The sequence below is a fragment of the Ranitomeya variabilis genome, chromosome 4, assembly GCF_051348905.1.
Source record: "Ranitomeya variabilis isolate aRanVar5 chromosome 4, aRanVar5.hap1, whole genome shotgun sequence".
Taxonomy (NCBI): Eukaryota; Metazoa; Chordata; class Amphibia; order Anura; family Dendrobatidae; genus Ranitomeya; species Ranitomeya variabilis.
In genome coordinates, this window is record NC_135235.1 from 229,055,447 (window position 1) to 229,109,857 (window position 54,411).

At 45.1% G+C, this 54,411-nt stretch overlaps 2 protein-coding genes across 12 annotated transcripts; one reads left to right on the forward strand and one right to left on the reverse strand.

Annotated features, from left to right (window-relative positions):
- The first annotated feature begins 4,620 nt into the window (after positions 1-4,620).
- On the forward strand, positions 4,621-34,158 carry CTU1 (cytosolic thiouridylase subunit 1). 10 transcript variants are annotated; one of them, XM_077260160.1, is made up of 8 exons: positions 4,621-5,018; positions 25,120-25,175; positions 25,349-25,387; positions 25,506-25,636; positions 30,363-30,638; positions 30,771-30,908; positions 31,242-31,395; positions 33,628-34,158. In XM_077260160.1, the coding sequence occupies exons 2-8, from the start codon at positions 25,133-25,135 to the stop codon at positions 33,798-33,800; spliced, it is 954 nt and encodes a 317-aa protein (XP_077116275.1). In that variant the 5' UTR covers positions 4,621-5,018; positions 25,120-25,132; the 3' UTR covers positions 33,801-34,158. The 10 variants fall into 10 exon arrangements, with proteins under 10 accessions (XP_077116275.1, XP_077116274.1, XP_077116273.1 ...); XM_077260159.1 differs by having other exon boundaries at positions 4,621-4,997; XM_077260151.1 differs by lacking the exon at positions 4,621-5,018 and adding an exon at positions 20,007-20,136.
- Positions 34,159-35,002: 844 nt separating this feature from the next.
- Positions 35,003-49,686, reverse strand: LOC143768723 (alpha-tectorin-like). 2 transcript variants are annotated; one of them, XM_077257377.1, is made up of 8 exons: positions 49,607-49,686; positions 41,107-41,168; positions 40,980-41,018; positions 39,476-39,606; positions 36,442-36,723; positions 36,167-36,304; positions 35,824-35,983; positions 35,003-35,458 (listed from the first exon to the last, which is right to left on the reverse strand). In XM_077257377.1, exons 2-8 carry the CDS (start codon positions 41,144-41,146, stop codon positions 35,286-35,288), a joined length of 963 nt encoding a protein of 320 aa, XP_077113492.1. In that variant the 5' UTR covers positions 41,147-41,168; positions 49,607-49,686; the 3' UTR covers positions 35,003-35,285. The 2 variants fall into 2 exon arrangements, with proteins under 2 accessions (XP_077113492.1, XP_077113490.1); XM_077257375.1 differs by lacking the exon at positions 49,607-49,686 and having other exon boundaries at positions 35,160-35,458; positions 41,107-41,303.
- Between the last annotated feature and the right edge of the window lie 4,725 nt (positions 49,687-54,411).

Here is a 54,411-nt window from a genome sequence, read left to right on the forward strand (position 1 = left end):
GTCACGCTACCTCCCCAGGATTCCTGCACTGGATCAATACTCATATTCGAGTCTATATTTGGAAAGTTTTAGACGGGAGATCAGAGAACAAAAAGATGTGAAAATTCTTCCATATGTGCCACCCATTCATATATAGTGGTTTGTGAAAGTATTTAACCCTTCGGCCTTTTACCTATTTTGTTACATTATACCCCGTGTGTAAATATTTTTGTGTGTGAATCATCAGCACTAAATATTCTAATTTGGCGAAGTGAGAAAAATGTAGGCATCAATTAAATTTATGGGATCAAATAACTAAAAATTGTCATGTGCATATGTATTCACCCCTTTTGCTATGAAGCCCCTAAACATTTCTGGTGAAAACAATTCCCTTCATAAGTCCCAGGCTTAGTGACATGATGTCCCCCTGTGTGCAATCTAAGTGTCACATGTCGGTCAGTATATATGCTTTACCTTTTCTGAAAGGCCACAAAGGCTGCAACACCATTAACCAAAGATCAGCATGAAGACCAAAGAGGTCTCCAAACAACGCCATGAAGACCAAGGAGATCTCCAAACAACACTACGAAGATCAAGGAGATCTCCAAACAACACCACGAAGACCAAAGAGGTCTCCAAACAACACCACGAAGACCAAGGAGATCTCCAAACAACACCAGGAAGACTAAGGTGATCTCCAAACACCACAACAAAGACCAAGGAGATCTCCAAACAACACCGTGAAGATCAAGGAGATCTCCAAACAACACCACGAAGACCAAAGAGGTCTCCAAACAGCACCATGAAGACCAAAGAGGTCTCCAAACAGCACCATGAAGACCAAGGAGATCTCCAAACAACACCACGAAGACCAAGGAGATCTCCAAACAACACCACGAAGACCAAAGAGATCTCCAAACAACACCAAGAAGACTAAGGAGATCTCCAAACAACACAACAAAGACCAAGGAGATCTCCAAACAACACCATGAAGATCCAGGAGATCTCCAAACATGTCAGGGACAAAGTTGTTGAGAAGTACAACTCAGTGTTGGGTTATAAAGAAATATTCCAATCTCTGATGATCCCCTGAGCACCATCAAATCCATCATCATCACATGGAAAGAACATGGTACCACAACAAACCTGCCAAGAAAGGGTCACTAACCAAAACTCTAAGCCTGGCCAAGGAGAGTGTTAACCAGAGAGGCTGCACAGAGACCAAAGGTAACCCTGAAGGAGCTGCAGAGTTCCCAACAGAGACAGGAGTATCTGTCCATACGACCACAATAAGCCGTACACTCCAAAGAAGTGGCCTTTATGGGACAGTGGGCAGAAATAAGACATTATTTACAATTTGCGTGTGTAATTCTTGTTTTGAGTTTGCCAAAAGACATGTGGGAGACTCCCCCATGTCACGCTCGGCCCCACTGTGCCACAAACCAGACTACCCTGGAAGGGATGTGACTAAGCAGCTACCTTGGTGTTCACTGGAGCCTCTGATGGTGAGGTCAGGCTTGTGCAGCAGGCAGCTACCAGGTACCACTCCATGGCGGTGTCTGGCTGTAGCTGCTGATCCCACTGAGGGACGAAACACTAGTGACAGGTGCGAGCAAGTATGGACGAGCATGACTGGTACTCTGGAGGGATAGGGATGGTAACGGGTAGGGCAGGTAAGAGTAGGGAACAGATAGGAACCAGTTCAGACTGGAGGGACAGGAACTGCTTCAGGAGACACGGGAACACAGGCAGGTATGAGTGGGATAAGGGAGCGAGTAGTAACCAGTACAGACTGGAGGGACAAAGAGCCACGGGGTGCGGGGCGAGAGCAGAGCCGCAGTATGTGTAGAGCAGAGGAAAACCGCAGGACGTGAAGAGCAGAGCAGAACCACTAGATGCGGAGGGCAGAGCAGAGCTGCTGGATGCGGTGAGCAGAGCGGAGCAAAGCAACAGTTTGCGGCGAGCAGAGCAGAGTGGAGCTGCAGGTTGCGGCAAGCAGAGCAGAGCCACAGGTTGCGGCGAGCAGAGCGGAGCCCTAAGCATACAGCAAGTAAGGACATGAGGCCCAGACCAAGGAGGCGACAGAAGACAGAACTCACAGCATGGCCTGGAGTGGTGTGTAAGATGGGAGATGGGAAGCCATGCAGTGATGCCGGCAGGGATGTTATACCCCAAATGTATGGAGGAAGGTACTGTGGTCAGATGAGACCAAAAATGAACTTTTTGGCCATCAAGGTAAACGCTATGTTTGGCGATAAACCAACACAGCTCATTACCCCAAGAACACCATCCCCTCAGTGAAACATGGTGGTGGCAGGATCATGCTGTAAGGATGTTTTTTGTCAGCACGGACAGGGAAAATGGTCCATGCCAAGGGGTACATGGATTGTGCAAAATACAGGGATATTCTTGAGCAAAACCTGTTTCAGCCTGTCAGCGATTTGAGACCGGGACAGAGGTTCACCTTCCAACAACACAGTGACCCAAAGCATACTGCTAAAGCCACACTCGAGTGGTTTAGGGGATATGTGTAAATGTTTTTGAGCAGCCGAGTAAAAGCGGAGACCTTAATCCAATGGAGAATCTATGGTTAGATGAGATGATCGCTGTTCTCCAGAGGAAACCATCTATTTTGAAGGAGCTGGAGCAGTTTTGCCTTGAGGAATGGGCAAAAATCACAGTTGCAAGATGTGGAAAGCCCATAGAGACTTATCCAAAGCGACCTGCAGCTGTGATTGCCACAAAAGGAGGTGCTACAAAGTACTGACTTTAGGGCGGCGAAGAGTTATACACACTGAAGTTTTTGGCTATTTTGCTCCATTTGTTGCTTGCTTCACAATAAAAAAAAAAATGTTCACAGTTGTCAGCATGTTCTCTACATGAACTGGTTGTGAAGTGACAAAACACAGAAAATGTCAAGGGGGCTGAATACTTCGCAATTCACTGTGGGACACCCTCCATACTGGAGCCCCCATGTACATACTCCACCCCAGACCAAACCCCCTGTAAACAAACCCCAGACCAGACCCTCTTATATACTGTATATAGACCCCAGCCCAGACCCCATTCTCCCCTCATACAGACCCTAACCCAGCCCCTATGTATAGACCTACACTTCCTTGTATACAGACCCCACTATATATAGACCCGACCTTCATGTTTACAGACCCCAGACCACAGCCCCTATATAAAACCCCGAGGCCTCCCGTTTTACAGAAACCAGACCCCCTATATATAGATCTATACTTCCCTGTATACTGACCTCAGACCCCCTATATATAGACCCTAAACCTGCCTGTATGCAGACACCAGATACCCTCTATGTAAACCCCAGACCTCCCTGTATACAGACCCCTATATATAGACCCTAGACCCCTTATATTTTGACCCCAGACCCCCCGTAAACAGACTCCCTATATACAGACAACAGACCCCGAATATATATGGACCCCAGACCCCCTGTATACAGACCCTCTATATAGAGACCCAGATATATAGGCACCCTGTATACAGACTATATATATATATATATATATATATATATATACACACATATATATATATATATATATATATATATACATATATATATATATATATATATATATATATATATATATATATATATATATATATATATATATATATAATTTTTTTTTTTTTTTTTTCTCCTTCTTCCAAGACCCAGAACTTTTTTTGTATTTCTCCCCAGCATCCACAGTTCTTGACTTTTACAGGATGAGATGTCATTTTGAATGACCAGAAAAATGGGAAAAAAATAAATAAAATCCAAATGTTGTAAAACTGCCCCCCCCCCCAAAAAAAAAAGAAAGCAAAAAAACAAACACTTTTTTTTTCTATGGAGTTTATGATGTGGTAAACATTATCAGGTTGGTACAATCACAGCAATATCAGTATTATTATTATTATTATGTATTATTATTTGCGTGAATGAAAAAAAAAAATCTAAAACTAAAATAAAAAAGGGGGTCCATCAGAGGTTCTTCTCTTTGAAAGTCACTGGTATGGGGGGGCGTAACAATCCCCTAGTAGTGGATTTAATGACAAATTGAGAAAAGTCAAATAAATATGGGAAAAATACAATTTTTGTTTTTCTAGAAATCAAAATCAAAAATAATTTAATATATTAATAAGAAAATAATATATTAATAGTATAATAATACTATATTAATAATATAATAAAAATAATATTGAATAATAATAATGATTGTATTATTGAATAATAATAATCTAATAGTATAATAATGATATAATACAAATGCAGTAATAGTAAAATAATAACATAGAATAATAATAATAATAATATAATAAACATAGTAGTATAAGTAATATAATAAAAATAATAACATTGAATAATAAAATAATAACTAAATTGAACAATAGTACTATCAATATAATAATAAATATAAATATAATAATAACAAACGTAAAAGAATACAATAAAATAATGATTAAAAAGTAATAATAATCATGATAATAGTAGTAATATCTTATGCTCTGTCCTATACTCCCCTCTATTGTCCAAATATGGAACTACACCCACGAATTAAACATTACTTACTGCACGCAGGCAAAAATAAGGAATCATTTATATAAAATAGAATAATTCTTTCACCCCAATATACTCACAAATTACCGCTTTTCCCACCATTTATCTCCTCCCTAGGAGCCATTTTGTTGGCGACAGCCCTTTCTCTCTTAGACCGCTTATAGTTGGTCTCCGAGAAAATGGCCACCTTCTGCTCATGTGTTTATCGCCGTCTTCATGGAGTTCATGACGTCATCAACTGTAATGTCCGGGATGTACTGCGCATTTAGAAAAAACTACATTTCCCGGCATGCCATACTTATGCTATTGAATGCTGATAGCTGCGCGGAGCCTGCTGGGAGTTGTAGTTTTAAGTTGTTTTTTTTTTTCTTAGGGCTGAACCGGAGGAGAAAAACGTGTTTGTGGGTGAAGTGCTGGGACAGGAGCGGCTGGAGAGAAGAGCAGGAAGGTGAGAGGGGGAAGGTGTGAGGTGAGCGGAGCGGAGCGGCGAAGGTGTAAGGTTGCGGGGAAGGTGTGTGAGGTGAGGTGAGAGGAGTGGGGAAGGTGTAAGGTGAGGGGAGCGGGGAAGGTGTGTGAGGTGAGGTGAGGGGAGCGGGGAAGGTGTGTGAGGGGAGCGGGGAAGGTGTAAGGGGAGTGGGGAAGGTGTGTGAGGGGAGGGGATCGGGGAAGGTGTGAGGGGAGGGGATCGGGGAAGGTGTGAGGGGAGGGGAAGGTGTGAGGTGAGGGGAAGGTGTGAGGTGAGGGGATCGGGGAAGGTGTGGTGTGAGGTGAGAGGAGCGGGGAAGGTGTGAGGTGAGGGGAGCGGGGAAGGTGAGGGGAAGGTGTGTGAGGGGATCGGGGAAGGTGTGAGGTGAGAGGAGCGGGGAAGGTGTGAGGTGAGGGGAGCGGGGAAGGTGTGAGGTGAGGGGAGCGGGGAAGGTGAGGGGAAGGTGTGTGAGGGGATCGGGGAAGGTGTGTGAGGGGATCTGGGAAGGTGTGAGGGGATCGGGGAAGGTGTGAGGGGAGGGGAGCGGGGAAGGTGTGAGGTGAGGGGAGCGGGGAAGGTGTGAGGTGAGGGGAGCGGGGAAGGTGTGAGGGGAGCGGGGAAGGTGTGAGGTGAGGGGAGCGGGGAAGGTGTGAGGTGAGGGGAGCGGGGAAGGTGTGAGGTGAGGGGAGCGGGGAAGGTGTGAGGGGAGCGGAGCGGGGAAGGTGTGAGGTGAGGGGAGCGGGGAAGGTGTGAGGGGAGCGGGGAAGGTGTGAGGGGAGCGGGGAAGGTGTGAGGGGAGCGGGGAAGGTGAGGGGAGCGGGGAAGGTGAGGGGAGCGGGGAAGGTGTGAGGGGAGGGGAGCGGGGAAGGTGTGAGGGGAGGGGAGCGGGGAAGGTGTGAGGGGAGGGGAGCGGGGAAGGTGTGAGGGGAGGGGAGCGGGGAAGGTGTGAGGGGAGGGGAGCGGGGAAGGTGTGAGGGGAGGGGAGCGGGGAAGGTGGGAGGGGATCGGGGAAGGTGTGAGGGGAGGGGATCGGTGAGGGGAGCGGGGAAGGTGAGGGGAAGGTGTGAGGTGAGGGGAGCGGGGAAGGTGTGAGGGGAGTGGGGAAGGTGTGAGGTGAGGGGAGCGGGGAAGGTGCGAGGGAAAGGTGTGAGGGGAGCGGGAAAGGTGCGAGGGAAAGGGGTGAGGGGAGCGGGGAAGGTGTGAGGTGAGAAGGTGTAAGGCTACGTTCACATTTGCGGTGTGCGCCGCAGCGTTGGGCGCCGCAGCGTCGCCGCATGCGTCATGCGCCCCTATATTTAACATGGGGGCGCATGGACATGCGTCGCACTTGCGTTTTGCGCCGCATGCGTCCCTGCGGCGCCCGCGTCTGGGCGCAGAGGACGCAGCAAGTTGCATTTTTGCTGCGTCAAAAATCAATGAAAAAAAGGACGCATGCGGCGCAAAACGCAGTGTTGTGCATGCGTTTTGCTGCGTTTTTGTTTGTGTTGTGCGTTGCGGCGCCGACGCTGCGGCGCACAACGCAAATGTGAACGTAGCCTAAGGTATGAGGGGAGCGGGGAAGGTGTGAGGTGAGGAGAGTCTGGAAGGTGTGAGGGGAATTGGAGAAGGTGCAGGGTCATCACTCACCAATATGAGGGTGGAGCTGTCAGGCATTTAAAGGGCCGCTCCATCATACATTTCCCTCATGTGACTGCTAATCCCTCCTTTTCTGTTGCGCTTCTGTTTTTCCTCCCTATTTATCCTGGATCCATACTTGTTTTTCCTTCCCCTTCGCCATACAAGGTCTTTTTTTTCTTGTAGTTCTGATTGCCGCCTGTCACATTACCATAAAATAAATAAACCGAAAAACAAACGGAAGGGAGAAAAAATTCAAATTACTTGAAATGGTTAAAAAAACCTCAATTCCGCCAGTGTTTTTACGTTTCCATTTTTACTGCACTTACAATATGGAAATATCACCCGGGAATAAGATTCTCCTGGTCGGCACGATGGCGGGAACCACAGACTTATATAGCGGGGTGTTGTTTTTTTTGTTTTTATTTTTTTTTCTTTGTCGCCATTTTTCCGTTCTTGTAACTTCCTTATTTCCCATTGAGGGGCCGTGCATGTCGTGTTTTTTTTTTTTTTTTTTCCGGGAACATTGCGGCTACCAAGAAAACCCCAAAACTTGGGCGTTTGACCTGCCTCTAGCAGCATCGACTGGAACTGGCTCCGATCGCTGCTGGTTAACCGTTTCACTGTCAATCTGAGAGCAGCATGTCTAGGGAGCGATTGCAGAGGTGTGATAGTCCTGGCGCCTTTGCTGTGATTGCTGCTCTCCGTGGCAGATGCCGGCTGTGTAATGCAGCTCACGTCTTATGTCGGGAAATGCAGATGCACTGGAGCAATTTAAAAAAATAAAATATATACTTTTAAAAAGTTGGCCTTGACCCTTAAGATATTTGCCGGAGAGGAGGTCCCAGGGAGGCACTGAAGGTCTTGTTGCTTCTGTTTCAGGGTGGATCCATCTCCGTCGGAGGGCAGAGGCTCAGTGCTGTCAGGAGATCCATCGCGTTGACTTCTTTGCAGCCATCGGATCAGTTTGGTCAGATACTCTGGAGATCTGAGAGTCGCGGACGGCGTTGGAGGACTCCCCGCTATCAGTCGTGCCCCCCTCTTTGCCCCCCGCTATGTCACTGCTTCCGATGGCGGATGGATATGCTGACACCACTGCCTGCCCTCCTCAGATTGGCGGCAGCTCCAGTACAGAGACAGCAATACAAATACAAATCGAGGTCCACAGCCCTCCGTACGACGTCGACCCGGAGGAGGGTCAGTCGCGCTCGGTTACACCCACCGTGGACCACGAGCGAGTGACCACTGCTCACTGCGCCTTCGGGTCACCTGCCTGGTGTTTTTTTGGTGTCCCGGGAGGATCCCCCAATATACAGCGTGAGCTCGTTGTTACCTGTAAGCTGTGCCGTGCCCAGGTACGAAGGGGCATTAATCCGGGCAAGGTCGGCACCACCTGTCTCCTCACTCACCTGGAGAGGCGGCATGGCATGACCAGACAGGAGGTCTACGAGAAAGCCGTGACATTGGGGTACTGTGGCCCCAAGCCGATGTTTGCTGCCCTGTCCTCGGAGTGTGTTGGTGGAAGACGAGCCGCTTCTAAGAGATCCGGGGCGTTCATCTCTTCTTCAGATGATGACGACGAGGATGTGTCCATACGTCAAACCACGACCGCCCCCGCTACTTCATCCGGATTCCCCGCTGCCACCTCCAGCTCCCCGTCAGATAGGCAGAACCAAGGAGGCCGTACCAGGTCCTCCGCGTACCGGCAGGCTTTACGGGACCGTCTTCTCGGCAGCATGCACTTGTTCTGCGAGGTCTGCCACGCCTTAGTGCTGTCCGGAGAACGCAGCCAGAGCGGGCGGGACCTGGCACTAGAAACACATTTCTCCACCAATCACCCGCAGATGTTCAAGCTCTTAAAGAGCGGAGCCGCCAGAGATGTGCGCCTCGGGGGTCTGTGTCCTTCCAGTTCTTTACCGTCTTCTGTCCAGCGTTGATCCTCAACTCTTGCAGAACTTACTTTATTCCTGCCCTACCTCTGACCTGTCACCTCGGGCACTTTCACCGCTCATCGACTACCCTCGCCCTCCATATGCCGCCCGGAGGATCCTCCTCACCTGCTTCTACAGAGACATTGAACTAATCTCTGGATGACTTTCCGTTACTTTTTCCCTTGGATACTTTCCGAGAGCTGACGTCGGGGTGTGACACCAGGTTACGATCCTGTCGTAGACAGCTACCATTGTACAGAACGTGTATTGCCCACTTAATGAGGCCAATGAACCGGGCACATCCCGTAAATGCTCCAATATGATCGGTGGAGGGTAGAGATACCAAAAAGAGACCTCGGTCTAGCCGCCATGTCTGTGGTCCATGACTGTCGGAGTGTAGTTCTCCGATCCTTCTACCTACCGGCGCCACCTCTGATTAGTACCGTGTGCGTCAAGGTGGACCTACTAATCAGAAGAGGCTCTGGGGATGTCTTCAAGTAGGAGGTCGTTCGCAGGGCTCCAGTCCCATGGCCATGGACTTCCTTTGAATGGGTGGTAACCAGAGGAGCGATTTGCAGGACATGATCTAGCGGCCACGTCAGTATGCCGTAGGCATGTGGACGTGCTGGCAACCATAGCCCTAATGATTAGTAGTCCTTGTTATGGCATGGCACACACATGGCGTTATGTCAAGGCGGTTAATCAAGAGGTGCCAGATGTACCGGCAGGTAGGAGACATTTTGAAGGACTTCTATCCAACACCCATCGGTATGGTTTGATCATGTCTAGCAGTAACTCGTATGCTCCTAGCAGTGCCGAAGGTTTAGCTACCATTGTACAGAACGTGTATTGCCCACTTAATGAGGCCAATGAACCGGGCACATCCCGTAAATGCTCCAATATGATCGGTGGAGGGTAGAGATACCAAAAAGAGACCTCGGTCTAGCCGCCATGTCTGTGGTCCATGACTGTCGGAGTGTAGTTCTCCGATCCTTCTACCTACCGGCGCCACCTCTGATTAGTACCGTGTGCATCAAGGTGGACCTACTAATCAGAAGAGGCTCTGGGGATGTCTTCAAGTAGGAGGTCGTTCGCAGGGCTCCAGTCCCATGGCCATGGACTTCCTTTGAATGGGTGGTAACCAGAGGAGCGATTTGCAGGACATGATCTAGCGGCCACGTCAGTATGCCGTAGGCATGTGGACGTGCTGGCAACCATAGCCCTAATGATTAGTAGTCCTTGTTATGGCATGGCACACACATGGCGTTATGTCAAGGCGGTTAATCAAGAGGTGCCAGATGTACCGGCAGGTAGGAGACATTTTGAAGGACTTCTATCCAACACCCATCGGTATGGTTTGATCATGTCTAGCGGTAACTCGTATGCTCCTAGCAGTGCCGAAGGTTTCCGATTTCCATTTTGGACCCCGTGTAAGGTGTCCCACGCCTCACTCTTTTCTATTCTCTATGGCTCGGTCGGTTTGGAGCCTCCAGACACATGACTCATTTTGGGGGCACAACGTATTGGGTAGAGTCTGTTAAGTCCCCAGAGGATGTTCCAGATGACTATTTGTTGACCCACTTTCCTTTCCGCCAGGATGCCCGTGAATTGCAGTAGTTGTGAGACCCGACGCGCCGCTTTACGGAGACCCAAGACTGGCCATTCAGTGTGTAAGGAGTGCTTCTTCCATGCTTTCGAGGAGGAGGTCCACCATACTATCGTATCCGCCAAGCTCTTTCAGCCGGGGGAGAAGGTTGGCATTGGAGCTTCTGGTGGGAAAGACTCCACTGTCCTTGCCCACGTGTTAAAGGTTCTGAACGGACGCTACAATTACGGCTTAGAGCTCATTCTCATCTCCGTGGACGAAGGCATCTCCGGATACAGAGACGACTCCTTAGAGACGGTGAAAAGGAACCAACTTCAGTACGAGCTGCCATTGAAGATCGTGTCCTACCAGGAGCTGTACGGATGGAGCATGGACCAGATCGTCCAGCAAGTGGGGCTGAAGAACAACTGCACGTTTTGTGGGGTATTCAGAAGACAAGCTCTGGACCGGGGCGCCATCATGCTGGGGGTCAACAAGATCTGCACAGGTTAGTAGTCTTTGGGGGGCCACCTTACAAGCTGCCGTGCACAACGTCAAGCTTCATTCTTGGATCCAGGGCTGCTTTCTAATGGCGAAACCGTTGATTAAAGGGACAGTGGAGGCACGTCTCCTAGGTACTGCGACTTAGTCTTACACAAGTGAATGAGTCTGAGCCGCAGTACCAAGGACGGCCACGACAGTGTGTGGAGTGGCGCCCTGTTAGCAATGGGGACGAGATGGAACGCCACTGCCCCTTCAATCAACTAATCAGGAGAGGAGTCGGGAGCCCTATCCGGAGGAGAGGACTTCTGTATCGTAATCCTGGTAAAACCAGCCAAAGAGAGCGTGTCACCAGAAAAGTTTCTGCAGTGTTTTTATTTCCCTGTATAACCGTTTTTATTAAAAGTTAAAAATTTTGCAATTCTCACACCGGCCATTAGGGTTTTTTATTATTATTTTTTTTTTTTTTTAAGACCCCTGTTTCAGGAAATGCACTTGTACATTAGCAGCAATGGACCAACACAGACCTCAACTCTTGCACATGCTCGTTAGATGCTTTGGTGTAAAGGTCATTGTGAAAGGAGGAGGTGAGCGGTAACATCACCTATTGTGAATGGAGGATCCTGTGTTATCTACTGTATATGGAGGTGTTGTCAGTCACTGTACAGGAGGAGGAGGTGAGCTGTGACATCACCTATTGTGTGAGTAGAAGTGTTATCAGTCATTGCAATCCTGACTCTGCTGATAGAGACTGACGAAAACTCTTCCAGGAATTATGAGTCTAAAATAGTCCCAGTGGTTGGTGCGAAAACTGCAGATTTTTTAAAATTTACATGTAACACAATAATCTGATTTATCCAATACGCCCTAGTCTGATGACACGTTCCCTTTAATGCCCTTTCAGGGTGACTATTATTTGAGTATATCTGCCTGGTTACAGAAATCTCTTATCTGCTGCTGCACAGTATGCTGCCTCCACATGCTACACAGACTTGATTTATATTCCTTACCATGCTTTTTGGGTTTTTACAAATTTAATATACGGTATGTATCTAGTTTGGCGAGGCTTTTTCTGCTGTACAGTGGACTGCCTCTACATGTAAGACAGACTACTTTTATCTTGCTAGTGTGACTCAATATTGTTTATGGATGACTACTATTTGCGTATATGTATCTGGTAACAGAAAGCTGTACAGTAGACTGCCTCTATATGTTACACAGACATTTTTTTTTTTTTTTTTTTTTTTTTAAGTTTCAGCATCCTACTTCCAAGCACACATACTCAAGCAGTAGTCACCCTGAAAGGTTATTAACATATATAAAGGGACAGTCTACTATACAGCAAATAGATGACTGTAACCAGATATTTATAATGAAACGTTAGTTTAAAAAAAAAAAATATATATATATTAAGGGGCAAAACCCCCCCCCCTGTAACATAGAGGCAGTCTACTGTGCAGCAGATGGAAGCTGCTTGTAACTAGATACATAAACTTAACGTAAATGGTAGTAATCCAGAAAGGATATTGAGATGTAAAACAAGTCTGTGCAGCATGGAGAGGCAGTATACTGTACAGCTGTTTGTGTGCTTGGTAGTAGTAAGCTATCAGCTATACAGCACACTGCCTCTACATGCTGCACAGACTTGTTTTTATGTCCCTTAACATCCTTTGTGGATAACTTCCATTTAAGTATATGTATCAAGGTACAAGAAGCTACTCTATGCTGTGCACTAGACTGGCTCTGTTTACCGCACAGACTTGTTTTATGTCTTTAATATCCTTTAAGGATGACTTGGATGTAGGAAGCTCTGTCTGCTGCACAATAACGTGATACAGACTTGTTTTATTGCCCTTAAATATCTTTGGAGTAAATATTTTAGAGCAAGCTTCCTGTAATCAGATATATATAAACTATGTACTGTACGGTAGACTGCCTCTACACGCTACACATAGATGTTATATGACCCTTCTCTCCACTCAGGGTGACATCTGCTGTACAGTAGACTGCCTCTACATACTACACAGACTTGTTTAAGGTGTTACTTGCACAAATAACATAAAAATTAGATTGCAAGTGATAGAGTGAGAGGGGGAGCTGTAGGGCAGACAGGGCTTCTTGCGACCATGAAGTACAATAGACTGCCTCTCCACACTTCACAGACTTACTACTACTGCCATTTTTACTCCCAGGTCATAATGCAGACGACATAGCGGAAACCGTCCTGATGAATTTTCTTCGAGGGGACATTGCTCGCTTACGGCGCTGCACAGCCATCACCACGGGCAGCGAAGGCGCCATCCCGCGCTGCAAGCCCCTGAAGTACGCCTACGAGAAGGAGATCGTGCTGTACGCCTACTTCAAAAAGCTGGACTACTTTTCCACCGAATGCATCTACTCCCCGAACGCCTACCGGGGCCACGCCCGCGCCTTCCTGAAGGAGCTGGAGGCTTTACGGCCCAGCGCCATCATGGACATCATCCACTCCGGGGAAAACCTGTCGGTGAGGGAAGACGTGCGGATGCCGGTCCAGGGAACCTGCACGCGCTGCGGCTACATCTCCAGCCAGGGACTCTGCAAGGCGTGTGTCCTCCTTGAGGGTCTCAACCGGGGTCTTCCCAAACTGGGGATCGGGAAACACCACAAACTGCACCACAAACTCCTGGCTCAGGAACCACTGAGCGAAGCGGAAACCCGAAAGCTGAAAGTCGTGGACTTTTGAGCACTAGAGACCCCCCCCCCCCCAACCCCATATTATATTACGGGACTGTGCTGCAATACCCAGACTGACCTGCGGACAGGTGTGGCGCTGTTTTTTGTTTGTTTTTGCAAAGGAAGAGGTACAGTCATGTTTCTTGTCTTCGACCGTCCCTTTAAGAAGTCACAAGAACATTAAAAAAAAAATACTTATAGGCTATCACCAAAGAACTGAATGCAACTTATGGTCGAAAATCTTTGTGGGGCAGATCGCAGATTGATCCCCCGTCAAGAGTTGCGTGTAGAAGTTTTAAGATTTTTTTTTTTTTTTTTTAAATATATATTTTTTCGTTTCATTTCTGTGCGGAAAGTTGTGTGACTAAAAGGAAACCATCAACGAGCAGGTCGGCTGCTGATCTTAGTTATATGTGTCCTTTAATTTTAGCCGTGACTGCCTAGTGCAAAGCTGAATTTGTCTCTGAACGACCGTAAAATCTGAAATTGCACCCATGGGCCCTCAGAGTACTAAGTTGAGACTCGTAAAACTATCAGATCCATCACCTGCAACTTGTTGATGGTTTCCATCGTGAATGCATTTTTTTTTTCCAGCAATGTACATAGTAAAACATTATTCTAGTGAGTTAGTGACAATAGCACTTGCATCAGAAGGATTGTACGGTCCGTATTAAAGGGGATCTGACCGCTAAATAAGGTGGAGGGAAGCGCTCCCATTGTAAACGCAACTTTTTCATGTTTTGTTTTGTTTGACTACTAAGAGAAGGAACCCGTCCCCTATAAAAAGCGGTCCCTGCCTAGGAAGCGGATTTACATGAGAGAATAGTGTTAATGCTGTACGGTCATTTTAAGGGAACGTTTAATTTTTGTAAAAAAGTTTCGTTCTATACTTAAAGTCATATGCTGTATATATGTAAACAGACGTGTGATACATCATTTATGTCATGTTGGAGGAGCCGACCTGCTCTGTTCACTTGTTTTATGTTTTGTGAAATTCTTAACATATTTTTTATTTTTTTTTGCTGCAATAAAAAATAAAATGCTGCAATACTGTACACACCCTGCGATGTCATGGAAGAACGCCGTCAGGTCTTATTACAGATGACTAGTCTGCAATGTGCATGAACGTAACCCCGACATGGAGAATGGGAACACAGACGTACAGTATATTCATTCACTGGGAGAAACAATCACTCATGTACATAAGGGGCAGTATTATAGTAGTTATATTCTTGTACATAGGGGCAGTATTATAGTAGTTATATTCTTATACATAAGAGCAGTATTATAGTAGTTATATTCTTATACATAGGAGCAGTATTATAGTAGTTATATTCTTGTACATAAGGGCAGTATTATAGTAGTTATATTCTTGTACATAGGAGCAGTATTATAGTAGTTATATTCTTGTACATAGGAGCAGTATTATAGTAGTTATATTCTTGTACATAGGAGCAGTATTATAGTAGCCATATTGTACATAGGGGCAGTATTATAGTAGTTATATTCTTGTACATAGGAGCAGTATTATAGTAGCTATATTGTACATAGGGGCAGTATTATAGTAGTTATATTCTTGTACATAGGAGCAGTATTATAGTAGTTATATTGTTGTACATATGTATGTGTATATATATATATATGTATATATACAGTATATATTAGTTGTCTAAGGGGTACTTCCGTCTTTCTGTCGGCAACTTCCGTCACGGAAATCCTGCGTCGCTGATTGGTCTCGCCAGCTGCCTGTCATGGCTGCCACGACCAATCAGCGACGGGCACAGTCCGATTAGTCCCTCCCTACTCCCCAGTCAGTACCTGGCGCCCGCATACTCCCCTCCAGTCAGTTAGTCACCGCTTACACAGGTTTAATGCCAGCGGTAACTGACCGCGTTATGCCGTGGGTTACGCACTCTGTTACCGCCGCTATTAACCCTTTGTGACCAAGTTTTTACTATTGATGCTGCCTATGCAGCATCAATAGTAAAAAGATCTAATGATAAAAATAATAAAAAATCATTATATACTCACCTTCCGCCGCCTTTCCCGCTCCTCGCAACGCTTCGGTGACCGCTCCATGCAAGCGGCAGGTTCCGGTGGCAAGGATGGTTTGCGAGAAGGACCTGCCATGACATCACGGTCATGTGACCGCGACGTCATCACAGGTCCTGCGCTCATACCAACCCTGGGACCAGAAGCTGCCGCCTGCACCGCACACACACAGGCGACAGGACTACAAGGTGCCCTCGGAAGGTGAGTATATGTTTATTTTTTATTTTTTAACATGTGACATGCGTGGCTCTGTGCTGCATACTACGTCACTGGGCAATATACTACGTGGCTGGGCAATATACTACGTGGACATGCATATTCTAGAATACCCGATACGTTAGAATCGGGCCACCATCTAGTAGTAGTTATATTCTTGTACATAGAGGCTGTATTATAGTAGTTATATTCTTGTACATAGGGGCAGTATTATAGTAGTTATATTCTTGTACATAGGGGGCAGTATTATAGTAGTTATATTCTTGTACATAGGGGCAGTATTATAGTAGTTATATTCTTGTACATATGGGGCAGTATTATAGTAGTTATATTCTTCTACATGGGGCAGTATTATAGTATTTACTGTATATTCTTGTGCATATGGGCACTATTATAATATATTTTGGTATAGAAGGGCAGTGTTAGTTTTAGTGTTCCCTTAGTGGATTAAATAAGTCATGGGGTTGGGGTATGGTTTGTTTTTTCCGCTCTGGAGATTCACCTCTGGCACCCGGACAGCTTTCTCCGTGCTCCATAAAGCATATGACAGGATCCGCTATGCTCCGTGGATTTTGGATACAGTCGGTTAGGGCAGCCAGAGGACTCGGATGCTTCTGATTTCTCCCAGGATCTTCCTCCATGAAATTTACCCGTCATTTATATCTCGTTATTCTCCACATTGTAAACCTCCTATTAAACCCCGTATAGGAACACAAGTAGAAGCGGAGGAGATATTCTTCCATTCACAAGGTGATAACGCAGCCGTGTTTTAGCATTTGGTCGACATGCAGAATTAATAAGTGTCACTAGCTATAAACATGTAATATTTCCTCCTTTATAAGCCGCTGCTCTCCTGCATCCGGCGATGGTTTTTCTCTTGTTCCATTCTGTCCCCAATCAATCACAAAGCGGAATGCTCAATCACTGCAGATCATGCTTTCTCAGTGATTGGCTGCAGCGGTGATGTTCACTTTTGTCATGATGTCACTGGTGCAGTGAAAACGCATGGAACGGGGAAGCATGGGTACTATCTTAGTTTATGTTTGCAAATGTGCAGTAGTTTGGGGGCCCAATATTTTTTGAAACTTGAAAACCTTTTTTCATGCAAGAAATGTAGGATCTAGAGGTCATGTGAAGAGTTCATGTGGAAGAGGATAGGACCTACAGCACCAAAGATCTTGGCTTCCTGGTTGGGTCGAGTGGCCAGTAGAGAAAAACAAATAGTTCAACTGGCAACGCAGTAGTCCACGGCCACCATACTGGAGCCCTGTGAACCGGCCGATATGTGCCGAAGTCCCTGGTGCTTTACACTTGGTGAAAGGTCATTGTTGCGACATGGTGCACACAACATCGGGTCAAGATTCTGAAAGGAAGAGCCGCTGGGTGGTAAGAAGGTGGTTATAAAATAGTTACAAACCCAGGAGCTCCACTGGATTTTGTACAACTTGTCAGGTCCAAAAGTTGCCCTAGCACTCCACTGTGTCTCACGTGCAACATCAGGTCTAAAACTTGCCCTAGCGCTCCACCGTGGCTCACGCGCCACATGTCGGGTCCAAAAGTTGCCCTAGCGCTCCACTGTGTGGCTCACATGCAACAGGTCAGGTCCAAATGTTTCCCTAGCGCTCCACTGTGGCTCACATGTAGCGTTGGGTCCAAAATTTGCCTTAGCTCTCCACCATGGCTCACGTGAAACATGTCAGGTCCAAAAGTTGCCCTGGCGCTCCACCGTGGCTCACGTACAACATGTCGGGTGCAAAAATTGCCTTGCGTTCCACTCTGGCTCACGTGCAACATGTTGGGTCCAAAAGTTTCCGTAGCGCTCCACCATGGCTTACGTGGAACAGGCCAGGTCCAAAAGGTGCCCTAGTGCTCTATCGTGGCTCACGTGCAACATGTCGGGTCTAAAAGTTGCCCTAGCACTCCACTGTGTCTCACGCACAACATGTCGGGTCCAAAGTTGGTTTAGCCCTCCACTGTGGCTCACGTGCAACATGTCGGGTCCAAAAGTTGCCCTAGCGCTCCAGTGTGGCTCACGTGCAACATGTCAGGTCTAAAAGTTGCCTAGCGCTCCATCGTGGCTCACATGCAACTTGTCGGGTCCAAAAGTTGCTCTAGCGCTCCATCGTGGCTCACGTGCAACATGTTGGGTCCACAAGTTGCCCTAGCACACCACTGAGGCTCACATGCAACATGTCAGGTCCAAAAGTTGCCCTAGCGCTCCAGTGTGGCTCACGTGCAACATATTGGGTCCAAAATTTTCCCTAGCGCTCCACCGTGGCTCACGTGCAGCATATCAGGTCCAAAAGATGCCCTGGGGCCCAGTGCTTGAATCCATCTACATTTCCATATGTTTTTTTTCCTTTGCCCATCCTCTCAATCCTCCAAAAAATTTGCAGTGTTCCATTGTCCAAGTGACCCAGATTGGATGTATTCTGCTATGTGCACACGTTGCTGATTAGGCTTAGGAATCTCTGGTGCGGATTCTCCATGTCTTGGCAGAAAACGCAGCTGCGGATTTGTCACGTTTTTTTGTGCGGATCTGCAGCGTTTTTGGTGCGGATTTGCTGCGGATTTTTTGTGGATTTTCAGAGTTTTTTACCTCTGCGGATTTCTATAATGAAATGGGTACAAAAATGCTGCAGATCCACAAAAAAAGTGACATGCTACTTCTTTTAATCCGCAGCGTTTCCGCATGGAATTTTCCACAACATCTGCACAACGGTTTTTTTTTTTCTCATTGATTTACATTGTACTGTAAATCAATTGCGGATCTGCTGCGTTTCTGCACCGCAAAAGACGCTGCGGATCCGCAGGAAATCTGCAACGTGTGCACATACCCTAAGTTACTTGCAAAGTTTCTCAACTTTTACCCTAAGTCACTCCATGAAGGGGTCATCTCAAAAAGCTGACGTCTACTTCCGTATGAAGAAGTAAGTAATGAAGAGTCATCACATGGAGATCAGTGGTGTCATTCAATTTAAGCCCCAATTTTTGGAAGGTACGCATGAGGGACGACCGGTCAAACACATCCGCGACCTGCCGTTGGCCGTAAGCAAAAGCGTGAAGCCGGGTAAGATGGAATTGGCCAATGAGGCGGCTCTAGAAGTCACGCGGGAATGATGATAATGGCTCTAACCTTTGTAAATCCCCTGTGCACACACTTCAGGGATTAGAAGCCACCAATGAACCGAGGATCGGATGAGTGATCGCTGGTTACATTTGTGGTTTTTCTCGTTCTTCCCGTGTGTCGCTCAGGATCAGCGGACATAGGACTCCACATCAGCAATTACCGATAGTTACTATTTCGGGAAAGTTTCCACAACTCCTCTTATTTATTTTTTTAAGTTCTTTTGATAATTTTTGGTTTATTCCAAGTTAAGATTTCAGCACATTCTGGAACTTTAAAGAATATAGACACATTTTTTTTTCTTTAATACATGCATTATGGAAAACAACAACATTTTTTCAATTGGGAGTTCATTAAAATTCTTACACTTTTTAGCTTTTACTGGTTCTTAGTTTTCCTGCACATTGAAAGCAGCAGAATGAGTTAACTGAGAATCAGTCAGTGAGCTCATGCTGCATGGGAGTTTGCTAATTTTTCATGACCACATCGAGTTTTATGTGGTCTGTGGCCATAAATCAGCACAGATGAGAACGGATAAGAGTTACAGAAAATATAATGGAACCAGATCACCTTTACCAAGACCACTGTAACCTTCAGCACTACGTAGATCCCAAAGAGAAACTCCTCCAGTCGTGATTCCAGATTAAAAAATGAATTTATTCCAAAAGATTAAAAAAGCGACATCCTCAAGGTCACCAAAGTGTAGTATATGGTTCCTACGCATTTCAGACTTCTCAGTTCTCAGGGGTCTGAAACGCGTAGGAAAATCACATACTTTACTATGTGATCCTATTTTATGGGCACCTCATGGCGGTATTATTTATTCACTGAGCCTTTTTGTGCCTCTTCTTCCCCCCCCCCCCCCCACACAAACCTCAGCCCCCTGCAAGTCTTATATGAGATGTATATAAATGAGGAGACCCATCCTGGTAATTAGAACATGCGCCCCAAAATCTAATTACTTTTTTTTTTTAAATAACTTTATTTTGAAACTCCCCCATTTGGTTTCAAAGTCAGGCCATGTGCACACTAAACCTTTTTTTTTAATTCTGAGTTTTTGGAGCTGAAACTGAGCAGAAAATTAAAGTTTTTGAAGAGTTTTAACATTTCCCCCCCAAAAAAAATCCTCAAAAAATTCTGAACTAAAGAATAAAGTAATCCTATATCCAGGTGTTTTTACCATAGTCAGGAATTGCTTAAAAGGCGATTCCTGGATGGATAAAATGGCTGCAAAATGTCCTGTGGCTGCATTGTCGAGCGGATGCCATCAGCATCATTAATATGTAAAACGATGATATGTTACTCCCCCAAATCTGCAGTTATAAGATGTGTGAGATCTGCAGGTGCTGCCCTTCACTGTACAGCCGAGAAGCACAGGAGGAGGTAGGAGCAGCTGCAGGCAGTGGGCAGTGGGCTGCGGGCAGTGGGCAGTGGGCAGCTCTATGGATACATGTAATATACATTGTATCTAATAATTATATGCTGCTCATTGCAATGATGCCAATGACAATTTTAAGTCGAATACCAATTCCCTTTGTACACAGATGAGTTTATTTTATTTTTTTTGCACTCACGTATTTTCACCCCTTCCCCACCTTGCCATTTTCCATTTTTGCGCTTTTGTTTTTTTCCCTCCCCTTCTTCCAAGAGCCGTAACTTTTTTTTTTCTTTTTCTGCCAATATGGCCACATGAGGGCTTGTTTTTTTGCAGGACGAGTTGTACTTTTGCACGACGCCATCATTTTTTTTTTTTTTACCATTTAATGTACTGCAAAACGGGAAGAAAAATCCAAGTGCGGTGAAATTGCAAAAAAAAAAAAAATGCAATTCCACAATTGTTTCTTGAGTTTTTTATTTACCATGTTCAGTATATGGTAAAATTGACCTGCCATTATGATTCTCCAGGTCAGGACAAGTTGGCAGATACCAAACATGTACAGTTTATTTTACTTAAGTGATGAAAAAAAAATCCTAAATTTGTAAGAACATTTTTTTGTGTTTGTCTCCATGTTTCCAGACCCGTAGCATCTCCATTCTTCTGGATCTGGGGTCGGGTGAGGGCTTATTTTTTGTGTCCCGAGCTGACGTTTTTGTTGATACTATTTTGGTGTAGAAGATACAATGTTTTTATCGCCTGTTATTGCATTTTATTGCAATATCGGGGCTGCCAAAAAAGCCTAATTCTTTCGTTTTTATTTCTTTCTCGTTACACCGTTTACCGATCAGATTAATTTTTTTTTCTGATAGTCTGATAGTTCGAAAATTTCTGAATGCAGCAATGCCAAACGTGTATTTTATTATTATTATTATTATTATTATTTATTCTAATAGTACTCGTGGTGGATAAGCAAAGCAGCCGTACACAGTAACTTTATGCTTTCAGCTCTGCTACATCTCTAAATTAACCAAAGTCAGTAATGCTGAATGTTTGTAAAGTTATTTCATGGTTTTTCATCTCCATTCGCATCCAGAGCTGCTTCCAAATTTCAGAACTAGGAAAGCAGCAAATTCTTATTGCAGCTTTGGATGTGAATGGAGAAGCAAACCTCACACAAGTCAGTTTCAGCAAAAGCTGGATTTCTGATAATGTTATTCTGTATCAGTCACATTGTTATTTACAAATAGAACACGAGCAGTGACAATGTTACAATGTATCAGTTCCGCTTGTTACTCGCACATTCCGGCCTCATTCACTTGTTATTCTATTGATCTCATCAGACGATTTCTGATTGATGCAGAATTATTGATTTATGGAAAAATTATTAACATCACACGATGGGGTCGTTCTGTGGGGTTCATCAAGACTGCATCACACATGAAGGGATTAGATGCACGGCTCAGCAGACAGTATCACACAGGAGAGGATTAGCTACACAGCTCAGCAGTATCACAAAGGATAGGATTGGATATGCAACTCTGCAGACAGTATTACACAGGAGAGGATTAGATACAGCTCAGCAGACATCACACAGGATAGGATTAGATAGATACACAGCTCAGCAGACAGTAACACAGGAGAGGATTAGATACATGGCTCAGCAGACAGTATCACACAGGATAGGATTAGATGCACAGCTCAGCAGACAGTATCACACAGGAGAGGATTAGGTACATGGCTCAGCAGTCAGTATCACACAGGATAGGATTAGATACACGGCTCAGCAGTCAGTATCACACAGGATAGGATTAGATACACAGCTCAGCAGACAGTATCACACAGGATAGGATTAGATACACGGCTCAGCAGTCAGTATCACACAGGATAGGATTAGATACACAGCTCAGCAGACAGTATCATACAGGATAGGATTAGATACACAGCTCAGCAGACAGTATCACACAGGAGAGGATTAGATACACAGCTCAGCAGACAGTATCACACAGGAGAGGATTAGATACACGGATCAGCAGTCAGTAACACAGGATAGGATTAGATACAGAGCTCAGCAGATGGTATCACACAGGAAAGGATTAGATACACACCTCAGCAGATGGTATCACACAGGATAGGATTAGATACACGACTCAGCAGACAGTATCACACAGGATAGGATTAGATACACGGCTCTGCAGACAGTATCACACAATAGGATTAGATATACAGCTCAGCAGAGGATTAGATATACAGCTCAACAGCACAGTATCACACAGGATAGGATTAGATACACGGCTCAGCAGACATTATCACACAGGATAGGATTAGATACACAACTCAGCAGACAGTATCACACAGGAGAGGATTAGATACACAGCTCAACAAACGGTATCATACAGGAGAGGATTAGATACACGGCTCAGCAGACAGTATCATACAGGAGAGGATTAGGCTATGTTCACACGATGCGGTTTTTGCTGCGGATCTGCATCCTTTTTCCATGCAGGGTACAGTACAATGTTACCCTATGGAAAAAGAAAAACACTGTTCCGACGTTCCTTTTTTCCGCTGGAAAATCCGCGCTGATTTTCTGCGGAAAAAAAGAAGTACCATGTCAATTCTTTCTGCGGATTCCGCAGCGGTTTCCACCTGCACCAATAGGAAAAAGCAGCTGGAAACCCGCAGTGGAATCCGCAGTAGAAAAAGGACTGAAAACCGCAGTGAAAACCACCGCAGGTTTTGCACTGCGGGTTTCACAAATCAGGACCTGAAAAATCTGCAGCGAAAAAAGGATCGTGTGAACAAGGCCTTAGATACACAGCTCAGCAGACAGTATCACACAGGATAGGATTAGATACACAGCTCAGCACACAGTATCACATATGATAGGATTAGGTACACAGCTCAACAGTCAGTATCACAGGATTAGATACACGGCTCAGCAGACAGTATCACACAGGAGAGGATTAGATACACAGCTCAGAACACAGTATCACACAGGAGAGGATTAGATACACGGCTCAGCAGACAGTATCACATAGGATAGGATTAGATACACGGCTCAGCAGTCAGTATCACACTGGATATGATTAGATGCACAGCTCAGCAGACAGTATCACACAGGATAGGATTAGGTACACAGCTCAACAGTCAGTATCACAGGATTAGATACACGGCTCAGCAGACAGTATCACACAGGAGAGGATTAGATACACAGCTCAGAACACAGTATCACACAGGAGAGGATTAGATACACCGCTCAGGAGTCAGTATCACACAGGATAGGATTAGATACACAGCTCTGCAGACAGTATCACACAGGATGAGATTAGATAAACGGCTGAGCAGAAGGCATCACACAGGATACGATTAGATACATGGCTCAGCAGTCAGTATCACACAGGAGAGGATTAGATACACAGCTCAGCAGACAATATCATACAGGATAGGATTAGATACACAGCTCAGCAGACAGTATCACACAGTAGGGCATTAGATACACGGCTCAGCAGACAGTGTCACACAGAAGGGGATTAGATACATGGTTTAGCAGACAGTATCATGCAGAAAAGGATCAGATACACAGGAGAGGATTAGATACACAGCTCTGCAGATGGTATCACACAGGAGAGGATTAGATACACAGGTCAGCAGACAGTATCACACAGGATAGGATTAGATACACAGCTCAGCAGTCAGTATCACACAGGATAGGATTAGATACACAGCTCAGCAGACAGTATCACACAGGATAGGATTAGGTACACGGCTCAGCAGTCAGTATCACACAGGAGAGGATTAGATACACAGCTTAGCAGACAATATCATACAGGATAGGATTAGATACACAGCTCAGCAGACAGTATCACACAGGAGGGGATTAGATACACGGCTCAGCAGTCAGTATCACACAGGAGAGGATTAGATACACAGCTCAGCAGACAGTGTCACACAGGAGAGGATTAGATACACAGCTTAGCAGACAGTATCACACAGGAGGGGATTAGATGCACGGCTCAGCAGACAGTGTCACACAGGAGGGGATTAGATACACAGCTCAGCAGTCAGTATCACACAGGAGAGGATTAGATACACAGCTCAGCAGACAGTGTCACACAGGAGAGGATTAGATACACAGCTTAGCAGACAGTATCACACAGGAGGGGATTAGATGCACGGCTCAGCAGACAGTGTCACACAGGAGGGGATTAGATACACGGCTCAGCAGACAGTATCCACTCAGGAAAGGATCAGATACACAGGAGAGGATTAGATACACAGCTCTGCAGACAGTATCACACAGGAGATGATTAGATACACAGCTCTGCAGACAGTATCACACAGGAGAGGATTAGATACACAGCTCTGCAGACAGTATCACACAGGAGAGGATTAGATACACAGCTCTGCAGACAGTATCACACAGGAGAGGATTAGATACACAGCTCTGCAGACAGTATCACACAGGAGAGGATTAGATACACAGCTCTGCAGGCAGTATCACAGAGGATAGGATTAGATGCATGGCTCAGCAGAGTATCACACAGGATAGGATTAGATACACTAGGAGATTTGTGCTGAGTTCAGCAGAATTCTACATTTTGTACGTTTCTTAGATACTTTGGATACGTCCGATTCTTTGTTCTGGACACGTGTCTCAGTGACGCAGCGCTCTGGGGCGTGTTTGGGGCATTTTTGGGGCACACAGTAATGGACGGTGTCACCAGTCTGTAGATGCCGCTGGTTTCTCATCCAGCAGGAGCCGCAGTGATGTTTCTGGTCCTAGTTCACACTGTGCAGTAACGATGCAGCTTTGGTGACTGCGGCTTTTCCTCGGAATGAGGATTACCGTCCTTTATTATTCGTTATTACTGTACATGATATAATTCGTGGCTCTGGGGCCTCAGGACTCGTCGATCGTCACATTAATCTCTCGTGTTCTGCGTGTCCTATCATTGTGCACCAACCACTCTCATCATCCTGTGTTTCAGCGGGGAAACAATCATGGACATGAAAACCTGGGACTGTTGGATGCTCCTGCTCCTGGGTAAGTGACAGCGGCTCATGGGCAAAACTTTGATTATATTATATACTTGACTACTTCTTATAGGGCCAGTGACCCTAAAATTAACTGCTGACAACCGAGAATAGTAAACGACCTTCATATTCGCTGCTTTAGGTTCACACGTACTAATAACTCTGTTCACACTTGTTTTCCAGCGCTGCCGTCTGCTTTCTCCATGTCATACCCACAACAAGGTACAGTATGTGGCGGCTCCTTACGGAGAATCATCAGACATTTGGGGGTCATTTATCAGGTGTCAGGTGCACATTTGGGAACCTTTGCCCATTGCCGCTGTCTCTGTCTCCCCTCCAGACTCGTTCCTTTATCCCTATGGTGAAGCTCACAACGACCAGGTCACTGAAACCGAGGACGATGGCGGCACCGACCTCATCCCTTTCACACATTCATTTACCTTCTTCAATGAAATTTACAGGAGTTGTTACGTAAGTCCACCATCACCGATCAGTAAAGGGCAGCAGCCCCTCATTAACAGAACTGGTCAAGTGGGTTTTTAGGGGGAATATCCACCCAATATCCCGCGCCTCGTTAGAGTTTTGTTAGTCCAATACAGAATACTTTTTTTCTGGAAGTTCTGGAAGTACTCTGGATTTCCAGTCTTTATAGGATCACTTTCTGACTAGTACTCTTTATGGGGGCACTTGCTGACTGGTGGAAAGTGGTGCTTTCTCTATGTGGCACTGTTTATGGGGCACTCTTTTTATGACAGTATTCATGGGTGCACTGTTTGCCTAAGGCCTGTTTCACACGTCCTGATATTTCCAGTACTGGAGATATCCGTCTCCGTGTAATATGTGTGGCAACAGTGTTCCTCATCAGTACCACACGCATCGGCGCCAGGGAAGCAGCGGTACAGTTAGTGCTGTTCCCCAGCGCCCGATGCTGAAGACAGCTCTCGTCATTCTCCCCTGTTCTGACGGCGATCAACGTGTGCAGGGGAGAATGATGAGAATTATATTCAAATGATAACAGTGAGAGCAGGCAGCGGCTGATGGGACTACTACTCCCATCAGCCTACACCTGCTGCCGCTAATAACAGTGAGATCGATGGGAGTATTCAACTAAAAAACCCGGCATGGGTTCCTCTGTATTTTTGATAACCAGCCAGGCAAAACTGACAGCTGCATGCTGCAACCCTCATGGCAAATTGGAAGAGTCGGACAAAGCGCCAGAACTGGCACATCTAATTGATGTGCCCTTTCTGGGCAGCTGCGGGCTGCTATTTTTAGGCTGCGGGGTCAAAAACCATGGATCGATGGGAGTATTCAACTAATAAACCCGGCATGGGTTCCTCTGTATTTTTGATAACCAGCCAGGCAAAACTGACAGCTGCGGGCTGCAACCCACAGGGCAAATAGGAAGAGCAGGGCAAAGCGCCAGAATTGGTGCATCTAATTGATGAGCCTTTTCTGGGCAGCTGCGGGCTGTTATTTTTAGGCTGGGGGTATCAATATCCGTGGCCCCTTATCAGCCTGAGAATACTAGCCCCCAGCTGTTTGCTTTAGCAAGGCTGATTGTCAAAAATGGTGAGGACCCCATGCCGTTTTTTTAAATGATTTAAATAATTTAAAAAAAAGGCATGGAGACCCCTCTATCCTCTTGATAACTAGCCTTGATGAAGCTGACAGCTGAGGGTTGCAGCCGCAGCTGTCAGATTTGCCTGGTTGGTTATCAAAAATACATTTTAACCCACTCTTTTTTTTAATTGCAGTGAACTCATTGACTTTTTCTCATGGTGCTGAGGTCACTGCAGTTCAACAAGTGTGAGAATACCAGCCCCCAGCTGTCTGCTTTAGCAAGGCTGGTTGTCAAAAATTAGGGGGACCCCATGCCATTTATTTAATTATTTATTTCAATAATTTAAAAAACAGCGTGAGGACCCCTCAATTCTTGATAACCAGCCTTGCTAACGCTGACAGCTGAGGGTTGCAGCCCCTAGCTGTCAGTTTTGCCTGACTGGTTATCAAAAATACAGGGGAACCCGCTCCGTTTTTCTTAAATTTATTAGCGGTAGCAGGTGTAGGCTGATGGGAGTAGTAGTCCCATCAGCTGCCACCTGCTCTCATTGTAATCAATTGAATATAACTCTTATCATTCTTCCCTGCTCCCGCTGATCGCAGTCAGAGTAGAGTAGGGGAGAATGATGAGAGCCGTCTTCAGCATCAGGCACCGGGGAACAGACCTAACTGTACCGCTGCTTCCCTGGTGCAAGTACGTGTGATATTGATGACACATGCATGTCATCTGTGTGTCATCAGTGTGCACATGTGTGGGATGTTCTACTGGTAAAAAATGGACATGTCAAGGTATTTTACCCACGGACACGCGGTCCATGAAAACACACTGACATGTGCACAGACCCATTCACATGAATGGGGCTACGTGTTTAAGTGTCTCGGGTATGTGTGAAAACTGTCACCACACATACCCGACACACTGACATCTGAAAGAGGCCTAGCACTGTTTATGGGGAACTCTCTTTATGACAGTATTCATGAATGCGATCAGTGGCTGGCACTGTTTATGGGGCCCTCTCTTTATGACAGCATGCAATCAGTTATGGGGCACTCTCTGCGGGTCAGTGTCCTGGTATCCATATTTTGACTGGCACTATTTTCAAGGCACTCAGCTGGATGACAAAGTTCATGGGTGTACTCTCTTCCTTACATTGTTAATAGGGGCACTTTCTGTAGGTGGGTGTACTCCCTCTTTTACACTGTAAATAGGAACTTTACTGGATGAGAAAAAGTGATTTCGCTGTTCCTGATTACCTTTTTTTTTGTCACACTTACACTTAAATGTTTCAGATCCATAAAGAAATGTAAATATTAGACAAAGTTAACACAAGTAAACACAAAAGGCAGTTTATAAATGAAGGGTTTTATCATTAAGGGAAAAAGAAAGCCAAACCTACAGGGCCTTGTGTGAAAAAGTGATTGCTCCCTAACCCTAATAACTGGTTGGGCCTCTTATCAATCAAGGGTTTGCAATAACTGGCAATGAGTCTTCTACAATGCTCTGGAGGAATTTTGGCCACTCATCTCTGCAGAATTGTTGTAATTCAACCACATTGGAGGGTTTCCGAGAATGAACCGCCTTTTTAAGATCCACCACAGCATATCAATCTGATTAAGGTCAGGACATTGACAAGGCCACTCCAAAGTCTTAATTTTGCTTTTCTTAAGCTCTCGCTGTGGTTTGATGGAGTCTGAAAGTTTTTGGGGGGTCGAGGAATCACTTTTTCGCACAGGGCCCAGTAGGTTTGGATTTCTTTTACCATTAATAATGAAGACCTTTATTTAAAAACTGCATTTTGTGATTACTTCTTTGTCTAATATTTATGTTTGTTTTGTGATCTGAAACATTTAAGTGTCACAAACATGCAATCGAATAGGAAATCAGGAAGGGGCAAACACTTTTTCACACAAGTGTACCTGAGTGCATTCTCTGTGTGGCACTGCTTATGGGGAACTGTTTGGATGGCAGTATACATGGATGCACTCAGTGTCTGGCATTGCTTATCGGGCAGTCTTTGGAAGACTGTATACATTGATGATTGACATAAGCAGGTGGTCTGAATGCAACATCAGAGACACCAGGCGCGATCAACAATTTATGAGGGCTGTTGCTCCATCTCACTAGTTGCACGTTTTCCTAAAAATGTCTATCAGCGATCTCTGGGCCGCTTTAACATCAACCAGACCCCATTTGGCCTGCAGTCCTCCCCCTGCCCATGCCTGGTTCCATATGTCCACGATGAAAGTGACGGCCCAGTTTACACATCTCCTCCAATCACCAGCCCAGGCACAAGTCTCTAGTATATAAACCTATAAAAAAATCCGCTAGGTTGCAGAATGGAAAAGGCAAATATAAGCGACAGAACAGCAACCAAGCAAAAGAGGTACCAAAAAGCAAATAATTTTATTGAAGTGTCAAATACACAAACATACAATAATAACGAATGGACAAAAAACGGTGGGAAGGGAGGCGTGCCAACAAAAAAAACCCAGCCCAAAAGGATGTTAACAAGTGGCTGGAGAAAGACACAGCGAATCCAGGTCACCTGAGCACAAACACGCCGGACAAATGCCCAAAAATTGAATAATGCCAAATAGGGTAAATGCTGATGTTGCACAGAAAACTGAGCATAAAAAATGCCCAGAAAAAGGGAAAATGATGAAGGTATCAAATAAATATGAAAGTAACTAACATATGCATGGAGCAACTCTATTGGTACGTATAATACTAATGCTGTGCATATTCAGAAAAGGGCATAAGAGATAAACCTAGTGCCTGTCCCACAGTCCTAGGCATAAATTGTGCATGCTGAGAGAATGACCGGTACATTACCTTGGGACATGGTGGACAAGGGCTCCGGCGTGGTGTGGACAGGAGAGGGCCTCAATCAACCAGACCCCATTTGGCCTGCAGTCCTCCCCCTGCCCATGCCTGGTTCCATATGTCCACGATGAAAGTGACGGCCCAGTTTACACATCTCCTCCAATCTCCAGCCCAGGCACAAGTCTCTAGTATCCTTGGGGTCTCTTTGGTACTTGATCGCTGACGTTTCCTTGGCCTGTATCATTGAGGGCTGGTCCTTGGCTGTTGACCGGCATCGTTTCGATCGGAAACCTTCATCGGCATCATTTGGTTCTTCAATGCTTGACAGTCTTAATCTGGGTCGGGGCCTTGATGGTACACGCGGATGCGTCTTACTGTCTGGGCCGCAGCGAGTGAACCTGTCACTTCACTTTGCGACAAATCTTATCCCCTTTTGGCGCGCTGACCTTTTATATCTAAGGCTGGCTTCGTCATCGTCACCTGACCCAGAGCACTGTCTAATTCTGTCCCTCCTGCAGCTTTTCCCCTTCGAGTCAGTTCCGTATGTTTTTTGTTCAGGCCTGGAAGCCGCACGGCATTGAAGCCTTTTATCTCCATTCTCCTACATGCGCTCTGTGTCTGGTACTGCTTATCGAGAGCTCTTTGGATGGCAGTTTTGGATGGTCTGTTAATAGTGACACTGTTTGGATGCAAGTATACATGGGTGCACTCAGTGTCTGGCACTGTTAATAGGGACACTCTACATATGACCCAGTTTACAGTGATCGTTCATCTTCATCTTCTCATTGCAAATTCTCATTTCTTTTGCAGGTGAACAACAATGGAGCGATCTCATTTAAACAACCGGTGACTGAATACACTCCCGACGCGTTCCCCATTCCTGATCTCTATATGATTTGTCCCTACTGGGGAGACGTTGACAATGAAAGTGGAGGGTCGATATATTACAGGCAGACAACAGATGAAAAGCTTTTGAATCGCATATCCAATGACATAAACAAAATGTTTGATATGGATGTTGTATGTGAATGGGCGTTTATCGCCACCTGGCATGAGGTGGCGTATCATGGAACCGAATCCAACAAGGTGAGGGGCCAAAAAATTGGGAGTGAGAGAACAAATATTTCAGATCAATAGATTACTATTTCCTCCTAAATCAAAGTCGTGTGATGGCGTCCAAAGATGTAACTGACGCTCTCTTCTAATTCCCCTTACCAGACGAACACCTTCCAGACCGTCCTCGCTGCTGATGGTCAAACGTCCATCGTCATGTTTAGATACGAATGTATTGAGTGGACAACCGGCACAGCCAGTGGTGGAGACCCTCATACAGGACTTGGAGGCACCCCGGCCCAGGTATGTATAAAGACTTCGCTAAAGGCAACAAACAACTGCAAAATTCCAGTAAGACACTTGACAATTTGAAGATTTCTCCAAAATAATACAAATTAAAAAAATTGGTTCAACAATGAAATTTCACTTTTGACATCTACAAAGGGAAAATCACATTGTTGGAATCACACATGTATTTGGTGATGGGGAATAAAGGGATCATGTTAAAAAAAGGCCAATAAAGGTCTACATCATTGAAACCAGACTGACCAGATTCATAATGCGGAGGGCTATTTCAAGCCTGTGATAGAGAGTAGACCATTAAATACTGTAATACCATTTTTTTTCTTGTAACAGGCTGGATTTAACACCGCTACCGAATACTTCAACATTCCCTTCTCCAGAACTGAACAAATAGTCAATATTAAGTCTTCCAGCAATGTTGGCATTCCCGGACTCTGGGTCTTCCGAGTGGATGAATTCAAGGTGCCCGGTGGCTGTATGTACTCAGGTATGTGTTCCCTTCTAATCACAAAAATGGGGGTCCTTAGTCCCCCATTCCTCATCACCAAAGCGGCTGTCTACCATGTGGGCTTCTTCTACATAAAAATATTAAAGTGCAGACATGTTGATAGGATATTCCGCCAATTTTGACCAGTGGAGGTCCAGACTTGGTCTTAAAACCAAGTCTATGCAGCTCTACCCAATATAAAGTGACCCAAGGGCCTTTTTCTTCACTTAGCACCACTCGTGACCCAACACAATCCTGCTTTTGTGTTATACAGGTCCTTCTCAAAAAATTAGCATATAGTGTTAAATTTCATTATTTACCATAATGTAATGATTACAATTAAACTTTCATATATTATAGATTCATTATCCACCAACTGAAATTTGTCAGGTCTTTTATTGTTTTAATACTGATGATTTTGGCATACAACTCCTGATAACCCAAAAAACCTGTCTCAATAAATTAGCATATTTCACCCGTCCAATCAAATAAAAGTGTTTTTTAATAACAAACAAAAAAACCATCAAATAATAATGTTCAGTTATGCACTCAATACTTGGTCGGAAATCCTTTGGCAGAAATGACTGCTTCAATGCGGCGTGGCATGGAGGCAATCAGCCTGTGACACTGCTGAGATGTTATGGAGGCCCAGGATGCTTCAATAGCGGCCTTAAGCTCATCCAGAGTGTTGGGTCTTGCGTCTCTCAACTTTCTCTTCACAATATCCCACAGATTCTCTATGGGGTTCAGGTCAGGAGAGTTGGCAGGCCAATTGAGCACAGTAATACCATGGTCAGTAAACCATTTACCAGTGGTTTTGGCACTGTGAGCAGGTGCCAGGTCGTGCTGAAAAATGAAATCTTCATCTCCATAAAGCATTTCAGCCGATGGAAGCATGAAGTGCTCCAAAATCTCCTGATAGCTAGCTGCATTGACCCTGCCCTTGATGAAACACAGTGGACCAACACCAGCAGCTGACATGGCACCCCACACCATCACTGACTGTGGGTACTTGACACTGGACTTCAGGCATTTTGGCATTTCCTTCTCCCCAGTCTTCCTCCAGACTCTGGCACCTTGATTTCCGAATGACATGCAAAATTTGCTTTCATCAGAAAAAAGTACTTGGGACCACTTAGCAACAGTCCAGTGCTGCTTCTCTGTAGCCCAGGTCAGGCGCTTCTGCCGCTGTTTATGGTTCAAAAGTGGCTTTACCTGGGGAATGCGGCACCTGTAGCCCATTTCCTGCACACGCCTGTGCACGGTGGCTCTGGATGTTTCCACACCAGACTCAGTCCACTGCTTCCTCAGGTTCCCCAAGGTCTGGAATCGGTCCTTCTCCACAATCTTCCTCAGGGTCCGGTCACCTCTTCTCGTTGTACAGCGTTTTCTGCCACATTGTTTCCTTCCAACAGACTTACCATTGAGGTGCCTTGATACAGCACTCTGGGAACAGCCTATTTGTTGAGAAATTTCTTTCTGGGTCTTACCCTCTTGCTTGAGGGTGTCAATGATGGCCTTCTTGACATCTGTCAGGTCGCTAGTCTTACCCATGATGGGGGTTTTGAGTAATGAACCAGGCAGGGAGTTTTTAAAAGCCTCAGGTATCTTTTGCATGTGTTTAGAGTTAATTAGTTGATTCAGAAGATTAGGGTAATAGGTCGTTTAGAGAACCTTTTCTTGATATGCTAATTTATTGAGACAGGTTTTTGGGGTTATCAGGAGTTGTATGCCAAAATCATCAGTATTAAAACAATAAAAGACCTGACAAATTTCAGTTGGTGGATAATGAATCTATAATATATGAAAGTTTAATTGTAATCATTACATTATGGTAAATAATGAAATTTAACACTATATGCTAATTTTTTGAGAAGGACCTGTAGCAGATAACCCAATGGATGTCTTGCTCCTTTACGCCTTTGTTCTTTGGATTGGTTGAGTTCTCATTGATCCTAGAAATGGGTAATTGATGTCTATAATACAAAAAAAAACCTTTAAACAGCTGATTTGTTCTAGGAACTTATTTAGACAAACATTCTTCCCTAACATCCAGTCCAATCCAAATATTCCAAGGTTTTGGTGGCCTTTAGGCAATAAAAAAAAGGGTCAATGGCATTATCCAAGTTGCCTGTATCATGGAAGAACCTGAACCAGAAAGTAGAAACTAACCATAATTCTAGAGTTTATGAAGCTAATTTTTCAGCTCTTTTTTTCTTCTTATATCTCCAGATAGTTTCCTAAAGTTTGGACAAACCATGTGGAGCGATGAAGGTTGTACCACCCAGTGTTCTTGTAGGCGCAGCGGGAAAGTGATGTGCGAAGACAAGAAGTGCGATGAAGGTCACATCTGTGTGCAATCAGGTCAATACTACACGTGCCAAATCGATGAGGAAGACTGCTAGGTCTCCACCTGAAGATAATGTGATGGATCTCGGAGACTCGGCCCTGCTTCACACGCTCGCCTTCTTCTCTAAACTTTCAGCTTTATTACACCATATTATTTAGAAAGATTAGTTTTATCATTTTACTTTCCACCATCGTATTATGCAAAAAGTCCAAAGTCTGATGTTTGACCTTACATGATTGAAGTCCTTGACTTGTCTTCTTTGATAACTTCCATAGTGTCTTCTTCTGCCCTCCAGACTCATCAAAAGTTAGAAGGTTCCTCTTCAGTAGAACGATTCACAGCAGTTTTTCCCACTTTCTCTCCACTTTTTCCTTTTCATCTGCCTGACATTAAAATAAATCTCTCAGCTCTTGTCTTCTCTGTGGTTATTTTTTTCTTCTCTATCTCCATATTGAACTTCGGAATTTGTAAGGAGGAGACGGAGGAGATTTTGATAAATTCTACTCTTCGGTCATCGTACGTCTTGCTCAAGTTTTTGGACAAGAAGTTGAAGATTTCATGGTGGTGGGACATTGGGAGCTTCTTTAACTTACTGAGTTCTACTGATTCACAAAGAAAGAGCTCCAACAACTTGACCAAAAACTTGAGCAAGGACGAAGATAAGTTCCCATTGGGAAACAACTGTAGACTTAACGATGAGGATGAATAATTTGCCCTATGTTGGATAAACTAGGACAGCAGTTCTGCTCTTTCTATCCGTATATATTCTATATTCTTCTTGCTTCGATTTTTCTTTCTCGTCTATATCTTCTGGGATGGGGGAATAGTTCTCCTTAAGAAGACCAGATATACATGGTGTCTTATTGTTAGGGCTTCATGGGAAAACTATATGCAAATTAGTTCCCTCCCATAATAAATGAAAACAATCTCACTAATGTTAACCTGTGCAGGTAGTTCACCAACGTCCACCCAAGTCATCAACTTTGTAATTTGTCTCCTTTAAAAAAAAAATCCTCTCCTTTCTAAAAAATGTTCTTTATCATTGTCCAAAGTGCAGTGCTTACAAGCTCCTTGCAATAGAGCCTGTAAGTGCTGCCGATCTGTCCAATTTCAGACAATTTCCGATGTTTCAGACGTAAGGCTGCCTCAGCTAGCCTCATGAGATTATACAGAAGTTAGCAGAAGAGAATTAAAGGGGTTGTCTATTGATTTGATATTGATGACCTATGGGCTGTACACATGGAGGACACGGCACCTGGTCAGAAGCCTTTTATTATCACATGACGTCATCCTATATGGACTGATTACAGCTTATTTGTTGCTATGCTGACATGTCTGACAGCTATTTTGAAGCAATGATGTGCGGCATCTCACAGCGACTAGTCAGCGGGGCAGTGTATACATAAGGGTGGTCTCTATGGGGGGAGGGCACTACAGACATGGGGCAGCTCTCCCACCGCTCTATGGGACCTCTGGGTGAATCATATAAATTGGTTGCCCGATAAGATGCCCTGGGGGATCAGATGTGCTGGTGGATCACTTAGTAGCAGAGTTTCTTCTCGATCTTGCAAGTGAAGAAAGGTCCAGATTCTTCACAGGTGCCAGACCCCGGGCATTTCTCCTCTGCACAGGAAACCTTACCACCCTGACACCTGCACTTAGTGCTGCACGAGGCTTCGCTCCAGAAATCCTCACCTTCCTTAGCAAACTGTGCTGTGATAAAGAAATAATGGAAAGTGACATCACTCGTGGGTCAGAAAGTTCCCAAAAACTGCAGCAGCAGCAGCACAGTGTGCTGCAATAGAACCTGCGTCGCGGGGCCCAGGCCTGATGGGCAGAGGGGGGTCCGCATCTCATCTGCCCACCGGGCCAAATACGCCAGTCAGCGCAGTAATGCCCTGATGGCGGCCCTGCACCTCAGCATCCGATTGGACAACTTAGCTGTCCATCAAATACTGACAGCTCAGCATGCTGATGATGGCGGTGACAGGGGTCACCAGATACAGTATTTATTATTTTTGTTCCTGTTTTTATTTTCTTACTTGTTATTATACACCTTGTAATAAAAAAAGAAATACCTTGGAAGATGCAGCCCCCAGAAACCTTAAAGTCATCGACCTGGAATACCCATCGTCCAGGGTAATTGACATTAGATGTGGACTGGATCTTCAGCACCTCGTTAGTTCTGGATCCGGGAATATTGAAGTAATGAGTGTCATCTCCACTGTTAAATCCGGCCTGTGATATATATATATATATATATATATATATATATATATATATATATATATATATATATACAGTGTTACAATGTAATTGGGGAACTTCCAGAAGAAAACATACAGTGCAGAAATCTGCTGAAATTCCTGAGATCACCAGCAGGTGGCGATATTACACAGTATTTACGCTTGTTTTACACACCTGAGCCGGGGTCCCACCCAGTCCAGTGTAGGCGTCTCCACCGCTGGCGGTCCCAGTCGTCCACTGGATGTCACCGTAATTTAAAATGGTGATATAATTATAGCCGTCACTGGTGAGGACGGCCTGGAAGGTGTTCACCTAATAGAGGAAATGACATGAAAAGAGTAATACAAGTTTATAAAGTTTGCTATTAGGAAAAAAATATTTTTGCAAGTGATACTAGCAATGAAAGAGATCTAGGTGACTATTAATGGTCATGTATATGTATATCTGACCTTTCTAGACTTAGAACCATAATACGCTACTTTGTCCCAGGTGGCCACGAACGCCCATGTGGCCTTATAGTGCAGATCCGGCAGGTACTTCTTCATATCCGCTGATATGTTTTGCAGAAGATCAGGGTCTGTGCTTTGCCGATAGTACACAGTGCCCCCCAAACGATTGTTCACGTCTCCCCAGAAGGGGGTGACAAATGTTTCTCCATTAGTGAGGGGGAAAGCATTTGGGGTGTATTGGGAAACTGCCTTGTTAAAAGAAATCACTCCATTATTATTTACCTGCAAAAGATGAAAAAAATGAATAAAGTTAAGATTTAGATTGTGTCCGAAATACCATGTATCACCCACAGGTGGCGATAACCACAAATGTTGCTGGATCACTCCAGGCTAAAAGGAAACTAAACTAAAATTATGAAAAAACATTATGAATGGGGGAGTTTTATGGGGGGTTCGATTTGTTTAGACCAAATTTTATGATTTCTAACAGGGAACGTGACCCCTTGCAAGGAACTTTGGGAAGATCCAATGACAACTCCTCCTAAGTACCAGGATCACAGCTTTGTTCTTGGTTTTGTGTAGAACAGTGCTGCTCTTGTCACTAGAAGAGTCAGAGTCACCTTCATTACAGTGCAGATTACTGCAGGATGGGGCTGCACATAGAGGGGCTGAGAGGATGGGGCTGTACATAGAGGGGCTGAGAGAAGCGATGTACTGCAGGATGAGGCTGTACATAGAGGTGCTGTGAGAAGTGATGTACTGTAGGATGGGGTTGTACATACAGGGGCTGAAAGGATGGGGCTGTACATAGAGGGGCTGAAAGGATGGGGCTGTACATAGAGGGGCTGAGAGGATGGGGCTGCACATAGAGGAACTGAGAGGAGTGATGTACTGTAGGATGGGGCTGTACATACAGGGGCTGAGAGGATGGGGCTGTATATAGAGGGGCTGAGAGGACAGTGCTGTACATAGAGGGGCTGAAAGGATGGGGCTGTACATAGAGGGGCTGAAAGGATGGGGCTGTACATAGAGGGGCTGAGAGGATCGGGGCTGCACATAGAGGAGGTGAGAGGAGTGATGTACTGTAGGATGGGGCTGTACATAGAGGGGCTGAGAGGATGGAGCTGCACATAGAGCAGCTGAGAGGAGTGATGTATTGTAGGATGGGGCTGTGTATAGGTGGCCAAAAGGAGTGAGATATTGCATGATCGGGATGTTTATAGAAGGGTCAGAGATCCAGAGCCTCCTTCATTACAATGCAGAGAGCTCATACCAGGAAGCTCCAGCATGAATGTGTGCTGTTAAATAAGAGGAGTGATGCACTGCATGATGGGGCTGAGAGGAAAGATATACTGAAGGATGGGACTGAGAGGAAAGATATATTGCAGGATGGGGCTGTAAATAGAAAGGCTGAGAGAAGTTATGTACTTTAGGATGGGGCTGTGTATAGTTGGCAGAAAGGAGAGATACATTTCATGATAGAGCAGTTTATAGAAGGGTCAGAGCCTCCTTTGCTACAGTGCAAAGAGCTCATACCAGGAAGAGGTAGTGTGCATGTGTGCTGGTACATAAGAGGAGTATTGTACTGCAGGATGGGCTGAGAGGAGAGATATACTAGGATGGGGTGTACATAAGGGGGCTGAGAGGAGTGATAAACTGTAGGATGGGGCTGTGTATAGGGGCTGAAAAGAGAGATATATTGCATGATATTGCTGTTTATAGAGGAGTTAGAGTAATAATGCACTGAGAGAAGAGATGTACTGAGTGGAATGATGCACTGCTGGATAGGGCTGAGGGGAGAGATATACTGCTGGATGAGGCTGTAGATAGAGGGACTCAGAAGAGTGATGTAATCTAGGCTGGGGCTGTGTATAAGGGCTGAAATGAGAGGTGTATCGCTGTTTATAGAGGGGTCAGAAGCATAAAAGACTGAGAGGAGGGATGTACTGCAGGATGGAGCTGAATGGAATAATATATTGCAGTAAGGGGTTGAATATAAAGGGGAGGAAGAAGAGACATACTAATAGATGAGGCTGTATATAGAGAGGCTGAAAGGAGAGATGTACTGTACAATGGGGCTGTATAATGAGAGGCTGAGAGGAATTGGGCAGTGTTTTTTGCCTGCCACTGACAGATCAGTGATGAGAAACTCCCAATGCTGCTCCATTGTGGAGCAGTACAGTAGAGTTGAGCTCTGCTAGATACCAGCCAAAAATGATGTAAAAGAACGCACAAGCAGCTATACTAATGTAGATAGTAGAAGAAAAAATTGATCAGGCAGGGTACTGTAAAGGAACAGAGAGTGCACAAAAGCATAAGGTGACTTATGCACTAAGATTAGCATGATGATAACTCCTGGGTAAGGTTAGTCTGCAGCACAGAGGAGAGGGAGGGAGGTGACTGCAGCACTCAGGAGAAGCAGGGTGCTTATGGCAAATGTTTTAGCAGATAAAAATAGGACTCTGGAAACAAAGCGGGGCAACGAGAGATGAAAAAGATACAAAGGTACAAGAAAGAATCTAGGGACATATTAATAAACAGTATGCATTTACTGTGCTTTGTGAAAAATACTGTGATTCTTGGAATAACCCTAAAGATTTGATGCTGTTTTAGGTTTTCTTCAAAGAGACCATCTTGATGATATCCTACGCATACAAAATTATGCCCTTAAATCTGTATCTTTGGCTTGGGTGATAACCCAAATAATTGCCTTCTAAAAGTTTGAAAATGGATTTACCGAATAATCACCTATAGGGGGCACTAGTGACAGTTTTCTTTGTTCTATAGGAGAGTTTGTTTTTTATATACATTGCTCTTAGGACTCCATCCAGCGGACTCTTCACTATATTACAGTATGATTAAAGCTTGGTGCTATGGGCACCACCATGTCAATCCAAATTTTGTCAATTACATTACAGGACCACCAGTCTTTATTTTTAAAGGAAGGTAATGAACCAAGAGAAAAAGATCATAAAAGTATTGCTCAGTAGTCGCTAAACATATCAATAAAATAATAACATTGAAAAGTTCTTACATATAAAGATTTGTATTTTTTGCCAAAAAATGTAAATTCAATGGAGAGTCGCACTTCACCGGATGCTCCATCATCTTGAATGGGGGTAGTTTTGTCACTCTGACGAGGACCATATGGGTAGAGAACCTCATCTAGATCACAGGAAAACAAAACAAGTAAGAATATTGATAGCGAGTACACAAAAACACAAGACAAATTGCATGCTTAGATTAACTCAGCTAGATGGGGCTGGTCAGCAGCACAGAGAAGAGAGGGAGGGAAGGGTCTGCAGCACCGAGGAGAAGAAAGTGCTGCTGAGAAATCTAGTTTTAGGTGATAAGAATTGGATGGCTAATTCATGAGGGGAGGATAGAGATGAAAACTAAACAGAGGTATAAAAAATACACATCATGAGGGGTTAATTCTATATATTAACAATACATATTCACTTACTGTGTTTTGTGAAAAATAATGGGATCTGGGAATAACCCTTTAAAGGGAACCTGTCACCACGTTTTTGGAAGATGGGATAAAAATAGCGTTAAATAGGGGCAGAGGTGGGCGTTACATTAGTGTGTTTGTTATGCGTTTATTACCCACCTAAGTTGCCGAAATACCTTTGCAAAGTCTCCGTTTTCGCCTGTCAATCAGGCTGGTCTGGTCAAAAGGGCGTTGTCTTCCCCCAGATTTTGCGTAGTTTTCCGTTGGTGGCGTAGTGGTGTGCGCATGCCCAAGGTCCCGAATCCACTGCCAGGGGATTTAAAAGAGCGCGCTGTTCGTTATTTCCTTGGTGATCGGTGGGCGCGGCCATCTTCCTTTGGCCGCGCGTGCGCAGAAGCGGCGCTCTGCTGGCCGCGGCTTCAGGAAAATGGCCGCCGCGATATCCATCTGCGCACGTGCGGCATCCCGCAGCCATTTTCCTGAAGCCGCGGCCAGCAGAGCGCTGCTTCTGCGCACGCGCGGCCAAAGGAAGATGGCCGCGCCCACCGATCACCAATGAAATCACGAACAGCGCGCTTTTTTAAATCCCCTGGCAGAGGATTCGGGACCTTGGGCATGCGCACACCACTACGCCACCAACGGAAAACTACGCAAAATCTGGGGGAAGACAAGACGCCCTTTTGACCAGACCAGCCTGATTGACAGGCGAAAACGGAGACTTTGCAAAGGTATTTCGGCAACTTAGGTGGGTAATAAACGCATAACAAACACACTAATGTAACGCCCACCTCTGCCCCTATTTAACGCTATTTTTATCCCATCTTCCAAAAACGTGGTGACAGGTTCCCTTTAAGATGAGGTCTAATTCCAAGTACTTTATAAAGAAGCTCCTACTATTTCTCCAGGATCATTTTCGTTATACATTACTAGGATTCTCCCTTAGAACGCTTGGCCAGATTATTCAAAGTTTTTTATTTTTTAATTTTTTTAATTGTGTTTTTTTTAACTATTAGTATTTCTAATTTTTTGTTATCATTTTAACAATTATCACAAAATCACATAAAATAAATTAAAAATTTCTTACTTGATTTTGCTGTTCCGTACTCGCACTCTGAGATAAAAACTGCACAAAAACATAAAACATTTTAACATTTTTTTTCCAGATTATTATTATTTTTTTAAAATTATTATAATTTTTTTTAAGCACATACCCAACAGCGGTAATAAAAGCGCTCGTAACACAGACTTCATGTTGGCTGAGCGCTCTGAAATACTGAATAGAGATAACATTAACCTTTTAAGGATGAGCAATTTTTAGTTTTTGTACTTTTTTTTTCTTAGCATTATATCTTTTATATTTTTACGTCAACATGACTACATCAAAAACATTTTTTCAGGACAAGTAATATGTATGTGTAGTATAATCTACAAAAAAAAAGTCCTGGAAACTATTTCACATGATATGAATTGGTGAAAAAACTCAATTTTGCCATTTTTCAGGTGGTTTTATTTTTATTGTTTTCATTGTGTGCTTTCCGGGTAACGCTTTTTAGTGATTTTTTTTTTTTTAAATTATTACAAGTTGATTTTTCAACATAAAGGGTCCAATTCAAGATTTGATATTTTCTTTTTTCTTATGGTATAGTTTTTGACTGCCATGGAAAATCATCAGGATTTCGCAATCTCATTGTTGGGATTGACTCAAAGTTAGGTTAGGAGTTTGTTTAGACAGCCATTATCAAAAATTATATGAAAAAAAAAGAAATGAATTGAAATATGTAAAAATATTAGATACTAGCTGAAGAGCCCGGCATTGGGCATAGTAAATATCTGTGGTTAGTTATAGCACCTCACTTCTCTTATTTTCCCATCACGTCTCTCATTTTCCCCCTCACATCTCTCATTTTCTCCCTTACACCTCTCATTTTCCCCCTCACTCCTCTTATTTTCCCCCTCACTCCTCTCATTCCCCCCTCACTCCTCTCATTCCCCCCTCACTCCTCTCATTCCCCCCCAACATTTGTCATTTCGACCTCACATCTGTCATTTTCCGATCACTCCACTATTTTCCCTCACTCCTCTCATTTTGCACTCACACCTTTTCATTTTCACCTCACACCCCTCATTTTCACCTCACACCTCTCATTTTCCCCTCAGTATATACATGTTTGTCATCTCCCTTATATATAGTATACACCTGTATGTCATCTCCTGTATATAGTATATACTGTACCTGTATGTCATCTCCCTTGTAAATAGTATATACCTGCTGTATGTCATCTCCTCCTGTATATTGTATATACCTATGTGTCATCTCCTCCTGTATATAGTATATACCTGTATGGCATCTCTTCTGTATATACTATATACTTGTATGTCATCTCCTCCTATATATAGTATATACCTGTATGTCATCTCCTGTATATAGTATATACCTGCTGTATGTCATCTCCTCCTCTATATACCTATGTGTCATCTCCTCTTTTATATAGTATATACCTGTATGTCATCTCCTCCTGTATATAGTATATACCTGTATGTCATCTCCTCCTGTATATAGTATATACCTGTGTGTCATCTGCTCCTGTATATAGTATATACCTATGTGTCATCTCCTCCTGTATATAGTATGTACCTGTATGCCATCTCCTCCTGTATATAGTATATACCTGTATGTCATCTCCTCCTGTATATAGTATATACCTGTGTGTCATCTGCTCCTGTATATAGTATATATCTGTGTGTCATCTCCTCCTGTATATAGTATATACGTGTGTCATCTCCACTGTATATAGTATATACCTGTGTGTCATCTCCTCCTGTATATAGTATATACCTGTGTGTCATCTCCTCCTGTATATAGTATATATCTGTGTGTCATCTCCCCTGTATATAGTATGTACCTGTATGTCATCTCCTCCTGTATATAGTATATACCTGTGTGTCATCTCCTCCTGTATAGAGTATACTCTTGTGTGTCATCTCCCCTGTATATAGTATATACCTGTGTGTCATCTCCCCTGTATATAGTATGTACCTGTATGTCATCACCCCTGTATATAGTATATACCAGTGTGTCATCTCCTCCTGTATATAGTATATACCTGTGTGTCATCTCCCTTGTATATAGTATATGTGTGTGTCATCTCCTCCTGTATTTAGTATATACCTGTATGTCATCTCCTCCTGTATATAGTATATACCTGTGTGTCATCTCCCCTGTATATAGTATATTTGTGTGTGTCATCTCCCCTGTATATAGTGTATACCTGTGTGTCATCTCCTCCTGTATATAGTATATATCTGTGTGTCATCTCCTCCTGTATTAGACCTCATTCACATGTTATTTGCTCAGTATTTTTACCTCAGTATTTGTAAGCTAAATTGGCAGCCTGATAAATCCCCAGCCAGCAGGAAACCCTCCCCCCTGGCAGTATATATTAGCTCACACATACACATAATAGACAGGTCATGTGACTGACAGCTGCCGGATTTCCTATATGGTACAGTTGTTGCTCTTGTAGTTTGTCTGCTTATTAATCAGATTTTTATTTTTGATGGATAATGCCAGACTTGTGTGTGTTTTAGGGTGAGTTTTCTTGTGTCAAGTTGTGTGTGTTGAGTTCCGTGTGGCGACATGCATGTAGCGACTTTTGTGAGATAAGTTTTGTGTGGCGACATGCGTGTAGCAACTTTTTGTGTGTCGAGTTGCATGTGACAGGTTAGTGTAGCAAGTTGTGTGCAGCAAGTTTTGCGCATGGCGAGTTTTGCGCGTGGCGAGTTTTATGTGTGGTGCGTTTTGAGCATGTGCAAGTTTTGTGTGAGGCAACTTTTGCATGTGTTGCAACTTTTGTGCATGTGGCAATTTTTCCACGTGTGCAAGTTTTGCGTGTGGCGAGTTTTCCATGAGATGAGTTTTGCACGTGTGGTGAGTTTTGCATGTGGCAAGTTTTGCATGTGGCGAATTGTGCGCATGGCGAGTTTTGAGTGGCGACTTTTGTGTTTCGACTTTTATGTGGCGAGGTTAGTGTATGTGTGGTGAAATGTGTGCTGAGGGAGGTATATGTGTTCAAGCACGTGGTAGTGTGTGGCACATTTTGTGTGTGTGTTCATATCCCCGTGTGTGGGGAGTATCCCATGTTGGGGCCCCACCTTAGCAACTGTACGGTATATACTCTTTGGCGCCATCGCTCTCATTCTTTAAGTCCCCCTTGTTCACATCTGGCAGCTGTCTATTTGCCTCCAACACTTTTCCTTTCACTTTTTCCCCATTATGAAGATAGGGGCAAAATTGTTTGGTGAATTGGAACGCGCGGGGTTAAAATTTCACCTCACAACATAGCCTATGACGCTCTCATGGTCCAGACGTGTGACTGTGCAAAATTTTGTGGCTGTAGCTGCAACGGTGCAGATGCCAATCCCGGACACACACACACACATATTCAGCTTTATATATTAGATATACCTGTAAGTCATCTCCCCTGTATATAGTATATACCTGTATGTCATCTCCCCTGTATATAGTATATACCTGTATGTCATCTCCCCTGTATATAGTATATACCTGTATGTCATCTCCTCCTGTATATAGTATATACCTGTATGTCATCTCCTCCTGTATATAGTATATACGTGTATGTCATCTCCCCTGTATATAGTATATACCTGCAGCGCCCCAGAGTCCTGGTCGTTGCAGTACTGTGGCTCCGCCACTATGGGGAGCCATGGTGCGTCCGATGGCACTGAAGGAGTTCATCTGATCAGGTATCACAGACACCAATACATTTCACAGCCGGGCCTCCGGGGGGAGCTAAGGGTTCTATTCATTAGGCCACTCCCCACCATAGTGGGTAAACTGGGGGTCAGGCAGGAAGTTAGATCAGAAAGCTGACTGGATTGGACGAAGCAACACCTAGTGGCAGAGGGTGTTGTGGAGGAAGAGACAGTAGGGTCTCTGTCAGGGGTGGGATCCTGACAGAGGCTTGGCATTGGAAAGAATGTAACGGGTCCGCGCCAGCTCCGGGAAGCGGCGGGGCCCAAGAAAGGACTAGAAGCGAGATAGATTGTGCTGAGTGAGAAACGAGATCAAGCGATAGGAGAATTCCAGTAGGGGTCGTGCTGTAAGACCGGAGCAACACCCTACTGAGGCGCACTACCGGTGGCCGGAACGCCGAGGGAGTATTATAACATTCAGCTTCAAGCAATACTCTAAACAGCGGCAGGACAGTCAGTTTAAGGTGGGCTGTCTAACACATATCACCTATGAAGTCTTGGGAGGCAATTGCGGGAGAGGGGCGTCTCTAGGGTCCCGGAAGAACTCCAGGCCTACCCGACAAACGGGTGCCGTTCTAACTGTAACATCAGGAAGGGATGGACGATTAGAAGAACATCATTTAATCGAGTTGTGAGGGAACTTAAGAAACAGACACAACGGTTGTGGGGTACTTTCCGTAAGCACAGCAGGGAAGGACTACAACACATAGCGCTAAGAAGGAAGGCACCGATTTCCACCTGTGAAGTGAACTCTGGAAGTGCCATTGGACCGGCCGGACTTGCGCAGCCTGGTGAACCGTATTCTGGACTGAGGACTCAGAGATCTCCAGTAAAGAGGTAAAGAGACTGCAACTTGGTGTCCTCGTTATTTACCGCGACCTGCACCCCACAACCGCACCGTTACAACACCACTTACTGCACCGGACGTCCCCCACTGACAGACAGGGCCACGGACCGGGTCTAGCCACCGTGACAACCCCAGGACTGAGACCCAGAGGCCCGGCTCCGGGTACCCCTCGGCCCTGCGGCGGTGTGGGGGCGCTCCAAACTTGGCGTCACGAACAGGATCTACTTAAGCCTGAAGAATCAGGTCATGTGTGCCTTGGAACTGTAATTTGTTGTGCTTGGACTGTACTTTATTGCAAAGACTGTGCTGCGCCATTTACCGCCAAAAGTTCCCGCCAAAAACCGCCGCCATTGCTACGCCAGAGAAGCAGGAGGGCGTGCCATGGGAGGAGACTACCAAAGTGGCGCCAGAAACTGTGATCGCCCCCTGCGCCTCTTGTTGCAAAGCGATGACCTGCCTCGAAGCAGAGAACCGCCCCCTGACTTGCGATGGCGGGAACGAGGTGAAGGAGGAGCTCGACCTTGGAGAAATGGCAGAGTCAGATACATGCCTTGCCCTCGAATGCCGGACAGCGACGGTGAACAGCGGGGGCCCGAACAACGGCGAGGTGAACCCGGTTTGCCCTCATCCATCAGAGAGGGACCCGCGTCCACCGCAGTGGGAGGACCTGAGTTCCTCGGAGCCGGTAGCGGAGCTGAGCCTACCTATCCCGATCCCGGAACTAGCCGAAGAAGAGCTATGGGGAGCGGAGCCGTATCCGGAGACTGCCGGGGAGGAGCCGCGGTCCGGGCTGCAGCCGACTCCAGCGTCCTCGTTAATGGAACGGACCGACATCGGTGGAATCACATCAGACGAAGGTATAGAAAGCGTCCCTGCTCCCCCGACCGATCTCGATCCTGCGATCGATCCTCGCCCCCACAATAACCGTTTCCTTTTTGCGGGGCTAGGGGTATTATCCCCCGGCGCAACGGGGAGATTGATACCTCTGCCACCGACCCAGACGGGGGAGTTCGTAGATGTGAGCCCGGAGGGAGTTATCCTCCGGTGGGAGACTCCTCGAATTGGACTGGATGGAGTCCGGCGAGAGGGTCACACCATTGCCGTGCTGAATTGGGAACAATATAAGCGGTACTTGATCCTACAATGGAAAGACTGGAAAGAAAGGGAACAAACTACCGCTGCATCAGCCGTGGACCAAGGGCTGAAGCCTGCACGGTCGGGAGGTGTCCCCCATCAGCTGATGTTTAGCAACCTCCCACGGCCACCTGAGGAAGAATAAACCTCGATACCATGAATCTGTAAATAGTTACTGTTTTCTGTTGGGCTGCTAAACCCGTTCAGGGTAAACTCTTAAAGGGATCCCTTTGTTGACCCGGGATCCCTATTGTTTGTTTTTGTTACCAAAAGTTTTGCACAAGTTTTAAAAACTGCTGAATCATGAACTGTGCATGATCCGAACTCTTTTGTATATAGTTTGCACCTTATTAAAGGCGCTCCCTACTGGTTTTACTTAAACAAGGACTCTTTGCGAAGATACCGCACTGGAACCTTTGATGAGTATGGACTGGTAGCTTGAGAAGATGTGCTACCTCACCGAGATTTGGTCCCCTCTTAAAGGGGATGTTCATTTGTTGCACGTAAATGGTGATATTGCTTTAAGACCGGTAGCAATAATGTCAATGGAAGAAAATGATGATAATATTTACATGTAAAAGTTATATGTATGCCATTAGTTAATTGTAAAGGAATGCTGATAATGTTCTCTGAAAGAAAAAGTAAAAGGAAGTAATGAGAAAGTTTAATGTTGTGAAAAGAAGATAGTTGATAATGTTGATAAGAAAAGGGGGGGGATAGAAGGTAAACCCTGCGTTCCCCATCGAAAGTTAGTAATGTGTTACTAAGGACAGAAAGTGAACCCGTAAGGGTTAGTGGGTGAGTCCTTATAGGAGCCAAGTAGAGCCGGCTCGGTGTTCTCAAACTGAAAGAAAAGTTATGTTCTATACTGTGTATAGTAGTTGAAAAGGCAGTAGGCCCTGGCTGAACGGGGCGGTCCTGTAACAGAAAGGAGAGGCAGTAGGTCTGGTGCCGATAGGACAGGCGGTCCTGCAGATCCAAAGTAGGAGAATGAAAAAGTTAAAATACCTTGTAATGTGATTATAGGAAGGTCTTTAGCGGATTAAGAGTGTATATCCTTAAAGGCAAAGTTAAATTATTGGTTAATAATGTTTGCACTTAGTAGAATACCCGGTTGGGTAAGAAAAGTTAATTATAGCATGTTGCTATGATATTTTTGCCATGTTTGTAACGTTCAAGTGTCCTTACCTCCCATAAAGGGAAGCCTGTTCAAGTATACTTATTGTTATTGCACTCAACAAAATTGTATGTCTTTTTGCTAACTTGTATTGTTGTTTTCTTCCCAGTCCCGGAGTACTGTGTTTAACCAGGGGGGAGTGCAGCGCCCCAGAGTCCTGGTCGTTGCAGTACTGTGGCTCCGCCACTATGGGGAGCCATGGTGCGTCCGATGGCACTGAAGGAGTTCATCTGATCAGGTATCACAGACACCAATACATTTCACAGCCGGGCCTCTGGGGGGAGCTAAGGGTTCTATTCATTAGGCCACTCCCCACCATAGTGGGTAAACTGGGGGTCAGGCAGGAAGTTAGATCAGAAAGCTGACTGGATTGGATGAAGCAACACCTAGTGGCAGAGGGTGTTGTGGAGGAAGAGACAGTAGGGTCTCTGTCAGGGGTGGGATCCTGACAGAGGCTTGGCATTGGAAAGAACGTAACGGGTCCGCGCCAGCTCCGGGAAGCGGCGGGGCCCAAGAAAGGACTAGAAGCAAGATAGATTGTGCTGAGTGAGAAACGAGATCAAGCGATAGGAGAATTCCAGTAGGGGTTGTGCTGTAAGACCGGAGCAACACCCTACTGAGGCGCACTACCGGTGGCCGGAACGCCGAGGGAGTATTATAACATTCAGCTTCAAGCAATACTCTAAACAGCGGCAGGACAGTCAGTTTAAGGCGGGCTGTCTAACACATATCACCTATGAAGTCTTGGGAGGCAATTGCGGGAGAGGGGCGTCTCTAGGGTCCCGGAAGAACTCCAGGCCTACCCGACAAACGGGTGCCGTTCTAACTGTAACATCAGGAAGGGACGGACGATTAGAAGAACATCATTTAATCGAGTTGTGAGGGAACTTAAGAAACAGACACAACGGTTGTGGGGTACTTTCCGTAAGCACAGCAGGGAAGGACTACAACACATAGCGCTAAGAAGGAAGGCACCGATTTCCACCTGTGAAGTGAACTCTGGAGGTGCCATTGGACCGGCCGGACTTGCGCAGCCTGGTGAACCGTATTCTGGACTGAGGACTCAGAGATCTCCAGTAAAGAGGTAAAGAGACTGCAACTTGGTGTCCTCGTTATTTACCGCGACCTGCACCCCACAACCGCACCGTTACAACACCACTTACTGCACCGGACGTCCCCCACTGACAGACAGGGCCACGGACCGGGTCTAGCCACCGTGACAACCCCAGGACTGAGACCCAGAGGCCCGGCTCCGGGTACCCCTCGGCCCTGCGGCGGTGTGGGGGCGCTCCATACCTGTATGTCATCTCCTCCTGTATATAATAAATAGCTGTATATCATCTCCCCTGTATATAGTATATACCTGTATGCCATCTCCTCCTGGCTGTCAATTTGCTTCCAACACTTTTCCTTTCACTTTTTCCCCATTATGTAGATAGGGTCAAAATTGTTTGGTGAATTGGAACACGCGGGGTTAAAATTTTGCCTCACATCATAGCCTATGATGCTCTCAGGGTCCAGACGTGTGACTGTGAAAAATTTTGTGGCTGTAGCTGAGACGGTGCAGATGCCAATCCCGGACATACAGACACACATACACACACACATTCAGCTTTATATATTAGATAGGATGAACTGCCTGAGCATTTCTGGTAAGTGTAGAGTTTTATGGATTTTTTTAGTGTGGGAGTTATTCTAATCAGTGATCTGCCCCACTTGACCAAGTGAGGAAGAGCACCTGAGTGAATCGGATGATAGTAAATGCTATAAATGCTCTTACCTCTATGTCGTCTGATCGATCCGAGCCTGAAGATGCAGATACGATACTATAATACACGGTTTTATAGATTATGTGTCGAGGCGGGGACTTGTAGTGTTCAGCTTTGTATTTGTGCAGATGTTTACCCAGAGTAGTAATAAAGAGGTAATTATGTAGAAGTACAATATGGCCACATTGCCTCCATTTTCGCCGCTCGGCCCTTATCAAACAATGATTCACAATTCTCCAGAATTCTCTGAAAATCTAATCTATTAGAACAAATAACTAGGGAAAAAAATATAAGGAAACGAACAAAGCATAATGGAGTCTTTATGTTTCTTATCCTCTGTGAACAATGGGGCAGTAGTCTGGAAACTTGAAGGAAAATATTTGAGGGTTCACCATCCACCCTACATCTTTACAAGTTCACATTTTCTTTTGTTCTGATTCATAAGTCCAGTCTTTGGCCCCCCAGGACAAAAACCTAGAATCTTGCTTTTTTCCCTGTTAAATACCATTCTTTCAGTTGCTGCCCATTGTCCAAGATTATTTAGATCCTTCTGAATCCTTTCTCAGTCTTCTCCAGTGTTAGGTGTTAGCTATCCCTCCTAGCTTTGCATCTTCTGCAAATTTGTTGAGTTTACCTTCAGTTCCCTTATCTAGATCATTTATTTTAATGTTGAGCAACATTGGGGCCAGGACAGAACCTTGTGGTCCCCACGTGTAACACTGGGGCCAGGACAGAGCCTTGTGGTCCCCACTTGTAACACTGGGGCGAGGACAGAACCTTGTGGTCCCCACATGTAACACTGGGGCCAGGACAGAGCCTTGTGGTCCCCACGTGTAACACTGGGGCCAGGACAGAGCCTTGTGATCCTCATGTGTAACACTGGGGCCAGGACAGAGCCTTATGGTCCCCACGTGTAACACTGGGGCCAGGACAGAGCCTTCTGGTCCTCATGTTTAACACTGGGGCCAGGACAGAGCATTGTGGTCCTCACGTGTAACACTGGGGCCAGGACAGAGCCTTGTGGTCCCCACGTGTAACACTTTGGCCAAGACAGAGCCTTGCGGTTCCCACGTGCAACACTGAGTTCAGGACAGAGCCTTGTGGTCCCCACGTGTAACAATGGGGCCAGGACAGAGCCTTGTGGTTCCCACGTGTAGCACTTGGGCCAGGACAGAGCATTGTGGTTCCCACATGGAACACTGGGGCCAGGACAGAGCTTTGTGGTCCCCACATGTAACACTGGGGCCAGGACAAAGCCTTGTGGTCCCCATGTGTAACACTGGGGTCAGTATAGAGCCTTGTTGTCTCCACGTGTAACATTATTATAACACTGATGTGCAACTATTTATTACCACTCTTTGAGTACGATCACTGAGCCAGTTATAAATCCACCTAATTGTAGCCTTGTCAATCCCATACGTGGTCATTTTTTCAATAAGGATAATATGAAATACTTTATCAAATGCTTTGCTGAAGTCGAGATATACTACATCTACTGCATATAGGGACTGCACTGCAGCAGCTCAGCCTGGAGGTAGCAGATCTACGCACTTTTGTTTTGCAGCACCCTAACACATCAGGGTTGGGGACCATGACTCCCAGGCAACGCTTAGTGGAGCCCAAGATCTCTTTGCCTGACATGTTCGCTGGGGAACTTGACAAGTTTGTTGTTTCCAGGGAGGCCTGTAAACTGCACTTGAGATAACATCCTTGTTCCTCAGGAACCGAGGACTAACGGGTGGGGATAATAATCTCTCTCCTTCAGGATGACCCACAAGTATGGGCATTGTATCTCCTGCCTGACTCCCTGTCGCTCCAGACTTTTTTCTGGTACTGGGTCATATATACGATGACCCCCACCCTGTCTCCCTGGCTGAGTCCACACTACATCAACTTCGGCAGGGAGACCGGCCGGCTGAGGAATATTGCTCTAAGCTTCGGAGATGGTCCGCTGACACTATGTGGAATGACATCACACTCCATAGCCAGTTCTGTGAAGGGCCATCAGTAATGGTGAATGATGCCTTAGCCCTGTATGAGACTCCAGTTTCCCTTGAGGCGGCTAAGTCTCTGGCTATCTGGGTGGATCGCCATCTTTGCCAGAGACATAAAGTGACAACTCAATGTGCGGGAGGTCCGGGGCCAAGGGAAACCTAATCCGAGTCATCTGAGGAACCCATGCAGTTGGGTGGGGCAACTTATTCTGGAATTCAGTCTGTTCGGTGCAAAGGGGAGTATATTTTTACTGTGGTAGAAAAGGCCATTTCGTGGGCACGTGTCCTTCCCTATCTCATTGTAAACAGCTGCTGGAAAACTAAGGAGCCCGGGTTGCGAGGTGATTAGCAACCCAGATGTACATATCTCCTCCATGGGTAGGACACAATTTTGCTGAAATGCATCTGGGCAAAAATAACGTAGTTATTTATGCCTTTCTGCACAGTAGGGCGGGATTTAACTTGATAGACGCCACATTCGTCCAGGTCCAGGGCCTCAGGTCCAGGAGTGAGTATTGTCAAGGACACTGCTTGGGCATCCGGCTTGCAAAGGTGGATGCTCAGTCTATGCCTCAATACCTGTCTGACTTTGGGGATGTGTTCTCGGAGCAGGGTTGCCAAGAACTTCCACCCCATCGTGATTATGACTTCGCTATTAATCTTGTCCTTGGGGCTAAGCTGCCTAAGAGCAGACTATATAATATCTCTGGTCCAGAGTGGCAGGCCATGAAGGACTATAATGTGGAAAGTTTGGCAAAGGGTCATAACAGACCATCCTCATCCTCCATTGCTCTGGGGTTTTTCTTTGTAAAGAAGAAAAACGGGGGGTAGGCGACTGCCTAGATTTCCTTGAACTCAATCAGATCACGGTCCGGGATCCATATTCGCTCCCTCTCAGCCAGGACCTCTTTAATCAAATTGTAGGAGCAAAATGGTTTTCTAAACTGGATCTCAGGGGAGGGGGTATAATATCATTTGTATTAAAGAGGGGGATTAGTGGAAAACAATATGCCTGAGGGACACTATGAGAACCTTGTGATGCCATTTGGGTTGACAAATGCTCCCACCGCAATATTGCCTTGCGCTGGCGTGTACTACGGAGGACACAGCATGAACTTCAATCCAATATTGCGGCCAGCATGCAGCCAGCGGGTAAGGAAAGGGTGAATCAAACACCTGAAAACCCCGCCCATATGACCCAAAACTGGTCCCGCCAAATTCAGGTGACAGGTTCCCTTTAATAGGAATTGTTCTTCTGGAATACCTGAAGAAGAACAATTTTTATCATCACTTACGTCTGTGTGGCAAGGGGTTTTTGATAATTTGAGGAAGATGGGGTCCAAATATAAGAGTATGCTGATCGGAGACGTTTGGTGGGTCCAAACCTGTGTGTTGGTGACTTGGTGTGGTTGTCCTCAAGGAACATTAAGTATAAGGTTCTCTCTTGGGTCCTAGGTTCATCAGTCCTTATAAGATTGTGGCCTTCCTCAACCATGTAGCATTCCGCCTTGCTGCTCACTTTTAGGATCCATAATGTGTTTCATTGATCTGTACTCCAAAAATACGTTGAGTCCTCTGTACCATCACTGCTACTGCCATCTTCAGTCATTGTGGATGGAAATTTGGAATTCCAAATAGCCAAAATCGTTGATTCTCACTTAATTCGTCAGTCGCTTTAATATCTGATAAACTAGAAGGGATATGGTCCTGAAGAGAGGATGTGGGTACCTGCATCTGAAGTCCACGAGTCCAGGCTGATCCGATCTTTTCATGTGGCACATGCTGATCAACCCAGTTCTGAGGTTTCGGAGGCCCCTTCGTAGAAGAGAGGATACCGTCACGGGTTTACCGTGACAGAGAGGAGCCAGGAGACCGCAGAGTCTGATTTCTCCTACTCCTGTGCTGATTAGAAGCATTTTACCTTCACATTAAATGGTGCAGGTTTCTTTTACCAGTGCAAGGGTTAATCTGCTTTGTTGAGCGCTCCTGGAAGCTTTCCTGCATTAAGGCTCTCAGCTGTTCACTCTTAGCCATACCCATCTCCTATATAATCTGGATCCCCTTGAGAAAGCAACAAACGAAACGTACGTTGGGGACTCTGTTGGATTCCTCTTGTGCCATCCACCCCATTTTGGTGTTAGCTGCTGGTAAGCGCCATTTACAGCTATTTGCTTTGATGATTATATGGTTACTTTGGGTTAGCACTTTTTTTTTCTTTTGTGCTACTCATTCCACTTGGTGCTGGCTGCTGGGAAGTGCTATTGTATAAGGAATGGATTTATTTAATGAGACCACACTATTGTACTATATTAGCACTTTCATTATGGCATGCCTTCCTGATTTATGTGATAGTGGCAGCTACGTGGGGTATGTGGCACTCATGATCTTTTGTGTCATCCTGTTGTAATTTTTACTGTGTGTTACACTTTATTATATTTTCACAATAAAATATTCTTTTTAACCTAAGTACTCCCTTTTCCTCCTAATTTTTCTAGATAGTATATGGAGTTGGTTTCCTTTGCTGTCCTCTTTTTTGAGGTTTTATTTTGCATAATTTTATGCAAGGTATTTAGACAATGTGGGTATCTGGTATCTGTGTCTCATAATCTGGATCCTGGCTAGCACTCATTGTCAGAGATAGCTTATGCTGCATTGCTGGAGGTTGCTGTTGGTTGTTATTGGAGGTGTCTGGTGGATTTATCTGTGACTGTTGCTAGATTTTGAGTGTGTGATAATTCCCTTTCTTCTCCTACTTTGGTTTAACCCCATCCTCCACTCCCTTGTGCATTCCTCATTTATATGTGTGAGTATATTTGTATGTT

What these genes read in the sequence shown, in the direction of transcription:
- CTU1 (XM_077260151.1), top strand. Translation starts at nt 20,015, where the DNA reads ATGCCATCAGCATCATTAATATGTAAAACGATGATATGTTACTCCCCC. An exon ending in GCCGAGAAGCACAGGAGGAG is followed by an intron (nt 20,137 to 25,119) that starts GTAGGAGCAGCT and finishes CCTGTGTTTCAG; the next exon opens with CGGGGAAACAATCATGGACA. An exon ending in TTGGATGCTCCTGCTCCTGG is followed by an intron (nt 25,176 to 25,348) that starts GTAAGTGACAGC and finishes CTTGTTTTCCAG; the next exon opens with CGCTGCCGTCTGCTTTCTCC.
- LOC143768723 (XM_077257375.1), bottom strand. Translation starts at nt 41,185, where the DNA reads ATGTTATCTCTATTCAGTATTTCAGAGCGCTCAGCCAACATGAAGTCT. An exon ending in GTACGGAACAGCAAAATCAA is followed by an intron (nt 39,607 to 40,979) that starts GTAAGAAATTTT and finishes CCTGTGATCTAG; the next exon opens with ATGAGGTTCTCTACCCATAT. An exon ending in ATGGTTCTAAGTCTAGAAAG is followed by an intron (nt 36,305 to 36,441) that starts GTCAGATATACA and finishes TTCCTCTATTAG; the next exon opens with GTGAACACCTTCCAGGCCGT.